This window comes from Sceloporus occidentalis, unplaced genomic scaffold (assembly GCF_023333645.1).
Source record: "Sceloporus occidentalis isolate IW3139 unplaced genomic scaffold, rSceOcc1.0.p SCAF_192, whole genome shotgun sequence".
NCBI lineage: Eukaryota > Metazoa > Chordata > Lepidosauria > Squamata > Phrynosomatidae > Sceloporus > Sceloporus occidentalis.
This window is the reverse complement of record NW_028317172.1, coordinates 1,439,667-1,511,755: the sequence shown is the minus strand read 5'-3', so window position 1 is coordinate 1,511,755 and position 72,089 is coordinate 1,439,667. Positions and strand designations below refer to the sequence as shown.

General features: G+C 37.6%; 1 protein-coding gene across 1 annotated transcript; it reads left to right on the top strand.

The window, feature by feature from the left end:
- Positions 1-38,578: 38,578 nt before the first annotated feature.
- LOC149278380 (norrin-like) lies at positions 38,579-51,002 on the top strand. Its single transcript, XM_089502079.1, has 2 exons — positions 38,579-38,749; positions 50,775-51,002. The coding sequence occupies exons 1-2, from the start codon at positions 38,579-38,581 to the stop codon at positions 51,000-51,002; spliced, it is 399 nt and encodes a 132-aa protein (XP_089358205.1).
- The last annotated feature ends 21,087 nt before the right edge of the window (positions 51,003-72,089 follow it).

The following is a 72,089-nucleotide window of genomic DNA, read 5'->3' as shown; positions in this document are numbered from 1 at the left end:
ACTAAGGGGGGAATTACTTTTTTCACATAGGGTCAGGTAGGGTTGGTTAGCTTTGTTCCTTCTATACATGAAATTGTCATTTAAACCTGCATTTTGTGTTTACTCAGCTTATCTTTGTCTAATATTAAAATTAGGTTTGATGATCTGGATAATAGAAGAATTGGGGAAGGAACAAATACGTTTTCACTATATGTAGTCTAATGTAAGCATGTGAAACACAAATATCATTGTTTATGCATAATGCAAACACTGAACAAAATCAAGAAACCCTTAGGGTCATAAATATGTTTCTTTATGGCCATTTATTTCTAGAGGAGGAAAAAGTGTTATCCATAATACAAGGGTTAGTTTTGCTCACTGTTTGCTTTGCTTTGCCAAGTGCTAAGATTTTTACATAGTTTATTTTTTTTTACATTGTGTGATTCCCTGGGTATATGACTGCACCTGACATGAATATATGTGATCCCTGTACTTGACCTCCCCCTACTCATTTGGGAGTTAATAGTTATTGTTGGATTACTTCCAGCACATTGGCTGGTTTCCTCCTAGCAAATATTTTTTAGTTATTTCCTGCCACATCTAGAGTAAGACTGAGATATTTTAAACTTTAGGACATAGTTTATTACTTCTACTGAGAAATGTGCGTCTTTACCAGAGCAAGAAATGCCATTTCACACTTTTTTTTAACTACTTTATAGTTATTTCAGGGCTACATTGAGATGTCCCTAGAGGAGGAGATTATTTTCTATGCCTTTTTTATATTTCTAGCAAATTCATTGTACCAAGGTAAAAGTAGACGTGATCATTTGTTTTCGTGCTGAATGTTACCGTTTCGTCCATTTGTCGAAAATAACAAACAAACTAATGCAGTATTGGATGAAAGAAATGATAAACGAATGTGCACAAAAGGAAAATCTTTGTTCATGAGTCCATTTGTTCCATCGTCCCTGCTGCCATTTTAACGACACTAAGAGGGGGGGAATCTCGCCATTTTGCCTGCACTAAGAGAGGGGGCATTGAGTGATCTGAGCTTGTCCAATCAGCTCCCTCCTGTCACATCATGCTGAGGGCTTGTCCAAAGGCTGTGCTGTATCTTTCAAAGAAAACAAAAACAGACAAGTAATGAAGAGCCTGCCGTTTCTCACAGTGTCTAAGACTCTCTAAAGTTTTGATTTAATTGTCCACTACTATCCTTAATCCTACAATTCTAAGCTGACACTCTTTCTTCCATCCATTGGTCTTAAGTTCCCTTCTGAACTTCTTCTACACATTTATTTCTTGTTTCCATGGCAACCAGATGAACAAATGAGATTTCTGAAAATGTTGTCAACGTGTCAGTCACTGATGTCAGAGTTAATTTGTTTTGGACCTGTTCCTGACACATGATTGATGATTTGTTTTTGACCTTGCACTGTTGTTGTGTGACCTTTGTTCCAACCAGGTTTATCTTTTTTTTAAATAAGGTTGTTTCAAGCAGTGTCCATTTTTGTTTTTTAGGTGTTTGAATAGCTTAACTCATCCATTTAGGTTAAAGTATAGGTTTCCCTTGGTAATGTGTAAACTGTATATGTGGTTGTCAACTAACTCTAGTTACAGCAAAACTATGAAAATTGGTTAAAATGTTAAACAGTATACTGTATAGTATGTATACTGTATAGTAAGTATGTATGTAAATGTTAAACAGTATACTGTAGTAAAGATTTACAATAAATGGTGGTGTAATCACTATTGAAAACTATGGAATCTAACTTCAGATCTAACTCCAGATTTTCTTTTTTTTTTAATGAAAAACATTTTTCATCATAACTATTTGACCACTATAGGTGAATCTTCCACTGTTTCTCTGTTCCAGTAAACGGAGCGGAACAAGACTGTCACCTGCTTTTCAGTTAGTATAATTGTTTGGACACATTTAATTTAAAAGAAACAGACTATTTTACCTTAGGGCAGCTGAAATATATGCCAAAAGGCTGTAAACAGGCCTATTAATAAGTTGCAAATTCTGAAAGCCATTCCCTTCTCCCCAGTCCACCCTTTTAACGGCTGCCAAGACCAACCAACTTCGATTTAACAGAAGGGGCATCTGTTCATACCCCCCTATCAGCCGCCGGCCTTAATGTGCCACTCTGCCTCATCATCTTCAGTCCGACCCTGCTGAGATGCATGTGTACTTTTCCGCTCTGCAGAACATGGGATACTCACAAAATGGAATTTGATTAATTTCCATGGTTGTTTTAAACATTGGTAGTCTAGAATTCGCAATAACTATTTGGATATTAGCCAGAATGTTGAATTGCAAAACCATGCATTTTCAACCACTGTTAATGTTTAGAATGGGTACAGCGTTGAACCCAATATGCTCCAAAACTTTATAATGTCATATCAATGTTTGCCACTTGAATGCAAAGCTATAATGAAAGGCTATAATCATATCAGCTGCTTAGACTTTTGCAGTGTGTGGCTGTGTATTTCAAACAGGTGGGTGAACAGTAAAACACAGAATTTGCTGCATTTGCCTGCTGTGCCTGATGGCAAGACTCGACTGGGTAGCAATTCATTATAAAGTATAAAATACAGACAAATTGTAAGTATGATTTGCATTTTTTGGGAAAGATTTACATAGAATGTAATTTTGTACTGTATAGCATGAACCCCCTATATCAGTACCTCTTCTAAAAAGGAGGGGGAGCATTTTATGTGGAATTTTACAGTAGTTAAAAATAAGGCAACTGTGACTTATGTTATTTCAAAACTTTTTTGCAAAAAAAAAAGCCTCTAAAAGCTTTACGGAAGAGTAAAACTCCAAAATCTAATGACAAACTAAATTAAAATGTATTCTGTGTGATAATATAAATATCTGTCATAGTATAATGTATCATATGTTTGCAAACGAAAAAATGCCTTTAAAGAATTTCCAATAGCTGGAATAATGTTTTTTTGTGAAGGATATTAAACCCGATTTAACATTAAACAAGTTATTGTTACAACACAAGGTTTAAAATCACTCCCAGATTACTTAAACATTGAATACTTTCATAAAAAACCAATGAAAGGTTTAGTTGTAAGATTTACTGATGTTTGACAATCACTTCTAATTTGCCAGCTGTATTTGTTTTTTTTGCAGTTAATTAAAGACATGCAAAAAGCACTGGGGAGGGCAAAGGTTTTAGGTGATAAATAACAGAAACATTTGGATATTGATTCAGAGACTCTCTTTGTCAACATTTAACTCTTTCTTTTTTTTTGGTTTGTTGACTATTCCTTTGTAATTTTCAGAGCCATATAAGTATGCATTTAAATACACTATTACTATTATTGTTGTTCAGTTCCAAATGATCAGTAACCTTCTGGAGCTTACAATTATGTTTTTTGTAACATATTTCAATACCATATACTCGACAGATATTGAGTATTTTCTTCTAATGAAGTAAGAACAAGACTGTGGTAATTGCCTTTTCAAAAATAAGTTAGTGGAGGACTGGTTTGCTTCCCTTCTTAATTTGTAGTAGCCTGCCTTTTAGTAGTACATTTTATCCTTCCCTTTACTGTTATACTATATGTTCCATTATCATCAGAATGTCACTGATTATACCAAGAAGGTTAAAGGGGCAGTTGCTGCCCCACTTTCAAGTAAACAGATGGACTTCCCTTAGACACACCACTCATTTACTATTCTCGAACATATGCATCTTCCATCAATATGTTCTCTACTATCAGCAGTTTTCAACGCTGTCCATCAAAGTGTTCACCAAAGTCATTGGCATATTAGCCTACTAGACAGGTTAAGATGATATCATACTAAAAAGGTGAGGCCAAATTTCCCCATATAGTGTACGGTTTAATCAATGCTGTTTCTGTATTTAACCATGCGTTATGCCAGGCCAACTCATGGAAGAAATCTATAAGGTTGGCCCTTCATAATGTATTACTGAGATACAAAGTTTTAGTCCACAATATACATCTTAGTAAAAAAAAACCATAGAAAGTTTACTCTAACGATTAATGTAAAACTGACACTAGAGAGACTTCCTTTCAAAGCTTTGGCCAGATTCAGCTGGACCATTTATGCCTGGGCAATACTATAAATATGTATCTAATATCTGTATTGGGGAGACTAAAAACGCAACGATTTTCATATCTTTATATTTTTCCCTGTGAGAAAATAATATAAGTATCCCCAAGAAAAAAAAGATCAAACTGATGTTGAGAGATTGAAAAATGCTTATTTCATTACAATGTTGGTAGAAATTCAGCAAATGAAAACAAAGCACATCACAAACGATCTCACTGAGTGATCCAATAATTACTATTAATTACTTTTCATTTCAACTAGATGTGGAAAATACTGTAGAATCAGGGTATTTTAGGATAATGTTTTTATTTCAATGTTTGTACAAATTGTTTCGAGTTACATTTGTTATTATTACTAAGCATAAAATATTAGTGGTTGATTAAGAGGGTAAAGTAAAATTTAATCAGGAATTTCCATACTGTCAACTAGGGTGACCACATAAAATTTTTTTAGTACATACATACAGTGCTGCCCTACAGGATATGGGAAGTATAGCTGAGTAACAGATTCTCTTCTGTACGTTTATACATCCCACATACTGCAGGCAGACTATCAGGACATGACTGGGAGTGTTAGGCAGGAGTGTAAGGCACTGAGGACTTGCAGATAGTCCAAGGTGGTTGTGTAGGATAAGCCAGGCAAACTGGAGGATGAGGCTGGCAGAATAGGTAGCCAAAGTTAAGGAACAAGCCGTGGTCAAGGGGCAGGAGGCCGTTGGGATAGTCTAAAGGGGAGCCAAGGTCAGAAACCAGGAAGTCAAGCAGCAAAGGCGAGGGTCAAACAGGCACAAAGAACTGGCGAGCTAGCATAAGCGGAAATGGCATCTGCCATCAAGTCAGGCACTAGCGCTTGTAACAGGTACTAGGGTTATATAGGATCAGGAGGGGATGGCTCCACCTCCCATGGCCGCCCCTGCCTCTCAGTAGGATGATCAAGGCTCATTGACCTATAGGGAGGCAGCTTTAGGCAGGAAGATACCCCTCTCCTGGCAGGAGGGGAGTCACTGTGCAGTCCCTGGTGTGAAAGCAACGCAAGGTCGGGTGGGATGCAGCCTACCACACAAGCACGTGCTGCAATCACGTGCCGCGGGATCTGACACGGGCACTTTACATGTTAAATACATGTACCCATCAAAAAATGCCCAATATGGCAACCCAACTGGCAAAAGAAATCAATGTGATGCTGACTATTTTAAGAAGTGTTCCTGCTTTGGCTCAAGACAAATGGCTTATTCTGCTTTTTATATTCAACTTTATTGGATCTCCCACTTACTGGCCCAAAATAGAGGGAACATGAGGTCTGTTCATACAGACCTTTGTTTCACAGCTCCATTGGGATGCGTTCTGGCTATAGATCTTGAGCGAACATTGATAGACCACAGAGACAGAACTCTGTAGGAACAGACCCTGCGCTCCCACCACAGGACTTCAGAAAGTTAAGAAATGGGGAGAAAGGGGAGAAATAGATAGTATAGAATAGATAGTAAGAAAATGGAGACACAAAGAGAAAGGTATAGAGGAAAGGTAATAAGGAGAAGAGAGAAAAGGAAGAAATAGCGAGAAGGGAAAGATAATGAAAAAAGAGAGGGATGGGGAGAAAGGGAAGATACAGTGATAAGATGAGATAAAAGAAAGAAGAGAGATTGGGAAAGGATGACAAAATAACAAGAAGATGGAAGAGATATTATTATAACAGAGAAATTATGAGATGGAAGATACAGGGGGAGTAAGGAGAGAGATAAAGAGAAAAAAGAAAGATAGAAATAAAAAGAATGAGAAATAGAGAAAGAAAGGTGAGATAACGAGAAAAGACTGAGATAATTGGAGATGAGGAGAGATTAAGTGAAATAGGAGTGATAAAGAGAACGGATGGGGAGATATAGAAAGAATAGATAAAGAGGAAGATAAATAATGAGAAAGGGGATCAAAAAGACAAAAGGACAGTGGTAGGAAGAAAATATAAAAGTTATAGTGGGGTAAAATTATTTGTGACTTTGAAACAAATACTTCCAAACCACTTATATCAACATATAGTAGTTTAATTCAATACATTTAGTGATGCTAATGATTATGCAATAAGATTGCTAAAGATTTGACAGGTGCCAACTAATAATACTGTACATATTTTGAAATAGTTTCTACAGATTGTTGCTTTTTTTGGAGCCATGATCCATAGCACCATGTCCATCCCAAAGACTAGGTGACAAGTCATCTGACTCCCTTTAAGAGAGTGCTCCTAATCTCAGCTCGTTACCTGTATAGAAGACACCTGGGAGCCAGACATCTTGCTGATTGATAGGGGATCAAATACTTATTTCACTGAGTAAAATGCAAATCAAATGAATAACTTATTTGAAATGCATTATTCTGGATTGTTTTGTTGTTATTCTGTCTCTCACTGTTCAAATAAACCTACCTCCTATTTAACTTCTTTCACTTTTGTTAATATTTTTTGGAAGCTATGGACCTGGGAGCAGTTAAATTGTCAGCCTCATGAGTTGACAGAAGTACTGTATTGGCCAGATTATAGGCCGCACCCCCCCACACTTTAAGGTCTATAATCGGGTTTTAGCGCAGGGGTGCGCAATTCATATCGCCCGACACCCGGGACATGCAGTTCCGGGCGCCGAGCAGGGTTTTTTTTTTTTTGCTTTTCCATTTAGTCCTGCTGCGGGCAAACAGCAGGGTTAGGATCCAGATTCCCCACAGCGCTGCAGGCTATAGATCTTGAGCAAACATTGATAGACCACAGAGACAGAACTCTGTAGGAACAGACCCTGCGCTCCCACCACAGGACTTCAGAAAGTTAAGAAATGGGGAGAAAGGGGAGAAATAGATAGTATATAATAGATAGTAAGAAAAAGGAGACACAAAGAGAAAGATATAGGGGAAAGGTAATAAGGAGAAGAGAGAAAAGGGAGAGATAGCGAGAAGGGAAAGATAATGAAAAAAGAGAGGGATGAGGAGAAAGGGAAGAGAGTGATAAGATGAGATAAAAGAAAGAAGAGAGATTGGGATAGGATGACAAAATAACAAGAGGAGGGAAGAGATATTATTATAACAGAGAAATTATGAGATGGAAGATACAGGGGGGTAAGGAGAGAGATAAAGAGAAAAAAGAAAGATAGAAATAAAAAGAATGAGAAATAGAGAAAGAAACGTGAGATAACGAGAAAAGACTGAGATAATTGGAGATGAGGAGAGATTAAGTGAAATAGGAGTGATAAAGAGAACGGATGGGGAGATATAGAAAGAATAGATAAAGAGGAAGATAAATAATGAGAAAGGGGATCAAAAAGACAAAAGGACAGTGGTAGGAAGAAAATATAAAAGTTATAGTGGGGTAAAATTATTTGTGACTTTGAAACAAATACTTCCAAACCACTTATATCAACATATAGTAGTTTAATTCAATACATTTAGTGATGCTAATGATTATGCAATAAGATTGCTAAAGATTTGACAGGTGCCAACTAATAATACTGTACATATTTTGAAATAGTTTCTACAGATTGTTGCTTTTTTTGGAGCCATGATCCATAGCACCATGTCCATCCCAAAGACTAGGTGACAAGTCATCTGACTCCCTTTAAGAGAGTGCTCCTAATCTCAGCTCGTTACCTGTATAGAAGACACCTGGGAGCCAGACATCTTGCTGATTGATAGGGGATCAAATACTTATTTCACTGAGTAAAATGCAAATCAAATGAATAACTTATTTGAAATGCGTTATTCTGGATTGTTTTGTTGTTATTCTGTCTCTCACTGTTCAAATAAACCTACCTCCTATTTAACTTCTTTCACTTTTGTTAATATTTTTTGGAAGCTATGGACCTGGGAGCAGTTAAATTGTCAGCCTCATGAGTTGACAGAAGTACTGTATTGGCCAGATTATAGGCCGCACCCCCCCACACTTTAAGGTCTATAATCGGGTTTTAGCGCAGGGGTGCGCAATTCATATCGCCCGACACCCGGGACATGCAGTTCCGGGCGCCGAGCAGGGTTTTTTTTTTTTTGCTTTTCCATTTAGTCCTGCTGCGGGCAAACAGCAGGGTTAGGATCCAGATTCCCCACAGCGCTGCAGGCTATAGATCTTGAGCAAACATTGATAGACCACAGAGACAGAACTCTGTAGGAACAGACCCTGCGCTCCCACCACAGGACTTCAGAAAGTTAAGAAATGGGGAGAAAGGGGAGAAATAGATAGTATATAATAGATAGTAAGAAAAAGGAGACACAAAGAGAAAGATATAGGGGAAAGGTAATAAGGAGAAGAGAGAAAAGGGAGAGATAGCGAGAAGGGAAAGATAATGAAAAAAGAGAGGGATGAGGAGAAAGGGAAGAGAGTGATAAGATGAGATAAAAGAAAGAAGAGAGATTGGGATAGGATGACAAAATAACAAGAGGAGGGAAGAGATATTATTATAACAGAGAAATTATGAGATGGAAGATACAGGGGGGTAAGGAGAGAGATAAAGAGAAAAAAGAAAGATAGAAATAAAAAGAATGAGAAATAGAGAAAGAAACGTGAGATAACGAGAAAAGACTGAGATAATTGGAGATGAGGAGAGATTAAGTGAAATAGGAGTGATAAAGAGAACGGATGGGGAGATATAGAAAGAATAGATAAAGAGGAAGATAAATAATGAGAAAGGGGATCAAAAAGACAAAAGGACAGTGGTAGGAAGAAAATATAAAAGTTATAGTGGGGTAAAATTATTTGTGACTTTGAAACAAATACTTCCAAACCACTTATATCAACATATAGTAGTTTAATTCAATACATTTAGTGATGCTAATGATTATGCAATAAGATTGCTAAAGATTTGACAGGTGCCAACTAATAATACTGTACATATTTTGAAATAGTTTCTACAGATTGTTGCTTTTTTTGGAGCCATGATCCATAGCACCATGTCCATCCCAAAGACTAGGTGACAAGTCATCTGACTCCTTTTAAGAGAGTGCTCCTAATCTCAGCTCGTTACCTGTATAAAAGACACCTGGGATCCAGACAGAGTAAAATGCAAATCAAATGTATAACTTATTTGAAATGCGTTATTCTGGATTGTTTTGTTGTTATTCTGTCTCTCACTGTTCAAATAAACCTACCTCCTATTTAACTTCTTTCACTTTTGTTAATATTTTTGGAAGCTATGGCCCTGGGAGCAGTTAAATTCTCAGCCTCATGAGCTGACAGAAGTACCGTATTGGCCAGATTATAGGCCGCACCCCCCACACTTTAAGGCCTATAATTGGGTTTTAGCGCAGGGGTGCGCAATTCATATCGCCCGACAGCCGAGACATGCAGTTCCGGGCGCCAAGCAGGGTTTTTTTTTTTGCTTTTCCATTTAGTCCTGCTGCGGGCAAACAGCAGGGTTAGAATCCAGATTCCCCACAGCGCTGCAGGGGACCTGGATCCTCCTCTCTGGCAGATAGGGAACGTCTGTGCTATGCGTGCAGACAACCTCTGCTGCTACCGGCACTTCCGCCGGGGCTTCTATGATGGAGCGCCTGCATAGAAGCCCCAACGGAAGTGTGCGAACAGCGGCAGAGGTTGTCTGCACGCATAGCAGTGGGTTACCTGTCGTGTCTGACCTGTCAAGTGGGTTACTTGTCATGTCTGCCCTGTCAAGTGGGTTACCTGTCGTGTCTGCCCTGTCAAGTGGGTTACCTGTCGTGTCGGCCCTGTCGAGTGGGTTTATCTGCCTTGCCTTCGTCTGGACCTAAAAGTCCACTAGAGACAACTTCCTCATTCCTGTTCAGATATTCTGATTCCTGTTTTGGAGGAGATTGGTCTGCTAAGCGGCAGTGCTGGTCATCGAAGGACTCCTAAGTTTTTCAGACTCCGTATGCTGGTTCCTGGGTTGACTTGTTTCTTCAGTTCTCCCGTCAGAGAGCGGGCCTTCCTTCTATTGATGTTTCTGTTTGCGTCCGGAGGCCGCTCATTCGGAGGGGGATATGAATTGCGCACCCCTGCGCTAAAACCCGATTATAGGAATCAGTTGGGGGCTCACCTGTACCCAGGAATTCGGTACAGGTGAGCCCCCAACTGATTTAAAGGCTATAATCCAGTGCACGTATATGTATATATATGTATATATACACTCCTCAGGGTGAAACGTTATTTGACCCTCAATTTATACGTCACCCTAGGTCAGCTGAGTGGACACCACCAGACCATATAGCTCGTTATCTAGAGGTCTGGGTGTGCAAGGCTCTAGATAAAGAGGTGCACAATAGGCTTTGGGCTGAATTCCCTCGTCCCACTATTCCGGGTAAGGTTACTGCCACCCCGGAGTTTGATGTATGGTAACTTAAGATAAGAGGGGTAGAGACCCACGTAAAGGCTTGGAGAAGGGCCTAAAATCAGCACAAGACAAATTATTGAACATATCAGGTCCTATGACTCAGATCTTTGTCCTGGCTGATGAAGCAGCATCACAGAACTCCCCCCTAGACCCAGGCCTGGTCAAAGATTGGGTACAGCTGGGCTTATGCCTGTTAGGCAATGCCAACGCTGCAACATCAGCTGAACGCCCCAAGGCAGCGTTATTACAAATAGACTCTCGTCTGGCTGATATGGCTGATAAGGAATTAGGCACCTTAGCTGAGGGCAGTGGCGACTCTAGAAACAATATATAGGGGGGGCACACAAGATACCACAGTCAAACTGGGGGGCATTCATAATTTCCACCATTAAATCATACCACTGAGAATATATATATATATATATTGCCAAAAGTAATGTGCTATGGAATGATACTTTTGTTATTGGACTAACATAATACTCGGTCATTCAACATGGGAAGCCTGAAGCCACAATTTAGTACGACTAATCCTTGAAATAAATATTATAGCATAAATAACACAATACCTCAACTTTTCCACTAAATGATTTCAGGGCCTTGAATGTTTTGTCCCCTGAAGTCACTACAACTTAAGGAGTGCATTTTATCTCTGGATAAGAATAAATTAAATAATTCCAACTGCCAGGAAACAGATAACCAAACACACACACCAACACGGGCTCTGTCACACCGACACCCAGACACACACACCAGGACAGGCTCTGTCACACCGACACCCAGACACACACACCATTACAGGCTCTGCCACACTGACACCCAGACACACACACCAGGACAGGCTCTGCCAAACCAATACCCAAACACACACCAGGACAGGCTCTGCCACACCGACACCCAAACACACACACAGGACAGGCTATGCCATACGGACACCAAAACACACACCAGGACAGGCTGTGCCGCACCAACACCTATACGCACACACACCCGAGGACAGGCTCTGGTACAGTGATAACCAAAAACACACAAACAGCAGGACACAATCTACGCCACTGACATCTACATCAGGATGGATTTTTCACACTGCATTGGGTGTTTATACCCCCTTAGTGTTTTTGACCCTTGTGTATTGATGCCCCAGCCAGCACCCTTTTAGTATACATAGTAACATAGTAACATAGTTCATAAGGTTGAAAAAAGACCAAAGTCCATCAAGTTCAACCTATATACATATTGTGTCCCTACTGTGTTGATCCAGAGGAAGGCAAAAAAAACCCTTATGAAGCAGATGCCAATTGCCCCATACCAGGGGGAAAATTCCTTCCCGACTCCAAATATGGCAATCAGAATAAATCCCTGGATCAACGTTCTGTCCCTATTAATCTAATATCCATAACTTGTAATATTATTGCTTTCAAGAAACACGTCCAGGCTCCTTTTGAACTCTTTTATTGAGTTTACCATTACCACTTCCTCTGGCAGAGAGTTCCATAATCTCACCGCTCTTACTGTAAAGAACCCCCGTCTGTGCTGGTGTAGAAACCTTCTTTCCTCCAACCGTAGAGGATGTCCCCTTGTTATAGATATAGTCCTGGGTATAAATAGGTCCTGGGAGTGATCTCTGTACTGTCCCCTTATATATTTATACATAGTTATTAAATCCCCCCTAAGCCGTCTTTTTTCCAAACTAAATAACCCTAATTCTGATAATCTTTCTGGGTACTGTAGTCCTCCCATTCCCCTTATTACTCTGGTTGCCCGTCTTTGAACCCTCTCCAGCTCCACTATATGTTTCTTGTACACTGGTGCCCAGTACTGTACACAGTATTCCATGTGTGGTCTGACTAGTGACTTGTACAGTGGTAGAATTATTTCCTTGTCGTGGGCATCTATGCCCCTTTTGATGCACCCCATGATTTTATTTGCCTTAGCAGCAGCTGCCTGACACTGGTCGCTACAGGTAAATTTACTGTTAACTAAAACTCCTAAGTCCTTTTCCATGTCAGTCGTCCCCAGTGTTTTCCCATTTAATACATATTCCCAGCCTGGATTTTTCTTCCCCATGTGCATAACCTTACATTTATCTGTGTTGAACTTCATCTGCCACATCCCAGCCCAAGCCTCCAACCTATGCAGATCCATTTGTAATCGTGCACTGTCCTCTATTATGTTAACCACGTTACAGAGCTTAGTATCGTCTGCAAAGATTGATACTTTACTATAGAATCCTTCTACAAGGTCATTAATAAATATATTAAAAAGAATAGGACCCAAAACTGACCCCTGTGGTACCCCACTAGCAACAGTAACCCACTCAGAGTATGTATCATTAATAACCACCCTCTGTTTCCTATCACTGAGCCAGTTACTTACCCACATACACACATTCTCCCCCAGCCCAAGCATTCTCATTTTATGTACCAGCCTTTTATGTGGCACCGTATCAAATGCTTTGGAAAAATCAAGATATACGACATCCAGCGATTCACCCCGATCCAGTCTTGAGCTCACCTCCTCATAAAAACTGATCAGGTTAGTTTGACAGGACCGATCCCTTGTAAACCCATGCTGATATGGAGTCATACACTTATTTTCATTGAGATACTCCAAAATAGCATCTCTTAGGAAACCCTCAAACAGTTTACACACAACAGAAGTTAAACTAACAGGCCTATAATTCCCCGGGTCACTTTTTGTCCCCTTTTTGAATATTGGCACAACATTTGGTATGCGCCAGTCCTGGGGAACAGACCATCAGACCCTGTCACTATAGAGTCCTTGAAATAGGGGTCTGTCTATTACATTACTTAACTCCCTTAGAACGCGGGGGTGAATGCCATCTGGACCTGGTGATTTGTCTATTTTGATTTTTTTTAGGCGGCACTGCACTTCTTCCTGGGTTAGACAGGCGACATGTACTGGGGCAGTTATCTCATCCTGCTGTATATTACCTGGCATTTCATTTTCCTTTGTGAATACAGCAGAGAAGAATATATTTAATAGATTAGCTTTTTCCTGATCCCCGTCTATAACTTCTCCCTCATTACTTTTTAAGGGGCCAACTCTTTCATTTTTACTATTTATATAGTTAAAGAACATTTTGGGGTTTGTCTTACTCTCTTTGGCAATGAGTCTTTCTGTCTCCACTTTTGCTGCTTTTATCTGATTTTTAAATATTTTATTTTTTTCCCGATAGCTTTTTAGTGCTTCCTCACTGCCTTCCTGTTTTAGTAGCTTAAATGCCTTTTTTTGCCATTTATTACCCCCTTTACATTTTTATTTATCCACATTGGTTTTCTCTTGTTCCTGACTCTTTCATTCCCATACGGTATGTACCTTTCACAGTGAGAATTTAAGATATCCTTAAAAATCTACCATTGAGTGTCTGTACTCTTGTTTTTGAGGACATTTTCCCAATTTACAGTGTTAAGGGCTTCTCTTAGTTGATCAAACTTTGCCTTCCTAAAGTTCATAGTTCTTGTGGCTCCTCTAAGAGTTCCCTTATTGAAGGACAAGTTATAATGTATCATATTGTGATCACTATTTCCTAGATGCCCCCTGACCTGCACATTAGTTACTCTGTCAGGTCTGTTGGTTAATATTAAGTCCAGTAGGGCGCCCCCTCTGGTAGGGTCCTGTACCATTTGGGACAGATAATTATCCTTACTTATAGTCAGAAACCGGTTTCCTTTATGAGATTCACAGGTCTCTGTTTCCCAGTTTATGTTGGGATAGTTAAAGTCCCCCATAATAACCACCTCATTGTGATTTGCTGCCTTGTTTATTTGCTTTAATAATTGATCTTCTGCCGCTTCCATTATATTTGGTGGCTTATAGCAAACCCCGATCAGTATTTTATTATTTTTCTTTCCATATATTTCTACCCATAATGACTCCACATTATCATTTCCCTCACATATATTCTCCCGCAGTGTGGCCTTTAGGCTGGACTTTACATAAAGGCAAACTCCTCCCCCTTTTCATTTTTTTTTATCCTTCCTGAATAGACTATAACCCTGTATGCAGTAGCGTACCTAGCGGGGGGCAGGGGGGGCGGTCCGCACCGGGTGCCGCTCATCAGGGGGGTGCCAACTTGCCGGCACCCCTCCAGAGACGGACAGCAATGTCCGCCGCTGGAGGAGCAGGCTCGCAAGGGAGCGGTATCGGAGGTCTTTAGCAGACCTCCAGCTCCCTTGAGTGATTTTAAGCCGGGTTCAACCCTTGAACCCGGCTTAAAACCACTCAAGGGAGCCGGAGGTCTGTTAAAGACCTCCGATATCGCTCCCTTGCGATCCGCGCGGCAACAGCTGCTGTGCGCCGGGATTTGTTGTCAGATCCCGGCGCACAACACTGAAGCCGCGCCCCCTGCCATCCGTGCCCTCTGACCTGGAAGAAGACAGAAGAACTGAAGAAGAGGAGCGAAGAGGAGGAAAAGAAGCTGTAAGGAGAAAAGAGGAAAGGTAGGAAAGCATTCAGTGAGTGAGAGTTGATTGGTATGTGTGTGGATTGGTATGTGTGTGGATTGGTATGTGTGTGGATTGGTATGTGTGTGGATTGGTATGTGTGGATTGGTGTATGTGTGGATTGGTATATGTGTGGATTGGTATGTGTGGATTAGTATGTCTGGATTGGTATATGTCTGGATTGGTATATGTGTGGATTGGTATGTGTGTGGATTGGTATATGTGTGGATTGGTATATATGTGGATTGGTGTGTGTGGATTGGTGTGTGTGGATTGGTGTGTGTGTGTGTGGATTGGTGTGTGTGTGGATTGGTGTGTGTGTGGATTGGTATATGTGTGGATTGGTATATATGTGGATTGGTATATGTCTGGATTGGTATATGTCTGGATTTGTATGTGTGTGGATTGGTATGCATGTGGGTTGGTATGTGTGTGGATTGGTATATGTGTGGATTGGTATGTGTGGATTGGTATATGTGTGGATTGGTATATGTGTGGATTGGTGTGTGTGTGGATTGGTGTGTGTGTGGATTGGTATGTGTGTGGGTTGGTATGCATGTGGGTTGGTATGTGTGTGGATTGGTATATGTGTGGATTGGTATATGTGTGGATTGGTATATGTGTGGATTGGTGTGTGTGTGTGGATTGGTGTGTGTGTGTGGATTGGTATATGTGCGGATTGGTAAGTGTGTGAGAGTGATGGGTGTTATGCTGTACCATTTCCAATGTATTTTTCATTATAGAACTATGCTCTAGTACATCATAACTCCCATCACTCTATACTGTGCCATACAGTGGCAGAGCTGGGAGACAGAGGCCTTGCACCCCCACCGCAGGACTCCTGAAAGGTAAGTGAACTTCAAAGTGGGAGAGGGTAGATAGTTAGGAGGGGGTAGATAGGGAGAAGGAAGTGAGACGGGGGGATAGGGGGTAGATAGGGAGAAGGGAGTGAGAAGGGGTAGGTAGGACAAAAGGGAGTGAGAAGGGGTAGATAGGGCAATCATACTCCTATCATGCTAAGTCTGCGAGTACATCCTGGAATCTGGGTATGCCTGGGCATGATAGAAATGTGATTGCTGTTAACAATCATATATATATATATATATATATATATATATATATATATTAATATTGTTATTTAATTGTTTTGTCCTATTTTGGTGTGTTACTTACTTGAAATAAAAGTGTTAGAATTTTTTTTATGGTGTGGGGGGTAAATGCTGCATTTTCGGTTTCAGTCCAGAATTCGTTTCGGTGCATCCCTACTACTAATGAAGTGGTAGGCCTACACCACATCAATGTTTGGCTTAGTATATAGTGATAGGAGTTATGCTGCACTATTGTCAATGTCTGGCTCAATGTATAGTGATAGGGATTACGCTGTACCCCCTTCAATGTGTGCCTCAGTATATAGTGATAGGTGTTATGTTGTACCACCGTCATTGTCTGCCTCAGTATATAGTGGTAGGTGTTATGCTGTACAACCGTCAATGTCTGCCTCAGTATATAGTGATAGGTGTTATGCTGTACCACCGTCAATTTCTGCCTCAGTATATAGTGATAAGTGTTATGCTGTACCACCGTCAATGTCTGCCTCAGTATATAATGATAACAGTAAGTGTTATGCTGTACCACCTTCAGTGTCTGCACCGGTATATAACAGTAGAAGCTATGCAGTTTTAAAGTGGGGGGGTGCCACATACAGGATCCGCCCCAGGTGCCAAATACTCTAGGTACGCCCCTGCCTGTATGTTAACCGCCCAGTCATAGCTATCATCCAACCATGTCTCTGTTATACCCACTATGTCATAGTTTTCTTCAGACATTATTAACTCCAGTTCGTCAGTTTTATTGGTCAGACTTCTGGCATTAGTAAGTATACAATTTAGAGGTGTATGGTTTTTTTCCCTATGAAGCCTATCCCTATTGACTATTCTAACCCCTCCCTCCGGTACCCCCAGGTACATTTATAAGCCCCAGCTTTCTATCTACACTATCTTCCCCTTCTATATTGTAGTTTCCCTCCCCCCCTTTACCTAGTTTAAACACTCCTCCACCCTTCTGGCCATCTTCTCCCCGAGCACAGCTGCACCCTCCCCATTGAGGTGCAGCCCGTCCCTACCGGACGCCCCCACACCCTTGTATATTCGCCTCCAGCCACCACTATTTGTATTAATGCCCCCAGCAAGCCCCTCCTTTTATTATTGATTTATGTGATGGCCCATCACATATACACATTAGACATGCTTGTGATCTCAGCACTGAAGGTATATATCAAATCAACAGAATCAGACATACAAATCCTGTATTTGCAGGTATACAATAACAATATATAAAACGTAGCATTGCAGGTATAGATCAAATAAATACATGAAAACAGCATTGCAGTTATTACCGTATTTGCTCGATAATAAGACAACCCTGATTATAAAACAACCCCCCAAAATCTGAATATTAATTTAGGAAAAAAGAAAAAGCCTGAATATAAGACGACCCTATAGGAAAAAAGTCTCCTATAGTAAATGTTAATTCATGTAAACTATTTTTTTTAATAGAAGCTATGATTGAGAAAAATATTTTGTTTTTAATTCCTTTTATTTTCCAACCTGCCCCCAGTTATGCACATCTGCCCCCAGGCTTGTCACTCTGCCCCATAAATGCCTTAAACCCCTATATGCCACTGGGCCCCATGATATGCCTTTTAACCCTCTAAATGCCACTGAGTCCCATGATATGCCTTTTAACCCTCTATATGCCACTGTGCCCCATTATATGCCTTTTGACCCCCTATGTGCCACTCTGCTTCCAGACATGCCTTATACCCCTATATGCCACTCTGGCATTTAGGGGGTTAAAAGGCATATTATGGGGCAGAGTGGCATATAGGGAGGTATTAGGCATTTCAGGAGGCGGAGTGGCATTAAGGGGGTTGAAAGGCATTTCTGGAGGCAGAATGGCATTAAGGGGGTTAAAAGGCATTTCATAGAGCACTCTGCCTACAGAAATGCCTTATGCCCCCCATTTAACACCCCCCCCCAAAAAAAAAACTTACCGGTGCTTCTGACTTCCGATGTGTTGTCCGGGCAGCGTGTAGACTTCCGCTGCAGCCGGAAGGAGGTGCGGCTAGCAGGGGGGTTGTCTGCGTCCATCGCGCAGACCTTCCCCCGCTGTCAGAGAGAATTCCCCGGTGAGTGCCATCTTTGCCCTTCCACAATTACACATCTATGATACACACATACTCATTAACTCATGCTCTCCCTCATTCAGACAATTCATCCACATATTAACGCATGCTCTCCCTCATTCAGACAATTCATTCACATATTAACTCATGCTCTTCCTCATTCAGACAATTCATCCACATATTAACTCATGCTCTCCCTCATTCAGACAATTCATTCACACATTAATGCATACTCTCACGCATTCACACAATGCATCCACACATTAATTCATACTCACTCATTAACATGTACCCCCTCTCCCTCCCTTATCACTTTCTACCCCTTCTGCCTCCCTTATCACATTCTACCCCTTCTGCCTCCCTTATCTCTTTCTACCCCTTCTGCCTCCCTTATCACTTTCTACCACTTCTCCCTCCCTTATCACATTCTACCCCTTCTCCCTCCCCTATCACTTTCTACCCCTTCTCCCTCCCTTATCACTTTCTTACCCCTCTCCCTCCTCTTTCCCTACTCACCCCCTATGTATTTCACTCACCTTTAAAGTCCTGCGGCGGGAGAACGAGGCTTCTGTCTTCACTCCTGAGCACCGGATGATGTCATATACCGGCGCTCAGTATGAAACGCCGGCACTGCGGCGGAGGTAGAGGCCTCGTGGAGGAGAGTGAGGGGGGCCGAGCGGTTGCTAGGTGCCCCTCTCTCTCCTCCGCGTCCAAAAAAAAAAGCGTTTCAGGCTGCCCAGGACTTAAAGTCCCATTGCGGGACTGTCCTGGGCAATCCACTGGATGGTTCCAAATTCGGCGGGGGGGCAACAGCCCCCCCTGTAGCGACACCACTGGCTGAGGGCAAGCTTTTTTGGTTATCCTTTCATATCCGAATTGCGCAAACATGCTGGTAACTATACGGCAATAAATACCTGCCTTCCATTCGGAAGGTGTTTCACCAAGCTGATGAAACCAGTGATGGCTTTCTTCTAGTCTCTGGGTGTTCGTTCGATCATTTACCTCGATCACATCTTACTTTTTCATTCACATCCAAAACGGCTTCGGTTTCAGACAACCTGGGTGATCAATTGGCTTCAGGGCTTAGGGTTCATTCTCAATCTCCAGAAGTCGGCTATTATTCCGTCACAATTGGTTCAATTCCTAGGCTTCGAGATAGATTTGGTCAATTCCCTTCTCAAGCTACCCTCTTCCAAGATATCAACCATAAAGAGGGAGATCAGGAAAGTAATTATTTTAGAGTACGTCACCTTGAGACCATTGGCCAGAATAGTAGCCTGAAAGCCAGACATCTCTGAGTTCACGGGTCCCATGATCAGTTAGTTCCCATGGAGGAGGACGTATGTCTGGAGCTTAACTGGTGGTTGAAGCATATGGAAGCGTGGAACGGCACAGCTATTTCCAGAGCCACACCAGACTTTGTTTTGGAATATGACGCCAGTCTCTGGGGTTGGGGCGCCTCTTGTGCAGATTCTGCCACCGGAGGGCGGTTAGGGGTGCTGCAGCCTCCCAAGCCTTTCATATGAGCAGTTCTTTGCAAGACATCTTGCATGCCGCAGATTGGTCCAGAGAATCTGAATATTGTCACTCAATAGATCATGCGGCGGATTCTTTCTCCGCTCAGCATTAAAAATGCTAAATATGAGCCTCCTGTCATACTATAAAACTCATATTATGATGTGGTGGGTCTGGAAAGTTTTTTCGTCATGATCCTGTTCTGGTCAAAGGTTGACAGAAGGCTATCAACAGGTTTACAGATTGGATTTTGGTTCCAGTTTTGAGGGTTTTTTTCTTACATTCGGTTACCATACCAAATGAAGAAGAGGCGGTCTTACAGTTGGAGTTATATATCCTAGGACTGTTGTTTCTGATTGGTTGATCAGTTTACATGTTTTTTCTCCTTTGCTGCTATGAGGTTCAGCAAAATATTTGCCTCCTGTCTTTAATAAAAGTCTGATTATTCAGTCACTAAAGTAGAATAATCCTCAATTATAAGAGATATAGAAGACAATTACAGGTTTAATAATGGTTTGGAGTAACTCTCCTGCATGTGTTTGTACCATGCATATACTTAATAGGTCATATTTTTATGGTGTACACCTTGTACATTAATAACTCTGGGGTGATGACATTCCCCCATGTTATTACAAGTGTAACAGGCACCAAACATCCATGATAGCTAGATGACCTATTCTTGCTTCTCAGACCCTGTTTAACCCCCTCCTGCCATGTTTCACATCATTCTGGAACCTTAACCATTATTCTCAAATCATAACTGTGAAGATGCTAGGTGCTGCTTCCCCTGTGTGACCCCAGTGCCTGGTCCCCTGTAAGATCTTACAGGGTGTACTTTGAAGATGCCCTGCATGGATGCTCTTCCTGCCCTACTGACATGTTTGGAGGAACAGATGGCACAGGCAAGCTGCTTTATAATGGGGTTTGGCCAAGTTTCCAGGCATGATCTGGTTAAGAAAAAATGCTACAATTTCTGGTATCAATGCAGAACCCATGTTAACCCTTACTGTACCTTACAACAGAAGAGAGGGACCTGGGGGTAATTATCTCTGAGGGCTTAAAGGTAACCAGGCAATGAAACACTACATCAAAAATTGCAAGCAGAATGCTGGTAATGCCTGGGAACTCTCCGCAGGCACAGCTTCTCAGAGTCACTGGGTCACCACTGAGAAACTCTGGGTGGCAGGAGCCATGTTGTGGCACACCCCAATCCCCGCCCATTTCTCCAATAATAGGGAGCTTTCGTGGGACCACCCACCGATGTCTGTTGGACTGCCCACTGACTTCAGCGGGACCACCTACCCGTAATTCTGAAAAGGGAAGGTTGGGATGTTCCTAGGTATGATGCTGGGTTGTCTAGCTGGAGGCATTAGTTGCAGAAGGAGAGAGGTGGTTCTACAATTTATTGACAGTTACCATTATGTATGATACATACTGTTTATATATATCTCACAAAATGGAATAAATAGTACAGGATGGATGAATACAAATTATAGTATATAATAATATATAAACAGTATATATTGTGACAGGGAGCAGGGCATGGTGGTTGATGGCATCTATATTTCCTGGAAAATACTGCAGTACAATGCGTTGTTTGATAACCCCACCCCAGGGAGAATGTTTTATTACAGTCAGAATTAAGGAAATTCTGTAATTTAATTTGGGTCCCCGGGGTGGAGCATTTGGAGAGGGCCAGTACTCCACTCCATAGTTTACTTGCAGCATTTTCCATGAAATATAGATGTCATCATCAATTAATGTACCATGCAGGTAGCTGTGCTCAATCTCAAGAAGACGCCAGCTGGATATATACACCAAGCAATGGTTCCTAGGGATTTAGTAGACAATATCAGAAGACTTGTTAAAATATCTTCCCCTAAAGAGTGTCTTCTACTTCCCTCCCTTTCCTGTTTATGCAAGTTTGGGCACCCCAGGAGTTGGACAGCAGTATAATCCCTCACATGTGGCCAAAACAAATTCTGCTGAGGGAAGAGCTTACCGCTCCCAATTAAGGAACCCCCATCCTCCTGTTTACTTCCTTCAGTTTATTCAACTATGTTTCTAGCTTTTAGCTTTCATACAGCTGTGGACTGACACTAAGAAACCCATACACACCCTTGTAGTGTGGCCTGCTATCCCCCCTGTCAAACATCTCCTCAAAGGAAGATCAAACTAATTAACCATCTGCAATAACTAAATATGTTTAAATGTTATATTTTGTGTGTGTTTGTCTGTTTATTTTCCCCTTCCTCAAAATCACCATACAAAGTAAAAACAGGGATTTATTTTCACCACATACATACGAAAGACTGTATACTATTTTGTTTGTATTTGTTTCAAAGTACAAAATGTTGAATTTTTAATTTACTTTAGAAGTTTGTGTCATGGTTATTTGCTTAAATGTTATAATGTGTATTTTTTATTATTAAACAACTTATTTTGTTATCACTGTGGTTACAGAGGAAGCCATAGGAGGAGGATGAAACAACAGAAGTCTAATTTTCTAACTCCAATAACTAAATTGCTGCAATGTGCTATCAATAAAAGTTATAAAGAAGCTTGATAATTTCCTGAATGGATATTATTATTATTTATTATTAAATGTTAAGTATGAATATGAAGACTAGAAAATATCACATTTTTTATATACTCATTTGTATATGATTAGTAATGTTAATGCTAGTTCTCTGAAGTTAATTTGTAGCCAGCTGTTTACTCTATGGTGCATGGACTTCAAGAATCACTTTAAACAATTCTTAGAATTCTGTATTTGTGAATGACCACATTTTAGTCCAATTTTAGTGCAATTAAATTAAGTGGTTTTATGGACAAATAATGTATTAGAGGGAAAGATGTTTGCACATTATGCGAAAATCCTTGTTCTAGTTACAAGGACATTCTATGGATTTATCAGTTCCATACCTCCTAAGTGTAGTGTTGCTTAATATATATACTAATATTGATGAAGAGTCATATTTAATAGAATCTAATTGGAAACTCAATTAGTTCTTACAGAACACAGAACTTGATTAGGACTGCGTGGCACATCAGTTTTTCCTTCTATTGTTCTTGATACTGTAGATAGTACCACCTACTACTCCTGCTGGTAGGCTCCTCCACCTGTCCAACTACCTGGATAAAAAAAAGTTTTGCTTCCTAAACTTCGTATGAATCTTGGAACAGTAGGCCTGTACCCCCCACGAAACTGATGAAAACAAAGCAAAAAGCACTGATTTTTTACACCCACTCTCTCACACTCTCATCCACATTCCCTCTCACACTCTCTGAATGTCTCCCTAGCTTCTCTGCACGCTTTTGTGTCTCGTAGCTCTGCTTCTGTCTCACATGTTCTTGTTCTTCTCGCTTCTCTTTTTTATCTCTATCTCCGGCACACTTCCACCAAAACAGCAGAGCTTCTAGTGACTGACTGGATTTAAGCAGAAGCGCCACCATTTTGTTGGAAGTTCGCCGGGAAGTTATGTCCGCAGAAATGCCTATGAAAAAAATGCAAGGCATGGAAGCATAGCAAAAGTGCCTGGCAGAGAAGGTAGGGGGATATTCAGAGAACATGAGAGAGCAGGTGATTGAAAATGAGAGTCTGAGAGAGTGAGAGTAAATGTGGGCACTGGACAATGAATTTAATTTCCGAACTTAAAATGCCCCTGAATTTCATCTAAAAAATGTAATGCTTTATCTAAAAACGAATAGGCCAAAAATGAACGTAAAAATTTGTCCAAATCGATTTTAACTTGTTTGCACATGTCTCTTTTAGACTATGATCACCAGCCCACTTTTTTTTTTTTTACACACTTTTTAAATATACAGTATATTGGTTACTTATTTAAATAAGCATGTACTCGCAAACAACTTCTATATTAGTGAATATACACATTGGGTGATGTCTAATTCAAGAACAGCCCCGGAGGGAAAGGATTGGACGGAGGGACCCCATGAATGAAGTGCCGGACGAGGTACCCATTGTGAAGCCTGGTTTAAGGGGTTAAGGGATGACTAGGCAAAAATTTTGGCACTGAAAGTGTTACATTAGTGCCACGTGCAGGGCCAGATGGGAGGGGGTAATTACCCTCCCTGAGGGGTATATATTGAAGTGTCTTGCACTATAGGGACAATTATTTTAAAGTGCATTTTCCTGCCCATCCCTCCCCTAATTTTCAGCATTTGCCGGGTACTCAGGTTTTTAAGCTGGTACGGTGCAGGAGTTAAGCATCTAGGTATGGTTACTTGTGGTGCACAGAGGTGTAAGTGCAGGACACTCCAGGGGCATTCGCCCCTGTGAATCGTATGGTTGTGTGACTGCCGTGCTAGGGGACGCCGGCAGTTCCAGCAGGGATACAGGTGGTTACGCCCATACCAGCAGGTTACTTATTTGGTTATTAATTTGGTTATTAATTGGTTATTAATTGGTTACAATTGGTTATAAGTTTGCTTTCATTTTGACGATAAATATTGATATTCTGTGTCAAAATGTGTTGTGCTAATAATGGTTGACACTTTGTAAAACATTAATATGTATGTATATGTATTTGGATAAGAATAAAAATGTTTAATAAGTCATCGACTATACCTAGTAAACAAATAATCTAATGAATCACTTTTATATATTGTACATATATAATAAATTTATCTGATCTAAACCAGTAATGCAGTTAGCCTAAGGCATTGAACAATTCTGATAGTTAATAACTTTATATGCAGCTGGAGGAAGGTGCTAAACATTGTGAGATAAACTGCCAGATGGAGTTAACCCCTGAGGTCTTAATAAGCCCCAGTGAAGAGTGTAGCATATGAAAACCACATGCCTTGGCTGCTGTTTCTACATTAGCTTTAACCCTTTTAAGTGTTCTAGTTTTTTCTCTGCAACTCATAGGAGCAACCATTTGAAGCCGGTGGCTGCAAACTCCAACTCCCATGACACTAAGCCAGCCAGTTATAAAATAGAACGCAGAGTTCCTGACCCCTGTTCCCTAGTCACTGAATGGCTGACCTCATTGCTCATTTAGTATTATTTATATAAATTAAAAAAGGAACACATTTTATGGCTCGAACTCAATCCGAAGGGAACATCTGTCAGAAATATCTAGGATTAAAACTAGAATTTGGCAATTAGTGCTCTATATTCTATTCAGAATGCTGATATTTATTAAACATCTATAATACTCAAACTATGAACATAAATAAGACATCTATATTAGTGACACCTTGGGAATAGTTTGCATCCAAAGATACAAAGGAAATGAGGAACTATGATTGAAATAGAAATGCTATTTTGTTTTAGTTCACGATTGTCTATATTGTAAGGTTTATTAACATGTGAAACTAGTTTGTGGTCACTGGAGCAAATTCTGTTTAGTGATTTCACAGATAAGGGAAGCTTCATATTTCTGTGGAATTCCCATTTGCTGGACTGCTTCTATCCTGATTGATATATGACGGCAATGGCACTTTTCCATTTGACATTGCCATTAACTCCACTCTTGCTTACTCCACTGTTGCTTAAACAACAGCTCCAACTTTTCTGTGTTAGGAGAAAAATAAACTGGGAAACCATGTGACAGAGAGAGAGAGAGAGAGAGAGAGAGAGAGAGAGAAAATTAGAGTGAAAGGGGAGTGAGAGTTAAAGGGAAAGAAAGGAGAGATTTAGAGTAAGACATAAGGAAAGGATAAGAATAGAATACAGAGAAAGGGGCAAAGATTTAATGTAAATCAATTAGAGTGAAACGCTACAAATGAATTAGAGTGAAATAAAGAGAAAGGCAGCGGAAGAAGAAGAAGAAGAAAGGCATTTGTAATTACTAAGCCTCAGTTTACCTCTGGAACAAGAAACTATTACGGGACCTGGAGAAATTCCTTTCTAAGGTAAGCATGGAACAATATGAGGATATTGTTTGAGAATACGAAGATGACAGCATTGATGATATGTGCTAATTGCAAGTAACATTTCAATTTATGTTCTGCGCATAGTAATGAGAAGCTACATATCTCTATATGTATATAAAGCTGCAAAGTATATGTGCAAACATATTTGCTTAAGCACCCAATTTAAACTCTTTGTGTACCGGAGGTACATTGTACATTGTAATTCTTTGTACATTCTCCTGGCAATCAATAGGTTATCATGTAACCACGCTCTGAAAGGTCCTTTTTACTACTTTAAAAACTAACTTGCGTATGTGATTACATATGTTAGTTGATCCCATGAACATCATCTGCCTAGATATTTGGAATTTCTATAACAATAGGCAACACTTATTTTAGGCTAAGCCAGCGTGCGGCACCACTTTTAATTTATACAATAATATTTATATTAATGTTAGTGGAGATTTGCTACGGATTAAACGGCAGTGGTTATGGATTACAAAGGATTTGATGTATGTCTTTGATTGGCTGCTGGCTTTGAGGAAATGTACAGTGTTTGTCTTGGCAATAGCTCACAGGAGTATATTTAGAACCGGGCTTAATTCTTCTGCACAACAAATGCTAACGTATGATCTAGACAGACAGTGCGTATCAGACAATGATGCTAACCTATTGATTTTCAAAGCAAATGTATTAGGAAAGATGATTAAGTCAAATCTCTGAACTTTTTCCCCGCAGTGTGGACTAAAACTAAAGATTTTTTTTTTTCTTTACACTTTTCTACAGGATTAATGAAATTTATCAAGTAAGAGCTCGGATTAAAAATGGAAGCAACAGATCTTGTAAAAACATCTGGAAAATAAGGTAAGGAACAATTATAAAAAATATTACAGAATCAGTCTTGACGTACATTAATTTTAAAATTGCACTTGTTAAATTTGTTATTTATTGTGAATTTAACAATGATAAAAATCTATTGATAATTAGCTAATTAGCTAATGTGTTTCTGTGAAATGTGGATACATTAGATTGATTATGTATAAGTAAAATAAGAAATGAATTAGAATTACCCATTACCTAGAAATAGCTCATGGTACTTTGCAACCCAAAAATGTGGTTGGGTTATTAGCAAATTAGCTGGAACATGACTTCCGGTTAGTAGAAATAATGTAAACGTCAACTACAATATATTGTTTATTTAATTTTTCAATATTTAATTTAATATTAGTAGTACTATTTATTTATTTAGTATCAACAAGTTACACAAAATGTGAATCACACAATTGTGAAAAGTACAATTTAATGCTGAATGATTCTGGCAAACCGGTACATAAGATAAGGAGGGACATGTTTGGAAGCTTGCACTTAGGAGGGATTCGGACACAGCTGATGCATACATAGGAGAGTGGATGCTATCTAGTGTTTTTGCATTGTTATTATTATCCTTTATTTATATAGCGCCAACAGTTTACGCAGCGCTTAATACAATACATAAATTCAAGGGATATGACAAGACAAGAATTGACAGACTAAGACAAACCGATACATTTGGTGGAGAGAGCCCTGCTCGCAAGCTTACAATCTAGAGATTGTTATTCTAGTTTTAATTTTCTTTTATCTATAATGGTTATCAATGTTGCTACAAATATTGTCAGTTTCTAGATCAACATGTAAATATTGATTTGTGAGTTGTCTTAATTTGCTATCAATAGCAGTAATAACCTCTGTTAATGGAATTCTGATATGTATATATATATATATATATATATATATATAGTTACATAGTACATAAGGTTGAAAAAATACCTAAGTTCATCAAGTTCAACCCTTCTACCTAACCTTCCTACTCTTGATCCAAAAAAAGGCAAAAAAACAACCTAATTAAGCTACTTTGAATTCTGCCATCAGGGGAAAAAAATTCCTTCTTGACTCCAAAAAGCAATTGGATTTCTCCTTGGATCAAGAAGCTCTAAAATATATATTCTATTTATAGCCATATACCCTATATACACATATATATTTTTTATTTGCTTTTTTGTGATCCACAGCAGAAATACTGTATTCCTTTTCTTGATGGTTTTAGTTTGGCAACTTAAAAAATAAACATTTTTACATTACAAAATAAAAATGAATATCTAATTTCATGTTTCCGCAGAGTGCTTTGTAACCCAGACAAAGATACTAAGATTAACACATTGGCACTGCTGGTGCTAAATGCTTTTGACTTTCCATTGTAAACTTAAATTCTGATAATACCAAGATAAAAGAGCAGTTGTAGTTAGATTATTCATGTCTCCCTGTGGGTGAGCAGCTCTCCTGAATTTTCCACAGATCTCCCAATGAGTGTTGTCAGAGGTTGCTGTCTGGTCTGATTTTGATCAGCTGTTATTTCCTTTTTATGTGTGTGAGTGTGTGGAACATATTAACATTTCTGTATAAACATGCGCTATGTTTGGAATCTCTCTCATGCCCCACCTCTAACTAAGCAGAACAATAAAGAAAGGTTATGATCCTTTTGAGCAGCTGGCTGTCTGTACATGCCCGACATTGAACTATTCTTCTGATGGGCAACGCTTCAATCACTTCCACTTTAGCTGAATACTTAAAGTACCTCCCCGCATTGTTTATTTTCTTTCTTGTCTCTTACAAGTTTATAAGGGGTATTAAAGAAGGAATTATTTACATGGCTGCTCTCAATTCTTGCTAAACTAGCGACCTTACGGGAATGTCTGCTGTAGCATTTATTGAGGTCAGAGATTACTTGTATACTAAAATGGTCTCTGTCCTGGTAAAGATAATCAAGAATGAATGAATGATTAATAGCTTCAGTACTTTTAAATGTGTGGTCTGATAAATGCTCAATAATGTTTTTACTCTCATTTGTTCTAGGATAAAACATATCTATAAATTTATTAAATTATCTTTATTTGTATTGTATTGTACTGTTCAGTGAACTTCATAAACCATAGCCTTTAACACATCAATCTATTTATAATGATGTGAGGATAAGAACATTATCCCCTTGATCAGTGCCTGTTTTTTCATAATTTAATCTCTCTGCTCCGGCTCACAATTTAATTCTGCATCAATAACAAAATTCTTCTTCATATGTTGAATGTCCTTGATTTCCACCCATTTTAATCTTTCTTATTCCTTTTCATCCTCACTATTACTATCCTAACAGTTCTAGATGTTTATTTTCTCCATAGCCAAGTCTTCCATTTAAATACAAACCAAAACATATAAGGTAAAATCCTATTTCCAGCACTGAATGCTATTCATGTATAAACTATTCTGATTTATATTTTAAGATCTGGCATCTCATATGCTTCCACTGAACGTGTGAAGTTTCTCTATTTCCAGTAATCCTTTGATTGTATTATAATCCTGCAAAAAAACAATTAAGGAGTTACAACACACTTGTGTTCTATATGCATTGGTTTTGCAGACTAATGCCAATTCTCAAGTGTGCAACAAAGAAAGAACCTTTATTAATATACTGTATATAGGCACAGGAATTAAGATAGGAGATAACCTGAAATGTGACAGCTGCCCTTCAATTTAAATAGCTCAGACAGAAACCAGTGTGTACTGGAGTAGTTGTTGCCTGATGCAATCAGGTAAAACACATTTTGATTTAGTAAGTAATATTCAACTTACTGCAGCTCATATTTTACAGGAAATTGTGTTCTGCTAGGTCTTCAGATGTTCTCCTTGTTGAGCCTAGACTGTGAATTGGACTGTGAATTGACAATCTTTACTCGTAAACTAAACTTGTAAAAATGCTCTTGCTGATAGATATTTAGTTCAGTATTGTTCAAAGTCTTCACACTCAATAAAAGCATCAAATAAAACACAACCAAATATATGTATAGAAAGATCTTGTTAAAGGTCCACGTTGTGAATTGAAATGTTGATCGTGCACACCTTAAATAAATTCCACAGTATGAGTGCCTCTTTTCTGTTTGGGCTAGTATGTAGCTAGCTGGAGCAGTACCTCTATCAGCACCTATCGTGTTCCTGGTAGAGGTACAGTGCAGGTATTTTAGGCAGTATATATAGAAATATATAATTTTCCTTGAAAGTACTACCTGCCAAAAGACATAGCTCTGCAGCGGGATGACATTTTCTTTGGTTCTCTTGAGGCCATTCCACAGCATCTCTAATGGGTTAAGGTCTAGGCTCTGACTGGGCCACTCTAGAAGGCGAATTTTGTTTTTTTAAGCAATTCTGTAGTAGATTTACCTTAGCAAATGGTCTGAAAAATACCCCTTGTCTTATATTCGAGGTCTTCTTATAATCCGACCTCAAGGAGAGGTCTGACTATAAGACTAAGATCCAGATCCCGCACAGAGGACCTAGATCCTCCTCTCTGGCAGCAGGTACTGCCCAGTACTTCCCCGGGGATTCTATGATGGAGGTAAGCGTGACATGACCTTCTGGTGCTTCGTCATAGAAGCCCCGGCGGAAGTGCTGGGCAGCAGCAGAGGTTGTCTACGTGCGTCGTGCAGACGTCCACTGGCTACCCCTACTAGACACCAGGGAGTCTGGAGTCCGGGGTGGGGTAAGTCTGGGGATGCATTGGTAAGTCTGGGGGGGCATATCATGGGGGGTGACATATAGGGGGGTATAAGGCATATCTGGGGGTAGAGTGGCAAGCCTTGGGGCAGATGTGCATAACTGGGGGGCAGGTTGGCAACAAAAAGGAAATAAAAACAAGAAATGCATTTTTCTCCATCATAGTTTTTATTAAATATGAAAAAATAGTTTACATGATTAATATTTACTAGTAAAACTTTTTTCTATAGGGTCTTAGTCTGTCAATTCTCGTCTTGTCATACCACTTGAATATATGTATTGTATTAAGCGCTGCGTAAATTGTTGGCGCTATATAAATAAAAGATAATAATAATAATAAAAATGTTTCATGTTGCTATGCAGTGCCCTTTTTATGCCATATGTAGTGATGCGTGTTCTTCATGAGCAAATCAACCTTAGTTTCATCAGTCTACAAAACTTTTTCCAAGTAGTGATGTGGAATGTCAAGGTGCTCTCTGGGAAACTTCAGGCGCAGCAATATTTTTTTTTCGTATAGCAGCAGTTTTCTCCGTGATGTCCGGCCATGGACTCCATGCCTGTTCAATGTTTTGCGTATAGTAGATTCAAAAATGTTAACCAGCAATGATTCCTTCAAGCATTTAGCTGTTGTTTTTTTTTTTTTACCTCATTGAACATACTGTGTTGTGCCCTTGGCTGAACACCCACATCTAGGAAGAGTTGCCACAGTACTTAATTGTCTCCATTTATAAAGAATTTGTATAACCGTAGACTGATTAATATGTAAACTCTTTCAGATTACATTGTAACCCTTTGCAGCTTTATGCAAATCAACAATTCTTGATTGTCTTCTGAGATTTCTTTTTTGTGACTCATGCTTCGCATCAGCAGATGCTTCTTGTGAATAGCAAAAACAAAGTGTTTTGTATGTTAAAGTTGCTCTAAATAACCCCTCAAATCTCGTTTCATTGATTGGACTCCACAGTTGCTAACTCCTGGCCTCAATTAGCTTTCATTGAAATGTTTAGTCTTGGGTTCACATACTTTTTCCAACCCAAACTGTGAATGTATGAATGATGTATTCGATATGGACAAGAACAATACAATAATTTGTGGGTTATTAGTTAAAACAGATTGCGTTTGTTCATTATTATTGTAACTGAGATGAAGGCAAAATTATGCATAAATGCTGGGTTCACTAACTTTTTCTTGCCACTGAATATATACACTGATCAGCCATAACATTATGACCACCTGCCTAATATTGTGTAGGTCCCTCTTTTGCGCCAAAACAGCCCTGACACGTCGAGACATGGACTCCACTAGACCTCTGAAGGTATGCTGTAGTATCTGGTACAGATCTAGAGCAGCAGATCTTTTATGTAATGTACGTTGAGAGGTGTGACCTCCATGGTGGATGCATCCTGGTGCCATGTGTTCTCCAGGTAAGCAATGCACATGCACCCAGCCATCCATGTGATGTAAAAGAAAACATGATTCATCAGACCAGGCCACCTTCCATTGCTCTGTGGTCCAGTTCTTATACTAAAGTGCCCATTGTAGGCACTTTCGGCAGTGGACAAGGGTTAGCATGGCCACCCTGACTGATCTGCTGCTACCCAGCCCCAAATGCAATGCACTGTGTGTACGTTTACCTTTTTATCAGAACCAACATTAACTTTTTAAGCAATTTGAGCTACAGTAGCTCATCTGTTGGATTTGATCACACAGGCTAGCCTTCGCCCCCCACGTGCAACAATGAGCCTTGGCCACCCATGACCCTTTCACCAGTTCACCGCTTTTCCTTGGACCACTTTTGATAGGTACTGACCACTGCAGACTGGGAACATCCCGCAAGAGCTGCAGTTTTGGAGATGTTCTAGCCATTACAAATTGGACCTTGTCAGATCCTAACACTTGTCGATTTTTCATATGGCTGATCTGGGTATATATATATACCGTATTAGCGCAATTATAAGACGACCTTGATTATAAGATGACCCCCCAAAATTTGAATATTAATTTAGAAAAAAAAGAAAAAGCCTGAATATAAGACTACCTTATAAGAAAAAACTTTTATTAGTAAATAGTAATTCACATGTAATCTATTTTTTCATATTTAATAAAAACTATGATTGAGAAAAATGCATTTTTTTTGTTTTTATTTCCTTTTATTTGCCAACATGTCCCCAGTTATGCACATCTGCCCCATGGCTTGCTACTCTGCCCCCCAGATATGCCTTATACCCCTTATATTCCACTATGCCTCCCTGATATGCCACTTCCCCAGATACTCCCCCCCCATTTACCACTCTGCCCCCTGATATGCCTTATACCTCCTATATGCCTCTCTGCCTCCCTGATATAACACTTTACCCCCCCATATGCCACTCTGCCCCCCCTGATATGCATTTTACCCCCCTATATGCCCACGACTTACCGATGCATCCCTAGACTTGTCCCCCGTGCCGTGGACATCTGCGCAACACGCAATGACAACCTCAGCTGCTACCTGGGACTTCCGCCGGGGCTTCTATGACAGCACTGGAAAGTCATGTCACGCCGGTGCTCTGTCATAGAAGCCCCGGGGGAAGAGCCGGCAGCAGGGAAGCTTGTCTGCGCGCAGATGTTCACCGGCTGCCAGAGAGGAGGATCCAAGTCCCTTGCAGTGCTGCGGGGGATCTGGATCTTAGTCTTGTACTTAGACCTCTATTTAAGGTCTGATTATAAGATGACCTTGAATATAAGACAAATGGTATTTTTCAGAGCATTTGCTATGAAAAAACCTCGTCTTATAATCGAGCAAATAATAATAATAATAAAAAAAAGAAAATATATTTTAAAAACTAATTTTAATGTGATACTTGTAATACATATTGGTGGGAGTTCACATTTAAATACATCACTATAGCTCAGCTTCATATATAATGTTCTTCCATAAACTGTCAAATGCTGTTTAACCCCTTAATGACAAATTAATGCATTGTTTTCAATGGGTTTTGGGACCGCCCATTGTCCTTAAGGTCTTTAGAATTCTAATTATATTACATTTCAGTCTAGTAAATATTTGTTTGATGCACTTTTCAAAGTATACTGATGAAATCCAGTTAAGAATTCACATTACTTCCTGAAAAGGGTTCTACTACTGTACAATATGTTAAATCTGATCTATTATAAACATGTGTATGTCCTTTATCTTTCTATGATAACGAGAATGCACTGTTTTGTGCATCTGTATAGTCTTTGTAGCACTTTATTAGTTCTAAGAACATTAGCATTGTTAGTTTTACAACAAAGGAAGTAATCAGCACACACCCAGCAAACACTATAAAGCACCTATCAGAAGGAAAAGTGTTAGGGATTCCTTCCATCACACCGTATTGCCATATATTGGTAAGCCTGCCACCAAGTCAAAATGCTTTTTAGGGCGTGTTTGCCTTTTTATGTTAATCACCCCACCTATCACACAGGTACCTCATTTATGGTGTCCAGAGATGGCTTTAAATTGCAGGAGAGTCTCAGTTGGTTAAAAAGCAGTGTAGCCCCACTAAAGTAATGCAGCTGTTAGGATTAGATATGACTTTCCAAAATTGGGGTACCTTGGCATGGTGGTGGACTAAGCAATATATGGCCCTATAGTGTGACAAATTCCTGATATTTTTCTTTAGGATAGGTACTTTGAAATGTATTTGCTGTGTGTGCACTGATTCCTTGCTTTGTTGTATGCACTTATTAATCATTTTAACCCCAACATTTCATTTTATATGCTCCTAGGGTGCAATGTTTTAAACTTTTCCTTTGAATTAAATAGACCACCACAGTTAACATTTTGACAACCAAACCTCAACCAGAATATTAGAGTTTATAAAGGATAATAGAGGATTGACCTACAATCTTTGTTGTAACTAAAATTTTGCTCTGGAAATACATAAAAAGGAGCCCATGTGGTAATGTGCAGGAAACCAAAAAGTTACTTACTGCAGGTCCACTTTTGTGTGTTTTGACATACAGTCTTTTGATTGTATGGGGAACTTTCCAAGCTTAGGTTGAAAGAATTATTGGTTTTTTTTTAATATGTCCATATTGTAATAGGTGTGTTTTATTTCACTGTGGAAAGTAAGAAAATAATACACATAAAAAAATTAGGTAAAACACAGGAAAAGGCCACGTTTAGCAAAGATAAAACTGTCATGCCCGCCCTCGGGCCTATAGCAGTCCAGTCCTGCTTGACGGAGTACTAATAGTCGCTATCTTGGTGGCATGGTCTCACTGTCCCTGCAGGGTTGTTCTGGCCTTGACCAAGCAGTCCCTCACCTGCTGTTTCATTCCCCCTCACAATTGATTGTCAGCTCTCAAGAGCAAGGCCCTATACTTTTTATGTATAGTACGTCTTAATTTCTTTATGTAATTGTCAATTTGTGTTATTAATTTTAATGTTATTGTTAATAGTCATTCTTCCTGTTGTTTTATAAATAAAAATATAACGTGCTTCAAACAATTTCTGCAATAACTGAATTAAGAACATACTATTTTGTCCTCACTCAGACAAAGAATTTTCATGAAGAGATAAGGGTCAGAGCTCACTTTTGCCTTTAAGACAGAGGCACACCCTGTAACAGAAAACACTGAACACACACTCCAGAAAGGAAGTGTATTGTTGGGTGTTACGATTGAAACTATTTTAGAAGTGGTTAGGTGGAGTCTATTCTTCTCAGGTTTACCTAACTTTTTAATGCCACACATGGCATAATCACACATGGCACATGTGAAACAATCGGAAACGGGCAGAGATGGAAAGGCCCCTGAGGTAATTTGGGCCCTGGCCAGCCGCCCTTTTACCTGTTAAGAGGACTTTAAAGGCAGCCCTGGAACCCAGGCTGTGTCTGGAATGTGTGGCTTGCCATCTCTACCTCCACATTAACACATCGTTTTTTTACTGTAATTGGTGTCATTATATAAATAAATAATACACACATTCCTGATCATGTGTTACTTATAACTACCTGACATAAACTGAGAAATTCTATTAGTTAAAACATAAATACATCTGTAACATCAAAATCCCAGTGCATAGAAAGCTTTAAAGATCAGATAGCTATATTCTTATTGTTGATTTACATGACCAATTGCTACTATTTTCAACAGTTCTGGGAAATAATTATTTGACATGACAACTTTCATTACCACAAAACCTTCTTGAAACACATTTACCATTGGAATGCATGCATTCCTTGAATTCATTATAGTTAGTTACAGATGTAGCCTCTGTCACCTTTCTTTTGAGATGGGTGGAAAAAGAAAGAAAACATGCACTTTTTCTCCCCACAGCAGACGATCGCTTGAACGTTTCCCTTGAGGATTTTCAACATCAGGAAAAGAAGCTTGGAGTGTACTTATAGGTGGATTACTAATTTGCTTCACATGTGTCTAATATTTAAAAAATTAAGAAATAGAACAGTAATACTTGTAAATGGTTATAAAGTCCAAAAGTCTCCAAAATTTATTTCTATTCTAAACAATATGCCATACAATGACTTCTTAAACATGATTATGTACAATTTTCTTTATAATTTTTTGATATTTGGAGTATTATAAAGAAAATTGTACATAATCATGATTAAGAAGCCATTGTATCGTATATTGTTTAGAATAGATATTCATTTTGGAGACTTTTGGACTTTCTAAATAGAGTTTAGCCACTTAAATAACCAGTATCTGTAATTCACTGGAGCACAAAATGTCCTAATAGAAAAGGATATCCAACTCGTATTACATGTTTAACCCCGTAAGGATGGAGGATTTAATATTATATCCCTGCAAAACCGCCATTTAAGGCAAAGGATATAATATTACAGTACATCCTGCGCTACTGTCACCGATCGTTGCCAATTGCAGTCATGATCAGCAGATAGACTCAGGAAGACCAGGAGTAGCCGATAAGAGCCACTCGAGGAGCTAACGCACACTGCCAACAGCAATGTGTGTCAACATTGTTTTGTCAATGATCGCTGTCTCTTTGTCTCACTGTAATGGAATACGTCTTTTTTTTTTAAATTTGTCTTGATCACTATAGCTTGATCACTATATAATAAAGTGATCAGCAGTCTTTGTACAACTGCTATTTTAAACCCTAAAGAGTATAAGAATATATATATTTTTTGCCCTTAAGGTTGAAGAATTAGAGGGAAATTTCTTTGTGCAGATCCATAGATTTAGGGTAAAACAATTATTAAATAAATAACAAAAACACAAAAAGTAAAAAGACTGTGTATATGATCCAATGTTAACCCTACATCCAAAAACATGACATACCATAGCATATGAGGTGTTTCTCTTTATTTTCTTTCATCTGTACTGGCTAGAGAGACTAGAAAGAACAGACATTATGCTTTGAAACAAGATAGCAAAAGTGCTGTAAAAGCTTTGGTCTTTAAGTGTAAAAAATACCATTAGTCTGTATGGGGATTAAAGGTATTTGCTGTTTATCTGTTATAGTGTCGTCAGTGTTCTTCTGTCTTTAGGTGGTGTTGTCAGAATATAAGATTTCATTTAAACGACTACATTGATGAGGTGCCTCCATGCAATATTTAGACATTATTATGGGATGAAAACATTAATTCAGTCAAACATATTATCATACATTCAAAACTTCCATAACTAAGCATGACATATATAGCATACAATGTAGACAGCCCCTGCAACTCATCATCCCACACTTTGCAATGGTATATTATGCAACGCTTTCCAATTTTGTGGTCTGTACCCAATAAATAATCTTATCCACAAAAAAAGAATAAACTCTCATGCATTTCTGCATGATATATCTATTCTCTTTTTGTTCATGTTTATCAGACTTTTCCAGTTTATCAACAAAGGATCCCACAGGCAGTAAAAACACATTAAACAGTAAATGACGTTTTATATATCAATTTCAGATTCCATAATCTTAAAACAAACATTGTAAAACAAGACACATGCTGCAAAAAACAAATGATGTTAAATACAATTATTATGCAGAATAAAGTATACAAAGTATAAAACATAACCTGTTTTATCAGTATATATTAGCATGGTTACAGGTGCTAACCTTTGGATTTCTAGTTGTTTTACCTAATAGACTCTGAGACATTATTTCATGCAATAGTTGTTTTTAGTCAAAGCAAGTATGGAAAAGTGAAAAAAGCACAAGGAGGCACATTGCAGTGACATAATATATGGTGAATAATAATGCCTTCACATGTAAGGAATAGGCAAAAACAGGCCCCTTGTATCACTGAATGAACATATGGCAATCCATCCATAATAATATACTTATGGTATATATATTTTATGCATTAAATAATGCTATAGTTTACATTGGTACTTAAATACACATTCTTCAGAAACCAAAAAGTGACCTAAGTTAGAAACATTAAGCCCTGCAGCTGCCGTCCTCCTACGTGGCCTGATGATTCTTGCCACTGGCTAGCTGCTTGAAGCATTACAATCAATTGGAACGCTTTCCGCACATGCCATGCACATGCATATGGGGATTATGAAGAATCCCCTAATACATTTACAGGGACATGACACCAATTTAAAGGGGTCATCTAGCTATCACATGCATTAAATATTGATGGCTGGAGTGTTCCTTTGACCTATAGTGGATTTTGAGGTCATTGAGGTCACCCTAATGGTCCCAGGGAACACTTCAAAACCTGTTGGATTCCAAAGGTTATTGGTACTTTGTAAACAGAGTGCTTACTATATAAAATATATACAGTGATAACTCAATCCCATGTTAACACATGATAAATGTTAAATTATCTGGAATGCATATTTCTATTAAATACATTTAACTTTATGTACAGAGGAGGAATATGTTTTTTTAAATTGACGTCTTCTGTTTCCTATTTATTCCTTTTGATTCAGATTATTTCTTTGATTAGATTGTTTTGCCTCTTTCCTTACTTGACAAATACCAGACATTGTATTTCCCCTGGTTCATATTAGAAGATGAATCATTAATACTCTAGTTAATATATTTGATCATTTTCATATTGGGCTATTTTTTTACTCCGTGTTCTATTTATTAGCGTTAGTTACATTTTTACATCTACATAGTTGTCTCAGGTTTCAAATCAGATTTCCCGAGTGTTAATAAAGAAAACATTTTTATGGGCTAGCAAAAGCATATGGAGAAAATTACATGAAATATTAATATGTTCTGTGTGGGTTTGCAAAGTGCCCATGGTTGTAGAGTTCAGAAAACTAGAAATAAATATTACTTTTAACTGTTGTTTTGTCTTCGACAAAGGGTCGAATTAAAGTTTTAGTTAAAAACATGTTTTAAAAGTGTAGTTTTACCTTACATGAGATAAAATTAAAACCAAAGTTTCCCTTCATTTGCTTAACAATGTGATTTTCCTTTTTTCAACAGTGTAACAGAAGAAATGGTGGATTATCAAATTGTTGGCAACTCAAAGCATGAGGAACAAGCATGGCAACTTGGAAACTAATGCAAGAATTTATCAGTATTCACAAAAAAACAGTGTGCACTTGTGTCCTAATTATTAAGGTCATTGATTTGCTGTTTCCATAAAGGATTTTATTGAACAATGGGAAATTATGTCTTACTTGCATGGATTTCTGCACTCTCGATGGTGGCAATATTAGTAAATGCAGACAAGAAAGGAAATACCTTCATGGCAGAATCAAATCCAGACCGCTGCATGAGGCACCACTATGTTGATGCAATCAATCATCCGCAACATAAATGCACTGCAAAGGTATGGTTCATCAGTGTTCATTTTAGAATTTCATCAAAAAACGTTGATAACGGGTTTCCATAGCAGAAAATGTTATTCAGTAATTAACATATCAACATCTAAGGGGAGAAGGATTGACTACAAAAAAAATTGCTTAGAAGTTGTGAAGAGAACTGGAAAAAAATATTGCTGATATATTTAGTGAACATCAGTATATGACATTGTTATACAGCCCTGCAAACACAAAATGTGTTTAGAAATAGCAACACAACCTCATGCTGATGAGTCCCATTAAGGACTACATAGCTGTCCATGAGTGGTGATCTGGCTATTGTACCTCTTCCAGGGCTTTGTTTAAAGGCTGTCTAGTACAACGGGCATTTGCTCTAAAGGAATCCATGTATAAAGTGGATCTAGAGGCAAATATATATATATATATATATATATATATATATATATATTGTGCATTTACCTTCGAAAGCCTTTACATTTATATTAATAAAGTAATAAAGTCAAATAAATTAATTATATAAATAGCTGACCACAAAGCTGCATGGAAAGTCTTGCTAAAGACTATGGTCAGGCATATCCATTGAGGACCTGTACAAATGTGTTTTCGTTTTTGATGACGAATCTGCATGCTTAGAAAAGGGAATTTGTTATGACTATTTAAACATATCATTAAAGGTGATTTTGCATAACCTCCTAGCAAACAAAAACTTCTACTTATGGTCAAACTAATAAATAAGCAGATTAAGCAGCTGCTTAGGGTTCCATCATTTAAAACCACGAGGAGTTGAGAGCACTTTCGGGAACAGACGTCTCCTGTGTGGTCAGAGACCCCCTTGTGAGCTAAGAACCAGAAACAAGATATCAGGCGGAAGTGAGCACAAGCAGCTATTTAATCTTTTTTTTTTTTTTTTTTTAACTATGCAGAAACAAATCTTGAAACTTTACTTTTAATATGATTAAGGCTTATTTAACCATTTTCCTAAGATTCAAATAAAAAAAAAAAATGAAATGCCACTTTTACCTAAGAGGCCATCCAGGCCAATTACGTTATGTAGAGGTAGCACCCATTAGGATTATTCTTGTTTGTTTCATGCTGAATGACCTTGTATAGATTTCTGAGGAGTTTCAAAGTTTTCATTACATGTTTTATTAAGTGAATATCCTTGTTGCTAATCCAATGATGTTACCACAGTATAAACTATTTGAAATATTAGGTGGATCATGCTGATGTGGATAGTTGATAGAGACAGAAACTTGGTAAATAAAAGAATGCGCTACTATTAAAATGTAAAATGAAGCATAGGTTCAATTATATATAAGGGCCATGCTTTACAAGTACTTCTATCTTTATCAGTGTCTGTAAAGACAGCCGGAATCAGCAGTGGCCCTCAAGTGTTACTAACTGGTAAGGTTCCTTAGCCAAATGAGCATTATCATGCCGAGTGACGCTATGACAGTGCTGTCAATACATGGCTCACAAGCTGCTTATCTGCAGTGACCTATACATTCTCTATATTACTCATGCACTAGATAGTAGACACTGGCCTTATGCTAGTAGAAACCAAATTAAAGGTGGTATCTTCTACTAATTACATGAAAGCAATGCATCTTTGCATATTTTCCATCCAGTTTAATTAATCCTTAAATGAAGCATAAGTCCAAAGATGATATCATACGGTTGTTGGACCCATCAATCACAGGCATAACCATCAATGAGACCACCCCCCCGCTTTTTGGCTACTTCTTCCTATCAGTCATTGATATGTCCTCTCCTGCACACAGTCCCTCCCACATTACCTTAATGACCTTAATGAGCGCCAAAATGGCTTGTAATGGCGGATATATGTAACGACAAATGGACGAATCATGACAAATTTTCTCCGTTTTTTTTCCAGTTCATTTTTGTCAGCTTCATTAGAGACTGCACAATACAGAAGGCGCAAAACAGGCATTAAAAATAAAGTTTGTAAAAAACCGAATGCACAAGTCTACTGTCTATGTACTTGTGATATGGTATTTATTACTGTCACCATGGACTTCCATGAGAACGTGATGATATAAAACCATAGACTGAGTGTATTTACAAGTGCAATGAAAAAAGGTATTAACATAAACAAGTTAATATAACTATAAGTTAATTTATTCTGATGAGTCTTTTATTATGTAGGCAATACAAAACAGATCAAATATGAGAGATGCAGCCTGCTAACTTCATCAAATACTCTGAGACTCAAAGATCAGTAGGACTCATATAAAAACAAAACCCCGAGTCTCTTCCAAATAAACCTTAAGTAAATATTTAAGTCCATTTATGTTAACAAATGTTCTATACAAGCTTATGACAATATCCACTCCTCAATACTTAAGCCAAATAAACAGCAGTGTAGCAGCTACATGAATATATATAGAGGTGTAGAATTATAAAAGTGAATCTGTTACAAAAAGAAAAAAAAAGAATAATAGAGCTTAAAAACACAGTTTTAGATACTTTTCAAAGTAGACCTCCATGTCCTCCAGCCTACCCACCATGAAACGAAGTATGCAAGTAACTGTTAGGATACATAATATACCACTAGCCCTCTCTACAGGTCTAGTTCTAAAACTACATACAAAGACACGCAAAAACTCAAGTACTTGGCAATAAGACCCCACACATGTACATTTTGATTGAACCAAAGTTAAAGAAAAACTGTTGCGGGTTTTACCATATAAGTATATTAACTCTTTAAAACTACCTGTATCTTATGCATTTTGTTTCCCATTGTATTTGTTTGGGAGATCTTGCCTGTGGATTTTATCAATTTCCTTTCTCCTCACAAGGGCTGCATGAACAAATTAACAACAATTACCACTTAACATTAGAGGGTAGGTCGCTCAGTTCTATAGGTGTGTATTAGCATGCAGATGAGAAAACTGCTTATTTCAATCAGTAAATGCCATTATGTAGATTTACTTAATGTATAAAACTAAAAAACATAGGATTTTGTAAAAGTGACCGATCCACATAGACAACTGTGTTGTTCTCTGTTAATCTGATTTACTAAGAGCTTTTAGACTATTCAAATATGTGTTTTTTTTCTCATAAATCAACAAAGTATATTCAAAATGTAGCAAACTCCTGCATTATCTTATGCACGAGCGTATTATCCTAGGCACCGGTTTATTATCCTAGGCACCAGCGTATTATCCCAGGCACCAGCGTATTATCCTAGGCACCAGCATATTATTCTAGGCACCAGCGTATTATCCTAGGCACCAGCATATTATCCTAGGCACCAGCGTATTATCCTAGGCACCAGCGTATTATCCTAGGCACAAGTGTATTATCCTAGGCATTAGTCTTTATGCACCAAACTCTGAGCTATATTGATGTAGATAGGTTAGACAGGTTATTTTGTCAGTTCTCAGTAAAATGTTTATGTCCATCTTTCCTCTTCATTGCAAGAGGGATACCAATGATGCGAAAGACATTTCAATTATAACGAGATACTGGAAGCACCAACGGACCTTGTTGGTTTTCCTATGCAGTCGCCATTTCCATCTTATTACATATTTGCGCTGCCTATATTATAAGGGTAAATGTGATATGCTCATAAACATCTGTTTTTTGTTGTTGCAGATGTGAGCTAAAATTAAGTTGAAAACCTTTTGATTGGGTATTTATTCTCCCAGAAATCTACGGTATTATACATTACATATTGTTATTATACCTATGTAGCATTTGTTACTAATGTATAAACAAGTGAAGCAGCCTTGAAAATTCTCACCCTATACCGGATCACCTTAGCGCTATTGTTATTTGATAAGACTACAACAGATGCATATAACAGTTTGTGTGTGTAAGATAAAGGTCTAATTACACAGACAGATCTCTAAGCATCAGAAGTAAAACACTGATATATGCCAATGAAAATGGATTAAAAATGGATATCTTTCACACCTGATTCATTTGTTCACAGGTTTCGCTACAGTTTGTTCTCATGAAAAATTTGCTTTTCAGCATATGCTTAAAGAAACATTAATACCCTGTTACAAATTATGCAAATAAATGGATAGATTTGAACGTTAATATAATTTAATGTCTTTCCCGATGAGTAAGTGCATCCTATCAGATTAGCAGTGATCTGTTTTCTGAGAAGTACCGTATTTGCTCGATTATAAGACGACCCTGATTATAAGACGACCCCCCAAAATCTGAATATTAATTTAGGAAAAAAAGAAAAAGCCTGAATATAAGACGACCCTATAGGAAAAAAGTTTTAACAGTTAAACTATGTGAACAATTGTTTGTTAATAAAAGCTACGATTGAGAAAAATAATAATAATAATAATCATTTATAATCGAGCAGATACGGTAATATTGGTTTTCTTATTGTTATTATTTCCTGCAAAGATTGATTTTTACAACTCCTCTAGTAAAAAGTTATTGTTTGTCTTTAATTGTGAAGCAGTAGATAAGATTAGTTGGGAGACGTAAAAAATAAGCGGAAAGATACAATATGTAGACAAGGAGGCGTGAAAATAGTGCAGTGATTAAACTTTTTGACTAATTACTATTGAGTTTGAAGGGAACATGCTGCCCTTCTCTCTAAAAAAGGGGAAATTAATGCGATCCCTTTTTGCCTCAGACCCATCGAGTCCCTTAGAAATGAAGAATGTTTCTGTAAATAGCAACAAACTGAAACAAGTTTCTATTGACAGAATTTGGGATGGGACCATATACTAGAAAATCTGAATTCTTCCTGTGCTTCTATTACCATATTGCAATGATATCAGGAATACGCAAAAAATTGGTATGGATGGAATTAGTATAAAAAATAAGGGTTTTATGGAAGCACATTGGTGAAAAATGTGTGCAGTGGTGCTTGGAGAGGTTGAATTATTCAAGCCCTGGCAGCTAGCTAAAATATCAGGGCAGGTCAATTCAAAAGCCTGTCACTAACAATAAATGCAGATGTATTTGCAGTAGACCTGGCAGTTCTGCTCACCAGTCACTCATAAAATAAGTAACTTGTGTTCTGAGTGAAGAGCATTGGTGAAGCAAGCATGGGTTTCCTCTATCACATCCACTACACTGCAGCACACGCTCAGTACAACACCAGCCATTCCTAGGTTGGTATTTCATTTCTTCATTCTAGCGAGGTTTGGTCTTTTCTGATGTAGTGGTACGATTTTATTAGACAGACATATTAAATCATTAAATCATTATCCTACAAAATGCCTTTACGTTTTCGCACAGTATCTGAGAGAAAGTTTATAATTCCCAGGACACAAAAGAAGAAGGTTCATAGACTTCTGGATAGTTTTGTTATTGCTAAATGTCTAAATCAATGTACCTCTGAGAAGATTGTTTACTTTATCAGTGCTTATGACAGAGCTATGTGTTTACCACTGGATACCACGGAGATGAGCAAAATATTAATTTGCCGCACACAACATGCTAATTTTTTTTCTTAGCGGGTTAACACTTTAATTGCTTGCAAACATACTGTTCTTAATAGGTTAACACTGTTTCTGATTTCTGGTGGTGTAGTCATTTGTCAGTAAGTTAACCCATTCTCTCCTTTGTAATATACAACTACCCCACCAGGATGTCAGTGGGAAAACACTTTAAAAGTCGATGCATTACTCACTGTGCTGCTAAAATTGGTCATTCTGATAGCAGTGTTAACTGCTAAGTTGTTAGGTATTGCATGGGTTAGGAAAAGTAGATTTCGTTCAAGTAGTTACTCATGCTGAGGTAAAGTGAAATTAAAGATTCAAGAGAAAAATGATATAGCTATAAATAAAGAAATAGTGCATTTCAAATAGTAAATGCTGAGTTATTTTTTTCCACATTGTTGAGCACCAATCACAGGGTATAACTGGACACAGCTACACAACAGGGTAAAGCTGTCAGATACCATACCATAGTGAATGGCTCATATAAACGTTTTTGAATGATATATGTGTTTTTACTTCAGTGGGTAACACCGAACGCATTGATGATATTATATAGAGATCATGAATTATTCCCTTTTTGGGTTAAACTACTATGTAAATTACAAGTAGTCAAATTTACCAAACTTGATTTTTGTCCCAGTGACATAGTGAAATAAGTGAGATGTTTCATTTCACCTCCAACCTAAAGGATTATTTTAGCAGTTGTATAACTTCACTGCATTAAATACATGGATGCCTCCCAACTATCTCATTTACAATTAGACAGTACCCATATTTGTTCCCACCAAGCTTATTTTGCTGGTAGTGGGTATAATGGGCTAGTAAGGGAGATCTGAGGCCTGACCTGTCCATTGAGCTGTAAAATTGATGCATAATTAATTAGTTTACTGTCCCTGACAGTCTCACCAAAGAAGAACACACACTTGAGTACTTAATACGCACCATTTCTAAATACAATAAATAAAGGAGTTACTTTAGATAGAAGCTGCAGCTTTGAATCTGCAGCTCTGTGCCTGCTATGTGGTCTGATGAGTCGCAACGCCGATTGGCTGCTTGGCTGCTTGGAATCCGTTTGAGTGCTTTTCACGCACGTGCACCTGAATCTAACAAGGCATTCATCAAGTCAGAGCTGGAGCTTATTGGGGGTACTTATATCACGTGCCACAAGATCTGTTTGGCAGAACACATCTCCGGTACAGAAAATAGCAGGGGAGTGGGCAAATGGGCAAATGCATTTGCAAGGGGGTATCCATGTAAATTTAAAGGGACCTCTTAGGTATTGCCTTTAATACACTTTGGAGTAAAACAGTGCTCAACACAACCCCTACCAATAACATAGTTATGGCATGGCAGGTGATGTTTTGTGCTTGGCTACAATATAATACTGTTAAGTGTATTGGTCTGGAAGAGAACACTGGTAATCTTTCTAATGTACATAGCTACATAGTATTATTGATATATAACCACTTGAAATTAAAGTAACTGTGAATGTTTTTGTATGTTTTGGCAAGTGTTTAGAAATGAGTAATGTTTTGGAATATAAAAAGAGTTTTAAAGATAGTTATAAAGGTCAAACATATATATGATATGATAAGGAACTGATGAAGTATATGAAGGTAAAATGTGGGACAGTATCACTACACATCTGGTTTAAGGATTATAGGAAGGTGAAATCCTGAATTATTACATGTAGTTTCTAATGCTTTTATTTAAACACATTTTGTAGGCAAGTTTTCCTTTTGTACACAATGAAATATATAAATATATAAATATAGTGTTTGCAAAAACACAAAAGATACAAACCAATTGAATATATGATAAAACATAATATATATAGTTCTTATTTTAAACTGTTCATAACAATGGATGATATATGCCATCTTAAAAAAATCCTTCTTGGGGGATTGTATAAAACGTACTCATGTGTCTCATGTGCGTTGAGTCTAACATAAAAGAAATGGGGCTGTCATCAGCTTAGTCTGGTTCTGAACCGACAGGGACAGTGTAACAGCATTTAATGTGAGCACCATTGCACTGTTCAGGGATTAGTTTCTTGTAGTGGCACAGCTAACAATGGGAAATATCACTCTGTTTGCACAGACTCTGTTGGGGTAAGGAAAGCACAAAAAAAGTAAATACAAAGTTTAAAAAAAAAAATATGTCAATACGACAACTTTAGGGAAATCTGTTAGTTAGAAGAAGATTACTAGGCATAAAGGCCTAGACGTTAAGCATGTAGTGGACCCCAAGATTTCTGAAAGCAGCCCTGATGACATTAGACGCACTAACCATAGCCCCTTATTTTCTTATCATTTCAACCAGGTCTATGTCTGCAATTTTGATTCATATCTAAAGTTTCCTTTTTGTTGCCTGTCTTAAAATTAGCAAATTATATCAACACATCAGAAAAAGGTTATGAATGTTAGCCCTTTTAAAGAAAATCAACCCCTAACCTACCCATTTCCTGACTCATTTAGTTTAATTTATATTAGAAACTTAAAATTTGAGGTACCAAGAATGCAAAGATAAACATTCAAGCAAAATTTCTAATATTGTATCCCCTTCAGATAACCTGATGACATAACCATGCAATACATTATACTTAACTTTCAATCTAATTTGAAGCAGCAGTTAGTTTAACTAACAAAATCCTCTTTTGACAATGTATAATGCAAATCATCACACACAAAACACAAATTAGTAGAAAAATTGGATGTATAATTTCATGTTAATCCTTCAGTTTCAGCTCAATGATTGAAAAAATGTGGTTTCCCATAAAAAGTTTGAACAGTTTTTGTTCTGAATGTAAAAAAAGTGATTAGCTTTTGTTATAACTGAATCCAAGTTTTGTTTTAACGAGTGTTGTCAGGGAATCCCTTGTGATAATCAGGGTATTTAAAAAAACAATTAAAACTAAAGAAGGGATGTGGTGAAATATATTTTTATAGTTCATAAACAAACACTGGAGAGAAAAACAGGTGGTCTAACTGTAGTATAAACTGAATAAATCTTTCAATACAACCTTATATCAAGCTGAGTATTTTTTCATATTATTTTATGGGTGGTTGTATTTTTCTTTAACCCCTTCTTTACTGATTGTATCTTGTGCCCAGAAACTTGAGACTTTTTCAGCATTTTCACAATGTTTCCTTTACCTTGATTCTCCTTTTTAATTCTGTGTGCTCCTACAAATATTATGCATTGTTTTTGCAAGGATAGATGGAGCTTTCTTTTGATATTTTTAGATGTATGGTCCAATGTTTTGGATTATAATACATGAAAGTAATGAAAATATTTGAAGGGGAAAAAACATGGAGATTCAAAAGGCCTACCCTCTAGAACCTACAACTTGTAATGAGGGCAATAGGATATATAGTTATAACTCCAATGTGGCTAAGGTGCATGAGTTAAGAAGAAAAAGGAAACTAGAAGTCCCCTGTGTCCCAGCATTTCACTTCTTTTGAAACATGCTTCCCTTCTAAACATTTGTTAACTTATTTTAAAAATGTGGCCAAAGATTAAAAAAAAGAAAAAGGAGTAGAACAACATATTAGATTCAGTTGTCGGAGAAAAATCTATCACTAGAAATTGAATAGCAGTTCTAGACAGCAATAGAAAAAAAAAAGATATAAACAGTGATACATTTTTATGTCCGTTTTTCTACTGATTCCCCAGTTATGAGATGATTCTTATTGAATTTCATGTGATAGATTTTCTATGGTAATTGAACTCAGCCATTGATCATACTACACAAATATAAAGCAAATGCAGTTTATTTTCCTTTTAAATTCAGTCTGCTGGAATGAGAGTTAATATTTTGTAACATAATCCAACATATTTTTCAAGAGCTATAAGACATTTATTGCTGTTTTAAATTTTATACCTGTCTCAATTTGCACATAGATTTATGTTTCCGACTGCTACAAAACCATTTTCAGTGTCATACATTTTGATTTACTTCCTTGTTCGAGATGTTTAATAAACATATATGGTCTTTATTTTCATTTTGTTACAAAATAATGAATGCCAAATTATTCACAAAGGTCTTATAATGTGGCTGTTACATTTTATTCTTCCATGAAGATCACTTCTCTGGACAGTAGATGTGTGTACTAGGGTTTTACATTTTGCTGACAATGCTGAGCTGATGGCACTGTTGGATATCTTCCAATTGCAAAGGGAAGTAAGCATGATGTGTCTTTCTTCTGCTGCATGGTTTCCTTGGCCAACCACTGCTTCTATGATCCTCAACATTGTCAATTTCGTTGTGCTTCATCAAAAGAGCTTGGACATAACATCTGGAAACCCCTGTCTGCATTGGAATTTCTGCCTGGAAGAGACCTTGCTGATACAGTATAACTACCTTGTGTCTTGTTGCTGTGTCTTGTTGCCATGGTGTATGACTTTTGACAATGTCAATAACATTTTGACATCAGCAACCTCGCCTTCTAAGTGAGTCTGACCGTTCCTTACCCAGTTTTATTCCTCTCATACAGCTGTTCCTGCCTAAAACATTTGCACAGTACTGTATGTGTCTTGGAAAAAATTGCTGATTGTCATAATCCAACAAATTTTACAAAAGAGCTATACGACATTTATTGCTGTTTTTAATTTTAAACCTGTCTCAATTTGCACATAGTTGTCACTCTACCAGAGGCAATGACGTTACAGTAGAGAGTCACTTCAGAGGGATTATAATCCCCACTATAAATGACTACAATTTAGTAGCTGAGTCAAATTTAGTTGATTAAATGTTAACCAACATAGCAACTTTGTTTACTATTTGAGCAAGCTTTGATAATCTTTCCCCCTGTGTGAACTGGATTCACCTAACTCAAACCAACAAAGCTTTAAATATTTTATTTATTTATTATTTCCAGTGTCATAATTGTTATGTCTTTTCATCCTTGAGATGTTAAATAACCATAAATAACCATAAATATAAAGTCTTTATTTTCATTTTGTTACAAAGAAATAATGCTAGGTTTTTAATTATTCCCAAAGGTCTTGGTTCATAAAAGAGATGAGCCTAATTTATCCATTTATTCCTCACCAAATTTACCAAGTTAAAACAAGATGGTAGTCTTTCACTACATCAAATTACATGCAAATACCAATAGCTAACATATGTTGTTTTAAATGACCTAAGAGGTGCTGCTGTCTTGGAAAAAATGGCTGATGTTATCACCCTACCAGAGACACTGGTGTTACACTTGAGAGGGGTTATGTTCATTTATTTTAGAACATGTGGCTCCAATATGCTCTTTAAGACATAAATCTGGTCTCCTTTGTGCCCTTGCGCAAGACTGTCAAACTAAACCAAACTATAATGTCCTTTTCAAATGCATTACAATTACACATTGTCATTAATATTCATTTTATTTTTAGTTTTATCTGTGTTTTTTCCATTGCTAGTTAATGTATAGGAGATAACATTTTAAGGTGTGTTTCCATGTGCTTTATTATTTTAAAGGCATGCCCTGTTTTATCATAAGACATAATTTCCTGGAACATGTATTTTCCCGCTGATAAGCTTTTTAAATACAAACTGTAAAATACATTGATTAGAAAAATAGAAAAAAGAGGGTCTATACAGAAACCATATTTGCTGTTTTAGAACAAACACTGATAATGTCTATATTTTATAACACATGAGTATGGTAAACAAAGTAACACACTCATATTTGTGTTGGTTTTATCATGTTGTGTTTACTTAGTTGCATTGAGAACCCTTTGTAAGAAACCAGGTGTTTTTCTTCCAATATTGTTACTGCGTTATGTTTTTTTTTTTTGGCTTTACAATTTTTGTATTGTACATTTTTTGTATTTCTGGCCTTTTTACATTAAGTCAATATTTACTCAGCTAGACAAAATGGCGAACATTCTGCCCCGATATAAACTGCTAGAGTTCAATAAAATGTCACACCTGGCCTTTTATTATAGTTCCATGAAACTTCCAATAAAAATATTCACACTCCTCTCGTATCTGGTACACATTAATACGTTATATATAGTGAAAATATAAAGTCCTGCCTTTACTACTATATAATAAAATAATACTGTTTGTGCACACAAAAATATGACATTAAAAACTTACTGACTTACACAAATGCTAAATATTATACATACAAGTAATCAATTTAATAGGGAGCGGGCAAATACCTTTTCACATCACTGTAGGTCACAATTCATTGTAGGCCACACAAATTTATCTTGCAATATAACGTAGTAGATCTGACAGAAATTATGAATGAGATACAATTTTTTTCCATGGTTAAAGAATTATTATTGGGCAGGGTTTGGACATTTTGAAGTACTATAAGTATACTATGAAGTATATATATATATATATATATATATATGTTGCTGCTATGGTGATAAGACTACTTTTTATACTTTTGCCCCAGAGACTGTTTATATACAACTAGTGTGTTTTAAAAATGCACACTGGGTGTTATTAAAATTCCAGAGGTTCTTTTACACGGCTCCAGTAATCTGTTGTTTGTATGGTTGTGTTTATCTGTTCTCTTATGTTCCTGTAATAAGTTTTGGTTCATTTAATGTAGGAATGTTTATTTTTGTTTTGTTACAGATGGTATTGCTTGCTCGTTGCGAAGGCCGTTGCAGCCAGACTTCTCGGTCAGACCCACTTGTATCTTTCAGTACGGTTCTCAAGCAGCCGTTTCGGTCAACCTGCCACTGTTGTCGGCCACAGACCTCAAAGTTGAAAGCGATACGTCTGCGTTGCGCAGGTGGACTAAGATTGACTGCCACATACCGCTATATCCTCTCCTGCCACTGTGAGGAATGTAATTCGTAGAGACACAATCAAAATTGAAAATGGACAATGCATATAATATGTGAAATATTTTATTCTGTGTTAATGTGTTGAGGTAATATAAATAACAATTGTTTCAAAGATCTTTAAATGTCAGTCATTGTGCAAAAATTACCACTTTCAATATCCTTTTTTTTTTTTTTGGTAGATTGGGTAGTATCTGTTTTCTATGTGCCATATTTTTGGCAATGGATTGTAATTGTGTTGGGCACTTTTATAAAGCTATCTTCAAAATGATATACACAGAGAACTCCTGGATGTCAATTTTTTTTTTTTTTTAACAATTTCATTCCCATTTTCAGTATTGCTTTAAATTATACCAATGGATGTCTGATGATCATTGAACACAACTTTTTGCTTCAACTAAACATGCAAAAGTAAAGTGATGGATTGAAAAAGATCAATAAATATTTAAAGTAGTAGTTGTTTTCCAAAAGCTTGGTCCAGCTGTTTTTTCATATCATTTTTTAGAGAATTATAGGAATATATGTGATGCATGTTTCAAAGATAGCTAATAGGTAGCGCTCCAAGTGTGGTCGAACTGAAACGCCAATGATTCTCACCCAGCCCTTTCACAAATTCATAGATTTCCCTTAAGCACCAAGTTGCCCAACCCTATGATTAGGGTTATTTGTTTGGTGGCAGCAGCAGTATATTTATTCCTATTGTTAGCCTAGTGCAAGTGACGCATTGTTCTCTACAAAGCTCAAAACCAAAGATTTACCATTTTAATCTGAAAAGGGAATACATATACAAATAGCTAGTACCCCTCATGATGCAAGTGCTTCAAATAAGATTTAAGCTATGTATTGCCATTTACATTAATATGCCATACCAACTGAAGTTCACAATATATTTTTATATTTGATTTTGATATGCATGTTAGGGCTCCATCATTTCAAGTGTATGGCAACTCTTCCTGTGATTCAGCACATACTACAGTACAAATCACCTTACAGAGCAACCAAAGAAATACAGTATACTGAAGCTGCATTTGTCTTTGGAACTTTCTATCAATAAAATGGCACCAGGAATGTCAATAATACAGCTGTCTATGATAAAGGAAGTAAAAACACAAAATATGGATTATCTGCTAAACTACAGTAGCATAACTATTAAAACTGTGAATACAGATAAATTATTAGAAACATTTCACAATGTAACTGCATTTAAGTGCCTAAACTATGTTATAGTGTGTACTGTCACCTCCGTGGGCTGCATGTAAAATCTTCCTATATGTACCATGACATCTATGGGATAATTTTTACTAATAGAGTACAAATTATGTTTTTGGGAGAGGTTAAGACTATATTATGTATATATGTTCTGAGATTTACAGTTTGTCCTTAAGTAGATATCTATGAATATATATAATGAATATATATATGTCCTGAAGAAAATATAATTAAATACAAATAAATAGCTATATATAGAGAGCAAAGAGATCATAGCTTAAGTCCCAAAACCTGATGTGACATCTCTTTTTTATCTTAGCCCGATAAAAGGTATCATCTTTGACTAAAGATTCTATCTTTTCAAGAAGACAAGGGTCTCTTTTCACTAAACTGCGAGTGCTTGCAAGTTGGCAAAATGTGGGTTTCATTAACCTGTGAGTTGACTGCAGGTTGCAAATGCAAGTAGAAACTAGCTTCTAACTTTCAAAATTTACCTCCCATTTCCAACAGGTTGCAGGGTAAATTTCAAGTCTCCCCACCACCTCTGCACAATTGTATTTAAAAAATAAATAATACAATTGTCAAATAAATCAACCAGATGGGTATGGTGCCCAGGCTTACACTCTCAGTCCCACCCACTGCTCACTTTTTCAGGTACCATGCGGCTATGATCCATGCACTGCATATTCCATAGATGTTAATTGACCTCATGAACATGAATAGTGTCTATAGGCTTGACCGAAGACTTTAATTTAGGCCCCTATTTTAATACTTTTTTAACACCCTCACTCCTTTAGGGTATTGAGTAGGCTGCAGAAGGGTGCCAGTAAGTAGTTCACTGAGTAATTCCCAGCATACAAAAAATGTTCTAATTACAGTGATTTTCAGGTTCAATGTATCGGCATGCTTTTACAGGTATTAACAAGAAAATAATCACAAATGTAGAAAGTTTTGTTTAGATTAGATTTGTTATCTTGGAATGAGGTGTTTAATGAGATGCAATAAGTAAACTACAAGCACATGCAAACTGGCAAAAAAAGGCAAATTTCCAGCAGCAAACTCACATAAGTTGGATAGAAGGCCAACTTCTATATTCACTAAAACCAATCCACAATGGCATTTGCAAAAATAATTCTCCTTCCATATACTTGCTTTCAGGAGAGTCAAGGTGATGTGAGGCAAATGCCTTGCATTTCAAGTCTGTGTGTCCTCTTTGATTAACAGTGAGAGTTGATATCTTTATTTAATTTAGCGAGTTTCAGGCGAGGACATGTATGGTTTCATTCAACTAACATACAATCACCTGGAACTCGGAAAGTTTGCAAGTACTCACAATCAACGTGTATATTGGTATGTAAAGGACTTTTTTGGAGTGTGAGCATGCATGGACATGCCACCTGGTCAGTCAAGCAAATATGTTAGATGACATTAAACAAGCAGTTTGTCTTTTTTTCATGATTTTTTTTTAAATCGACTATCAGAATGATTGGAGGTACAACTGAAGGTTTGCAATTATAGAGTAGAGCTTTCTAACTTTTGGAGTTCATGATTGTGATCTAAATCAGATACATTTGGCCCATTGTGCCTTTCTAGCATATTTTTCTATGAAAATTGAGCCTGTCCAAATAAATAAGGCATGCCGTTCTAAGCATAAATTGTGTATAAAATAACCATCCTTAAGTAATCTCCCTTTATCAGATATCCTGTCTCCAGCTTTTACAGAAAGGTATAAAAGCCAGTTAACAACAAACAAAAGGATTTCAACTCTTTAGGATGATGGATAAAATAAAATGTTTGTAACCTGCTTTTACAGAAAGGTAAAAAAGCCAGTTAACAACAAACAAAAGTATTTCAACTCTTTAGGATGGTGGATAAAATAAAATGTGTGCGTATACCCACAGAGTATGTCATACCTCCCAAGTGTCCCTCTTTTGAAGGGACAAGATCAACTGGCAGGAGACAGAGGCTGGAACCATCTGACATCTTTGATTAAACTGAACAACAGAGATCTTTGTCAGACAAACCATGGTACAGAAAATTAGGTGAAGGCATAAACGCAGTCCAGGTTGAACAATCAGATAATGACAGATCCAGACGATGTGTTGAAGGAGGAAAAATAAAATCTTACCCGGAGTCAAAAACTAGGATACAATATCAGCACATACAAACACCAGAAAAAACAAACCAGGGGCCAGAAAAACAATACTGCAGCAAGAGTGGTTGGGAGCAGCTCCAGTATATAAAAGCCCCTGATTATTAGATGAGTAGTAGGTGTGTAAGGAGCAAGTAGGAATATTAATCCCATGGGAAGGCAGAGATTCCGGTGCTTCTTGATGGTGACAAAGTTAGATGCATCACTTCCCATTTACAGGTTGCTGGTATAAATCTCATGAATCCTGATAGCATCCCAGTTGTGTGTCTAGAAAGACCTAAAAGGTCCCTTTTTGGTCATTAGAAATCTGAATAGGTATGGTGTATTTGTCTTTCTATTATATTTATTGTATATTCCCTAATAAGCAGAAATGTTCAATAAACATACAAAAAAAATTGCGGTTCCAAGTTTTACAGTTCTTACATATATTTGGAAGCATTCCATTATGCAGTTTAAAAAAGTCTACCTCCTTTTTTGCACTGATGGCAAGTAAAAAAAAAATCCCTATTAAAAGTCAATGTATTCTTTGATATTAAATGCACTTTTATGTTTATACAACTTTTTTACATTAGTCACAAAGCAGAGGGTCTCTATTGGGTAACCAGTATTTTCAGTTTTAAACCGAATAGCTCTGCGTTTTTTTGTAAACATCTGGTTTTATTTGTAAATGTTCCAGCTGTTACAAAGCTGCTTTCCAGTTCACAAGTTTATTAAGTTTAAATCCATTTTGCACATTTATACAAAGAAATACATTGCACTGAATAAAATAAAACAACTGTCACAAACAAAAATATTATATGAAATCAATGCAGAATTTTTACAAGAATTTGCTTACAGATTCTTTTCAAAATATAAACAATGAAAATTCTATGGTGTTCATTTTCTGTGCCACAATAATATTGTTTTTCAAAATCATTTTAATAATTTAGATTAGTTGCTAAAATTTTAAATGCAAACCTATTTTCTGCCGCATAATAATAAGAATCAAGGCATGAGGTCATAACAATATAAACATGTAATGTGGCATGGATAGTGAGTGATAAAGAGATCTGGTGTCTGAAAGTTTGCTAAGGAAATCCCATCTATGTCCAGGAGAGGGCACAGTTGTAAAGCAAAACATTCTTGTTTGTTCGTCACAAACAAGTTTAAATAAAGTTTATGTAGGATATACAAAAAAAATCATAAACTTTCATCAAAAGCATATACTGTATCGTAACTGATAGCATTTATAATGGATATACATATTTTTTGTCCTTAATTGTTAGGATATTTAGAAGATAATACTTGATGCAAGCTCTGATATACAGAGGTCCCTTCTTCAAGCTGAAATAGCATGGGCACAAAAATATATCAGTGTTGTTTGTACACCAATTATTGCCATGTTCCTTTTCTCCCATCATTAAATAATGTTTTTAAAAAAGAACTTGTATCAAGTAAATCATCAGTCTCCCCAGCAATCTGTCAATTATATGTTCAATAGTTTTCCACTTTAGAAATGTATTATTAACCCCTTAAGGACCAGGCTGTTTTTTATTTTTGTACTCTTCATGACCAAGGCTGTTTTAACACTTTTGCGGTGTTTAGCAGTAATTTCCTCCTCCCCCACTTAGTGAACCCATACAAGTTATATATCGTTTTTTCCAGGACAGGAAGGGTTTTCTTTTAGATACTATTTTTTATTATATCATCTAATTTCCTATAAAAAAATATGATGAAAAATTTTTAAAACTCCACTTTTTTTCACTTTTATTTGAAAAATAATTTACTCATCTATAAAAGCTGATGAAAAAAACTGCTAAATAGATTCTATTATTTTTCCTGAGTTTAGAAACACCCATATATATTATATTTTTTGCTTTTTTCTGAAAGTTATTGGGTAATAAGTACAAGTAGTGTTTTGCTATTTCAAAACCATTTTTTTCCAGATCTGGTCATTCTGGCCCATGTGCTATTTCAGGTATCTTTGAAGCCAGCCAATGCTATTTACCCCATCAAACCATATATTTCTGTAAACTAGACACTCCAAGGTATTTCAAATGCTGGTATTTCAACCCTTTCCATGCACTAATTCTACTTCAACCTGTACTTCAGGTATGTATGTACAGCTCCTGATATATGTCACTGCCAAACAACACCCCAATATGTGTTCAGCAACATCTCCTGAGTTCAGTAATAAATAAAATGTAATGTAATAGTAAAAATCCACCTTTTGTTTATATCATTGGAGAAGGTATCTTAACTTCCTTTTCTGAAGTATTTCCCACCGGCCTTTTTGGTGTTTAACCATAGGTTTGTTTATAGTGTTAATTCAATGAAAGATTATTATTATTAGCATTTATTTATATAGCGCCAACAATTTAAGCAGCACTTCTTATAATACATATATTCGATGGGTATGACAAAACTAGAATTGACAGACTTAGACGATACATTAGGTAGAGAGGGAACTGCTCGCATTGATCTTTCTTTTGATTCCATCTTATATGGATGGCCCATTATTTAGTATACATTATAAATGTAAAAAAATTTAGAAAATTAAAAAGAAACCACATTTTGTTTCAATTTTACTTAGGATTACCTCCACAAGCTTCACTGTTGAAAAAACTCAATTTGTGTTCAGTATTGAGAAATGTAATACCCCTCATACATAGATTTTTATGTTTAGGAGGGGCAAAACTGTCCCATATTTAATATACACTGCTAATATCATGATAGCATCATTTAAGTTTGTATTATTATGTTTTTATTTTTACATTTTATATTTTTTTTCTCCCTCTTCACTGTGATCTACTGGGAAGACATAACAGGAGAGCTAATTATTAAGGAGAAAGATAATGATAATGTTCAACATTTTGTTTCTCTCATCATGGGCAGTGGCAGCAGCAGCAGCACATGGGTTGTATCTGAAGCTCAGCAGTGAAGCAGCAATCACAGCGGCAGAGCAGTGAGACAGAGGCCTCACGCTCCCACCGCAGTACTTCTTGAAGGTAAGTAAACTACAAAGGGGGGAGAGGGTAGGTAATAAAAAGGGGAGGGGACGGGGTAGATAGTGAGAAAGGGGGGAAGAGGTAGATAGTGAGAAAGAGGGTAGTATGAATATTGAAATAAATAAAGAGTGAGTGTAAGGACTGAACAGGAGTTGGAGCCCAGTTGCAGGAGATGGCGCACTGCTCAGAGCGACAGGATGGAGAGATCACTTGAGCAGTAAGAGTGTGCACAGGGGGCAAAACAGGTACGCGGTACAGACAGGGAATATCAAGTACCAGAGTCAACGATATGCAGAGGTCAGGGCCGGCAAACAGGGTTCATAAACCTGTATTAAAGCAGAGGTCAAAGTCCAGTAAATCAGGCAAATCATTCTACCACCTCCAGCAGAAAAAACACACAACCAGATACTGGGCTGGAGGTGAGACTGATCTTTAAAGCCTGTTGACGAGGCCAGGTGAGAGAGGCGGGGTTCAGTCCATAACAGAATTAGGTGATGACACATCAGTGAGTTTAAGTCCAGCCAAGCCTCTTAAAGGGGCGGTCACGCCTTGCGGTCTGTGGGACTCTGGGTGATGCCTAACAGAGAGAATGAGTGAGAGAATGAATGAATTAGTGTGTGGATGAATTGTCTGAATGAGTGAGAGTATGAATTAATGTGTGGATGACTTGTCTGAATGAGTGGGGGTATGAATTAATGCGTGGATGAATTGTCTGAATGAGTGAGAGTATGAATTAATGTGTGGATGAATTGTCTGAATAAAGGGAGAGTATGAATTAATGTGTGGATGAATTGTCTGAATCACAAATTAATTTGTGAGAATGCATTAATGAATATGTGTAAATGATTTCCGTGAATGAGTGAGAGAATAAATGATTGTGTGAATGAATTACCGTATATTCTGGCGTATAAGACGACTTTTTAACCCGTGAAAATCTTCTCAAAAGTCGGGGGTCCTCTTATACGCCGGGTTCTAAAACTTATCAAGCCGGACTGGAGAATCACGAATCTCTAGTGGAGGGGCGAGCGGAGAAGTCGCCTCCTCTGGGCCGGTCTTCAGGGCCGCGCCGAGGTAGGTGCAAGATCGTGATCTCCCCAACTAGCCCTGATCAGCGGGCGCCCGATGAGCAGGGCTGGTTGGGGAGACCACGACCTCCCTCTAACTAGCCCAACATTAGGGAGATCGGGGTCTGGCAGGGTTAGGATACAGATCCCCCGCAGCGGTGCAGGGGATCTGCATCCTACTCTCCAATACGCTCAGACAGCCTCCCCTGCCGGCACTTTCCACGGGGGGAGTGCCGGCACGGGAGGTTGTCTAAGCGCATCGCGCAGATGTAAACCCCCGCTGTCGGCACGTCTGCTCGGTGTGCTTTAACAATCTATCTTGCCGGGAATTCCCACGGGGGGAGTATAGCCCAAACTCTATATTTTAACTGGAAAAGTTGGGGGTCGTCTTATACGCCCAGTCGTCTTATACGCCGGAGTATACGGTATGTGAATGAAAGCGTAAATTAGTGAGTGACTGTAAAAGATGTTTTATTGATTTGTGGAAAGGCAAAGATGGCACAAGCAAGGTGTTAATGGGACAAAGTTGACTCATGCTGGGCTGTTTGGGGACAAAGATGGCAAGTCCTATGTATGTTATCTGGGTGCTGACCATGTGGGCAGTGTGGACGCCAGGCATGGGCGTAGGAACCAGGGGGGACAGATCCCCCCCCAGTAACTCATGCAGGGGGGGCCGATAATGAAGAAATCCCCCCCAGGGCCGTAAGAACCCCCCAATAGAAACGCCGCAAATGCGGCCCAGGGCAACCGATCTTACGCGGTCCGCACCTCGAGCCCTGCTACAACAATAGCCCTGCTACTTACCTGTGGGAGGGTCTTCTGTACTGCACAGAGGAAGCGGAACCCAGCAGAGTTCACGTGACATCACATCACATCCTGCTTCCTCTGTGCAGTACCAGAGAACGCAGAGGGAGGCCACGCCCCCTGCTGAAGTCTGTGAGCGGCATCGAGCAGCTGCAGTGCAGGTAAGGGGGTGGGGAGGGTGTTTGAATCAGTATGCGTGATTGAGTGAATGAATCTGTGAATGAATGAGTATATGAATGAGTGTGTGTGTGATAGCATGGATGTGTAAGTGCTGGAACCTAGGCATGATGGGACTGTGATTGCTGTTAGCAATCATACTCCTATCATGCCAAGTCAGCCAGTACATGCTGAAACCTAGCTAGCTGCCCCCCTTGTGTATTGATGCTGCCAGCAGTATGGGGTCTGCACATCACTTACAGCCACCCTGTACCAGCATGTACTGGCTGACTTGGGATGATAGGAGTGTGATTGCTAACAGCAATCACAGTCCCATCGTGCCTAGGTTCCAGCATTTACTGGTTGCATAAGTGCTGGAACCTAGGCATGATGGGACTGTGATTGCTGTTAGCAATCACACTCCTATCATGCCAAGTCAGCCAGTACATGCTGAAACCTAGCTGGTTGCCCCCCTTGTGTATTGATGCTGCCAGCAATATGGGGTCTGCACATCACTTACAGCCACCCTGTACCAGCATGTACTGGCTGCCTAGGTATGATAGGAGTGTGATTGCTAGTGGTTGATAGTGTGAGAAGGGAGGGTAGGGAAGGGGTAGATAGTAAGAAAGTGTGAGAGGGGGTAGATAGTGTGAGAAGGGGAAGAGGGGGTAGATAGTGTGAGAGATGGGGAGAAAGTGGGGATCTGATGGGGGAAAATGCTGCCCCCCCAGATTTTTAGGGGTTCCTACGCCCATGACGCCAGGGCTGGCTTTGGGGTGTGCAACCTGTGATTTATGCCTGTAATTTAGGGTTTTATCTATACCTTTAATGCTGAGTTTTTATGTGATTTCCAATTGATCTATACCTGCAAAGCTGGGTGTGTATTATTCTGTTGATCCATATCTGCTATGCTATGTTTCCATACATTATTTATGTATACATATATATGTATATATATATATATACATATATATATATATATATATATATGTATATATATATATATCTTGCTAAATAAACTATCAAGATATGTGATTATGCATGTGCATGCATGTATGGATGCATGCATGCATGCATATATGCATGTGCATGCATGTATGTATGTGTGTGTTGAGTATGTATGTGGATATGCATGTATTTGTGTGCGTATGCATGTAAGTGTGAGTACACAGTGTAGACATTTTGAGGTCTGCACCTAGATTTCATGCATAAAATTGGGCACACAGGCCCAAAAATGTTTGCCATCATATACTGTATGTACAAAATCAATATTGCTTTCTGTTACAATAAAAATGAGGACACGGGATAAATTATATATGACATAAATGAAATAGGTTGTTAATACTGAATATTGACATTTCATTTATCCTATAGGGCCAAAAATACTTAAAAGTAAATAATCAGCAATTACATAACAGCTGTTTTTTTTCTCTTTGGGATTGCAAATTCCTTTCTTTATTGGCTTACTATCTTTCCTTCTAAATCTTGTGTTTGCATCCGTGGGATGGGAATCTGATTAAGAAGGTAATTGAAATGACTCTTGGCATTTACACAGGATGGTTGCCATGGTAACAGGTATATTTCTGAGAAGAGAATATTGTGAATGAATACTCTATCAAATAAAAGCCTTCTGGGAAAAACAACATTTGATATACTCAATGTTTCATTTAATTTTAACTTAATTGTATAGTACTTTTCACTTATAGTTCTCTCCATAAGATTTGTCATGATCCATACTTTTTTGTTCTATTTTGTTTTATTTTGCACAAGACGAAATGTATTTATTTGCTCGATCTTTATATAGCATAATCTTGCTGTGTATGTAAGGCTTCTACCTAGAAAGTATTTTACTAGCATGGGTTGCTGAGAGGCTGAACATCTGAGTCTGTTATGGAAAACCCAATTTCTCAGGCATAAGGAATATGTCTGTTATGTATGTATATAATTTTCCCATAATAGGGAACATGTTGGGTTTCATCTTAGGGCAAAAGGGGCAGTATTTGGACACACCTACTCCATGCCCAGGTTACTACCTCCTCCTGCATGCTCTCTGCCTTCTCCCAGCTGCTTTAAAATCTACCGGGGTTAGCTCTGTCAATACATGCAGCTGGCCATATCCCCATGGTACAGCCACACCCCTAGGAGAAAAGAGTTCCGGACAGACAACACTGGAAAGTTCTAGGAAATTATGTTTGTGTGACGTTTGTAGTGTATATATATTGTATAAGCTGGCATGGGCTTGTCTTGAATTTTGTATAAACTAAGCAACACCCCTTCTAGAAAGTCAGTAAAAATGCATTTAAGGGTCAGTAAATAAGAGATGGAGACGATAACAAGATCATTATTACTTTACTGTAATATAATAAGCAGTGCTGCAGCCTAGCGTATGTCTAAGAAACACTTGAGGGTCCTACTTTGGCATACAGTCTACTGGTAAAATTTCTGGAACTGATTTATTGCAAAGGTGGCATCCTAGAACAGTATCACGTTCCGAATTGACCCATTTTTTTTCAGAAATGTTTGTAAATGCAGACTGCATGGCTAGATGCTTGATTTTTTACACCTGCAACAAAGGGTCTGACTGAAACACCTGAATTCAATAATTAAGGTGTATCCCAATATATACATATATATATTATATATATATATATATATATATATATATATATATATACTAGACTTGAGCGCCGGCCAACTCTTCGTGTTCGTCTTTGTGGGGGGGGGAATCTTCGTATTCCACAAATATTCGCCCGTTCCTGTGTTCGGTTCAGGCGAATATTCGTGTTCATTGTTCGTGTTCGGTTTTTTTTCTTTGTTTTTTGCTGTTTTTTCTAGAAGGTTAATACGGGGTTGACGCGGTACGCACTACGCAGCAGCTTTGGCACCAGGATTTTAAATGTCTGTACGAGCAACTCTATTGGTCGCCTGCAGGGGCCTCCACTGGCATCAATCAATTGGGTGATGCCACAGGAGGCCCCTGCTGGCGACCAATAGAGTCGCTTGCACAGCCCTTTAACTCCTGACGGGGACTTGGCCTGTCTCCCCGCTCCAACTTTAACTCCAACTTTAACGGAAATCCGTAGGTTTGCCGTCAGAAGTTAAAGGGCCATGCGAACGACTTGGTTGATGCCAGAGGAGGGGGTAGATAGGAGGTGGTAGATAGGGAGAAGGGAGTGAGAAGGGGTAGATAGTGAGAAGGGAGGGAGAGTGGGTAGATAGGGAGAAGGGAGGGAAAGGGGGTAGATAGGGAGAAGGGAGGGAGATGGGGTAGATAGTGAGAAGGGAGGGTAGCAATAATATTGAAATAAAGAGTAAGAATGAGAGAGAGAATTAATGGATTAATGTGTGGATGCAATGTGTGAATGAGTGAGAGAATAAATTAATTAGTGTGTGGATGAATTGTGTGAATGAGTGAGAGAATTAATGAATTTGTGAGAATGTATTAATGAATATGTGTAAATAATTGGTGTGAAAGAGTGAAAGAATAAATGATTGTGTGAATGAATTGTTTGAATGAAAGTGAATTAGTGAGTGACTGTAACGAAGATCTTGTACACTGGGCTTTTTGGGGACAAAGATGGCACAGGTGCTGGTCAGGTGCTGTGTTGGCAATGTATATATATGCCTGTAATTTGTTTTTTTCCGTCTATACCTTAAATGCTGGATTTTTATGTGAAAGCCCTACAAAGCTAGGTTTTTGTGTTATTCTGTTGATCTATATCTGCTATGCTATGTTTACATACATTATTTATGTATACTTGCAAATACAGGATTTGTATGTCTTATTCAGTTGATCAATACCTGGAGTGCTGTTTCCATGTGTTGTTTATTTTATCTATAACCTCAGAGCTGAGTTTACATGTGATTTCCAGTTGATCTATAAATGCAATGCTGGGTTTGTGTGTTCTGTTGATCTATACCTGCAATGCTATGTTTCCATACATTATTTATGTATACCTGCAAATACAGGGTTTTTATGTCTTATTCAGTTGCATGTGCTGTTTCCATGTGTTGTTTTTTTCATCTACACCTGAAGTACAGGGCGTAAGTAAAAGATAGCTATGGCTTAGTGAATGAGGGGACTCTGGGGATGATTACGGGGGGAGGCGACCTCTCAATGTCACGGTGCAGTCAGAAGGAGGGAAGACTGCACTGACTCTCACTATCTTTCCCTAATCTGCAGTCAGTGTGGCAAATAAATATTTTTTGTGTGGTAGCGGAGGGGATTATTGCATGCTACGGAGCGTGGATAGGGTCCAATTTTTCACTATAAAATATATGTATATTGGCAGCATGGTCTAATATTTATATATATATATTGGCAGCAGGGGCTAATATTTATATATATATTGGCAAAAGGAGCTAATATTAATATATATTGGCAGCAGGGTCCAATATTTATATATATTGACAGCAAGGGCTAATATTTATATATATTGTCTGCAGGAGCTAATATTAATATATATTGTCAGCAGGGACTTATATTAATATATATCGGCATCAGGGTCTAATAATAATATATATTGGCAGCAGGGGCAAATATTAATATATATATATATATATCGGCATCAGGGGCTAATATTTATATATATATTGGCAGCAGGGGCTAATATTAATATATATATTGGCAGCAGGGGCTAATATTAATATATATAGGCAGCAGGGGCTAATATTTATATTCATATTGGCAGCAGGGTCTAATATTAATATATATCGGCAGCAGGGGCTAATATTTATATATATTGGCAGCAGGGTCTAATATTAATATATATTGGCTGAAGGAACTAATATTAATATATATTGGCAGCAGGGTCTAATATCTATATATATCGGCAGCAGGGTATAATATTAATATATATCGGAAGCAGGGTCTAATATTTATATATATTGGCAGCAGGGGCTAATATTTATATATATCAGCAGTAGAGAATAATATTCAAGAATGAAAAATAACTGCCAGTCCAGCTGTTATTTTTAAATCATATTTCAATCAAGGTCTTTACTTCAAAGAGATAAGTACATATTATGTAGTTAAAAATGCATGTCTAACGCATATATATATATATATATATATATATATATATATATATATATATATATATATATATATAAAAAATGTATAAGTAGCCAACAAATCCGCAGCAACTACGTGATGCCATCATGTCCATATGAACCAAAATCTCTGAGGAATATTTCCAGCACCTTGTAGAAAGTATGTCACTAAGAATGAAGGCAGTTCTGAAGGCAAAAGGATTTACAACCCTGTACTAGCAAGGTGTACCTAATAAAGTGGCCAATGAGTGTATATACACACAGTATACAGTACTAGAAAGCCTTTGGCTGCCTTCTACAATTCAGCCTGGGAGTGGAATAGTCACCCTCAGGAATCATATTTAAGGTTCATAGGAAGGGAACCAGAGACAAAGCTAGGGGGACCATCATGCAAAGCAAGTTTCCGTTCCCACAAGCTGCATGAAAGTTAAAAGCAGCTACTGAAGTGCAAACTTAACCAGGTACCGGTCAGACAATACTGTAAAAAACAAGCTTTAGACCCTTGTGTTGCTACACTGATATCAGAGAGACACCGCAGAGTAATCACTATTATTTTACCATGGTGTGATAAAAGGTTTATTATTGTCAAGTTGGAATTTGTGTAATATAGTGTTACTTTACCACATTATGCTGCTGTTTGTTTGCCACCAAAGGATGTTTGCTTAGAGCAGTGAAGTGATTCTGTCTGACTCTTTACGCAGAATTGCAATGGTTAAATCAGGTAGATCTTTGTTTTTCACAAGAGCATCCAGGTTTTTACACTATGAGGATCAATACACACTTCCCTGGTCACAGAGACAGGAGGAGGAGTCTAGAGGAGGAACTGTTCTATTGTGTGTCCACCTCCAGCACACTGGAGCTGCTGACAGCTGATAAGGGGAGATTCCTTGCAGCTTCACTCAGCTTCTATAAAGCATCAGGTTTTGTTTTGCCAAGAACACAGAAAAAGGGTCACCGGCCAAATAGCAACTAAAAAAAAAAGGGCTGTCACAATGAGCAACAAAAGCGATGTGATCGTGATTGGAGCTGGCATTTCAGGTACGTTACAAAGTACACGATTCATTTCATATTAGATTCAAACAAAGTATTAGATCTTGTGTTATTAGCTAGGACTATCTGTATACTACGCAATTTCTAACAGCAGCCAAATGTCCTTCTAAGTAGACATGTTTTGACTGGTTTACTTATGTCATAAAATGAAGATCTTTTTTTCTTCACAGTTTGTCTAATCCCTGGTGATCCTGTAGAAAATCCTGTAGAAATCAGCATAATCCGTCTAGGGAAAAGCTATACGGTTCATGCTGACAACATCGGTGTAGCTCATTCATTATTTTTCATTTACAATGTATAAGATCTGTGTGTGTGTTCCTTCATAACATTTATGTATTTACCGTGTATTGTAACAAACATGTAACATAACATGTTGTCAAATATATAAATGATAAATATATACATACAAACATACACAGCTAAATATATCTTATCTTTTATCATACAGCCTTACATAAGGTTCAGGATAGAACATCAGTTGAGAAACACATTCTACAGGCAATAAATAAACCAACACTTAAAAGTTGAGTTTAAGGGCTAGATTCTGTTAACCAATATGAAATTATTCTTTATATCTCAAATTTTTCTACTGCAGTCTATTGGGAAATCGGTACTGGTTAACTATCGTAGAGTAATATGTTTTCCAGCAATATACTCTTTTCACTAGCATTTTACATATAAACATTGCAGCAGCCTAGTATATGTTTTACATTATTCTATTATTTGAACTGAATACTTGTACTGGTACTGCAACAGGTGAAAATGGGAGGTGACAGGGATGGAGGTATATTGAGTGCAGAAAATGCAAAAAAGGGTGGGATAACCCTAGGGACAGGGGGGCAAATGTCCCCAAGTACATGTTAGCTTGTGTGTTAGTGTAAGTGTGTATATGTCAACATGAGTGTCAATGTGTGAGTGTGTATTAGAATGATTATGTATTTCTAAGTGTTTGTTTGTGTTAGCCTGATTGTGTGTATGTGTAAGAGTGTGTGCTTGCATCAATGTATTAGTGTGTCAATGTGAATGAAGTCTGTTAGGATGCTTGTAAATGTGTATGCTAGTGTTTATGTTGCAGGGGTCAACCAGTTTGGGGCACTCTGATTTACTGTCCACAGGCCAGGAGGTACCAGTACTCCTCTGAATGCAGAAAACTTGGCATATCCGAGTCTGGCTCTGTAGGTTTGATTATCCAAAAGCATTCTGGGTTTGGCATAGCAGTGAGTTCTGGTGAAATGTCTTAAATGTGTTCTATCATTGTAGCAACCAATGGAACCCTATGTTGGTTGATACAGTAATAAGACCACTTTTAAACTTTGGATGCCAGACATTGTGCATTTGGCCTACAGTATATTCTATTGTCTGTCACAAACTATTAACTTACGTTTATCTTTTAGAGGATTTAAAATTAATGGAATTGGAAAATTCATCACAGGGAATACAGTGCAGCCCTAAGGTTTAATATCAGTAATTGCATTAAAGGATTTGTCCTCCACTCTATCTAGGCCTCCTTTTGATGAAACAATTATAGGCCCATTTAACAGGCTAGACATAAAATCTAGATTTGACAGGTGCAATTCCATGTGATTATGATAAAGAAGGTAAATCTCCCCATGCTGGTTAATATTTAACTAGAGACCCGAGGTAACCACAAACAAGTATTAATATAGTCGTATAAATAAAGTAGCAACTAGTCTTTTAATGGGTAACTCTGATGTTTAGGGTATTCATTGCTAAAATCTGTTTTAGTTAGGGTATTAACTAAATCCGGCTTTGAGTGCATTCTGTATTCCGTATTCAAATCACTCTTGGAGCTCCATGTTGCTTAGATACAACACTGCTGTAGACATGAACCCTGGGAGCCCAACAGCTAAACCTACAATATGTTACCTTTAGCAGTACACATTTGATAATTTAAAATAATGAATGTAATTATAAAAAAATGTATTTGTTTCCAAATTGGGTAAAACAGGATTTATACACTGTCTAACACAAGTAATCCCTCTTGCGTGGCTCAACTACAATATTAGACCGGAGTCATTAAGTCCTGTGTTTTGATTGTTTGATTATGCCTGCCATCCCATCTCTTTATTACAATTAGTTTTAGGAGATTTTTTATAATAAAAAAATATATTTTAGCATTATCTTTTTTTTTAATTAAAGCTATATTCAATAAAATCATTCAAAACTATTCAATTTATCTCATCGCAGGAAGCTGAGAATTATTTCTTTAGACAGTGATGCAAAGCAAACCCTTGAAAACGAATGAATTTAAATACATTTACTGCACCCTGGTGGTTAAGCTAAAAGCACGGGTAGGCTGTTTTTGCCCATCATGAGCCTTATCAATGAGTTTCTGATGCTGATGGTACAAGCAAGTAAAAAAACATATGTGATTGTAAGCTATAGGACTTGCAGTAAAACATTGGCCCTGGCACTTTAAGGCTGGTAGTTGATTAATCATAGGGGTGTAGTTGCCTGATGAATGCATACCACACGCATACAGATGCATGTGAAGACCAGCGCAGTAATGTGAAGGCCTAGCACTCATTTACTCCACACAAACTGACTCTGACATTAGGCCTGAGCCCAATCTGGCACGTCCAATTTTCACCCTATATGTGAACCCTTTGCTCAAAGTGCAGAGGAAATCTTAGGTCAGAGTAGGGAAACAACTAATTGATGTTATAGAATACCACCTGAGGGCTTATAAAGTCTGATAGGCCTGTTGGGACTAAGTCTACTTGAATTAGGCCATAGTTAATCTCTAATAAACATGATATATTTATTAATCCTAACCCTTTAGAAATAACAGGTGCAGTTGAATTGTTAGCATTTATTTATTTTTGGCTCACAACACCCATGACATATAACTCACATATTGTATTTTTTGTATTTTATGTGTACCATATGTAATCACTTTTTAGATTAAACCTAGTGGATATTGTACAGGAAAATGTAACTATACCACTCACCAAACATGTCCTTATATGTTGTATGTAGAGGAATCAATAGGCAGAGCAGTCTTTGAACTACTTGTCATTTTTCTTTCATTAGGGGCTAGCCAATGGATAAGCCAATTCTATATAAACCAGCTAAAAGACTAGGAGTCGCATTAAGAAAGTAATCCTTTTTTGCCTGGGCTATGTAAGGGTCTGTCCTTTGCAGCATGGGGATTCTCTGCAAGCCATGATTGTAAGCGCACCTTGCCATACAAAATTCACAAGCGTGCAAAATTACCTAGCTTTACATGTTATATTACATACAAACATAATTATATTTAAATGACTTTAATTAGCCATACACACCTTTTATATTAAACATAGTTTTGCCAGCCACATGTGTAGTTTTACCCGACACTAGCTTTGCTTCAGTGGTACAAAGATTTTATTGTGGTAAGGAACGCTAGTTTCCAAGACAATCGGTTGCAACAAATATAAAACAAAACGTGATACTGACAAAACCAAAAGGGAAACAAGGACCAATAAACATATATTTAACTGCTTGGTTTCATACAACATCATGAAGGTCAGAGGAAGACAACCCTGTCTTAGCATAACAGACCTATCCACCACACCATTGGAATCGCAATTGTAAAGCCTGTCTTCCACGTGAGCCTTTGTCTTCCAATTTCTTTTTTAGCTTTATTTTTTAAAGTTAATGTGGTCCTTATAACAAATCTAGACATGCTAAATAAATGTACCGGCACAAAACTATCACCTAAGCATTGTTAGTTTATTTTAATGTTCCCCTCTACTTCATACAGGAACCAAAACTGCCGATTTCGTAATTTTTGAGAGAAGTGGACCAGACATGTTTCTGCTTTACTTCTGGAAGTCTTACTAGCATATGTTAAACATGTTGTGTTTGGTTGCTGTAGCTTTTACATGTGATGTTTAGAACTCAATCCAGTCAAAGGCATGTGTTTTACACAAAACAGCCTAGTCAGATGCCAAGTACCCCATTTTTGGGTTCACCATTAGACTTTTGCCACATAGACCAGGCTTTTTTTGTTTTGGTTTTTCTTGTTTTGTTTGACAGGTGGTGATGGTCTTAGTGCTTCTTATACTTTCTGTAGAGTAATGCCATTTAACACCATTATTGCCATCATTCACAATTTCTTGCCATGTCCCTTAGTAGTTAATGCTTAGTATGTGACAAATACAGGTGTATCCTGAATAAGGTCATGGATCTTATTGCGGATGAACTATATCCAACATTGGTAGATTCAGCTTCCAAACTCATCTGCTAGGTCTCCCTACAATGTTCTATCAGTTTTTCTTGGGTCAAGATCAGCTGTCTTTTGTGACAGAAACACTAGAAAAACTTTATAATGAAATCAATCATAGTTACTCAGGCTGTCTATGGCTACGCCACTTTCTCCTCTTCACAACTTCAGATAATGTTTCACAAATAAATATAGTAATATATCCTTAAATAACATAAGTATTGTGCAGCCCGTGTCACATATGACACTTAATTTGTATTTACCAAATATATTTATTAAATGAATAACACATACTATCTCCTCTACCTAATAACATTAGTACCTCCATTGTACCATTTAATAAATATATATTTAATAAAGTATTTTTAGGTAGTATCACTTACGAGTTATAGCCCAAAAGCTTTTGATCACTACAATTATGTGTATGTAAACACATATCCTAAATAACCAAGTGTTTTATCTGTGAAAAACTTTGCTGGATAATAAAATAGGCCGATGGATCCATTCATATATACACTAAAGCATTCTAATATCATTAGAATGTTGGAGAAAGATGAAAGCCTTCATATATTATATCTCCATGTAATTTAAATTATAGTACAATTAGGAGCAAAACAAAGCCCTCTTTAATAATTTACTTACAAATTACTACTTGCATCTAGATGAAACAATAATTTAATTCTTAAAAATAAAAAAAAATATCCTTTGATTTCCAGATGCAAAGAACCAAGTCTTTTTTATGCACTTGAACGTTTGCTTGCAGCTTATTATATCTAAAGCAGAATGGATTACGCAGCTGCAGAATGGATTACGATTGCTGTCAGGGTCTACAAGTGGATAGATTTTGGTTTAATGTTGCCCTAGCAACCTCTGAGTACCTGAAGCAACGACGTCTCTGAAAGATGATCTAAGCCTATGTCTCCACTCAGCCCCAGGCTTCTAACAAGAGATATGTATTTCTTATTTGAACTAATGCTTATGAGGGTCATTTAAAAGCAGCAATCCATCCAAATTTATAGAAATATAAATCACATCAAAAATGCACTGGTGATGAAAGTTTGTACGAGTCAGTCGTTATTGCTCTGTCTGTTGTAGATCGCAATCAAAATTATATGCTGGAGATACATTGCACTAAAAAGGAGAATAATTCTCTAACGTTTCTTTATAATGGTTTATATGCAAGGCTTCTCATGGTCTCAAGATTTATCAATTCCTGTTTTAACCACCTTATGTTACCAAAATGCAAAATATTTCTGGTTGGAAAGCAAGAATGTCATACACAGTTATTGTTGTGATTATTGTGTTTTTAAAATCTCTAGATTTTTGGATTGAGACACTCTAGTTTTATATGCTATCGTACCTTGTTTTCCACACCAGTACATTTATGCAAAGGGAGGAGGAGAGGAGGTTGCTTTCAGGAAGAGGTTCATAAGTGCAACCAAGGCTCTCTGATACTTAGCTTGGAGTATGTAAGAGAAGCCTTTTTCAGTCCTTGTGATTTGTCTCCAGTGGGGACCCCAGTGTTCTTCTATTGAATAAACAAAACTCCATCCTCCCTTGGACCAATACAGCTATTTACATTTTCCTTCTCCAATACCAGAAATAGACAGATTTCCAGTAAAAGGACACCTACATTTTATTTATAGGACCTCGGCAGATTGTGCAACATTACAATGAGCAAAAATAGAAGTAAACAAAAAAAAAAAATAACAATATGATAATTAACAATAATATGAACACACATAGCACACACTTACAATCAATTGATGAGGTTGAAGGGGAATAAGACACTCAACAGAAACATTCAGAAATAGTCCAACCAAGGCAGATGTTCGGTTCACGCCCACGCCAGGTAAATCAGCTAAAATATCTGATTTGTAAAAATATTTATGCTATTTTATGAATAAAGGTCAAAACAAGACTTAAACATGTTTACTATATATAATGTCCGTGGCACACATCTCTAAGTGGAACCTGCTCACAAATAGTTCTGTGCCAAAGACTTGCAGCAGCAGGAGGGAAACATTGATTTACAGAGAATACAAAATCTGGATAGAATTCAGTGACCAAGATTTATGGTGTCTGCTCTTGTGTTTATCAAAAACATATTCTTAGAGTGTGACTATCATGAGACTTTTATTATTATTACAGATAAATATTGTATATGGCGAAAAAAATGTTTTCTTTGTATACCAATATAATACCGTGCTTGCTCTATTATAAGACGACCCCCCAAAATTTGAATATTAATTTAGGAAAAAAATGAAAAGCCTGAATATACGACTACCCTATAAAAAAGTTTTACTAGTAAATATTAATTCACATGTAAACAATTTTTTCATATTTAATAAATGACTGCAAAAAATGCATTTTTTGTTTTTATTACCATTTATTTGCCAACCTG

What these genes read in the sequence shown, in the direction of transcription:
- LOC149278380 (XM_089502079.1), top strand. Translation starts at nt 38,579, where the DNA reads ATGGGAAATTATGTCTTACTTGCATGGATTTCTGCACTCTCGATGGTG. An exon ending in AACATAAATGCACTGCAAAG is followed by an intron (nt 38,750 to 50,774) that starts GTATGGTTCATC and finishes GTTTTGTTACAG; the next exon opens with ATGGTATTGCTTGCTCGTTG.